The sequence below is a fragment of the Pinus tabuliformis genome, chromosome 3_1 (assembly GCF_031772625.1).
Source record: "Pinus tabuliformis cultivar Carrire ecotype Pingquan chromosome 3_1, CPIR1, whole genome shotgun sequence".
In the NCBI taxonomy this organism is placed as follows: Eukaryota; Viridiplantae; Streptophyta; class Pinopsida; order Pinales; family Pinaceae; genus Pinus; species Pinus tabuliformis.
The window spans coordinates 698485285-698557373 of NC_142301.1; the positions used below are offsets into that span (position 1 = coordinate 698485285).

Genomic DNA, 72089 nt, shown 5'->3' on the forward strand with positions numbered 1-72089 from the left:
GATAGGCATCTCACCAAACATTTCACAAATATGCAATCTACAGGTCATAACAACATATCTGAGCATAGGGGTCTCATACTTATTCGATAATCACTAAGAAGCATTGATGACTTATCCCATTAGTTGCTTTATCATCTATTAGGTCACATATTCATTGTTCACTCATTTACAAATTGAAACATGATGAGAGTCATACATCATCACTGTCATAAAACATGCTCATAACTAGCATATAAACAACATAAATAACAAGGTTATAATAGCCATAAAAACCACATATGAACCGATATATTTACATATAAAATACAAAGGATAAGGATCTCGTATTAATGAATGCATAGGCCGACTAGGTATGGGACTTCCATCAACCACCCGACCATAGACTAGGTTTAACAAAATCTCTCTTTTAGCTAGTCACCCATGTGCCATATTCCAAGCATGAATGTGGGATCTCATGGAACACATCCAACAAAACCAAACCAGAGCTTCTAGAGGCCAACCACCTTAACCCTCAACTAATGATTCCACCTCACAGTCAGACATAACTAACCATCACCAGATTGGTCTCTACCCAAGTTGTTCAGGGCTCCAGAGCATTTGTTCCAACCAAGGCTCCAAGAGTAGTAACTCAACACACAATTGTTTTCTGTATCCAGAGCATTTGTCCAACTGAGGCTCTAGGACTAGTAACTCAACCCACCAAGGGCTCCAAATAATTTGTCCAACCAAGGCTCCAGGACTAGTAACTCAACCCAACTTATTACAAGGCTCTAGAGCATTTGTCCAACCAAGGCTCCAAGAACAAGTAACTCAGCCCACAACCAAAGGAACACGAGAAACAACTAGAAAACAAAAGTAAAACCCACAACACCATGGCTATCCAGGAACTGGAAAGGCTAAGCAAATCCACCATCAATCCAAGCATTCCTCCATAACAATGACAGATCATAATCAAGGAACTACATGCATATTCCATGCATGCAAAAACTAGCAAGGAAATCATACATACAACTCGGTGCCTACAAAAAAAATCCGTTGTAGTGATTGATCTTGATGTCCTCTTACACTTTCCTACTCTTACTTTTCCTTCTTTCTCCAAATCCCAAGTATGACACACTCCTCCAAGAGTGCTTCAAGAAAACTTTAAGTGTCCAAGATTATGAGAGAGAGAGAGAATAGAGAGAGAGCTCCAAATTTGAACTGACAAAAGTCTGCCAACTCATCTTCATAAGCCTTTTTATTAATGAGGCCTCTATTTTCTTCAATTTTCCTTCATTTTCCTCCTCACATGCAACCTGTGACCTTTCACCTTCCTTCTCTCCTAATTGCCATTATTTTCATAAATAAAATCCCAATTAATGCCTCATGCCTTTCCAAAGCCTTTTCCATTGCCTTTGTCAATTTCCTTATTCATTAATTAATCACAATTGATCCCCATCACTATGTTTTTGCCCAAAATTCATCTTGGAATATGTGTCCCATCACCATGGTCATTATTTTGCCTTTATTAACTTTATTACATGGAACTTTCACCAGGGTTGTTACAAAACCCTCCCCCTTGGGGCAACACAGTCCTCAGTTTTCAACAACACCTACAACCAACAAAACTTTGTAAGCAAAACATACTGCCCATGGAGCTTTACAACTTAACTCGTTGCAATATTTACAATGATCAATCTACTGGGAAACAAACAACATAACAACATGACAACTATAATGACATTATAACCATACCACTTATTCGAGCTTTATAACACAGCTTATGGTGGTATTTACATCCATATACATATGTACATATAACCACAACATATACCAAAAATTATACCAAAAACATTCACTCAACCACCAAATAGAGAAGGATACATAGCCCGCTTCTGATCTGCCATCTCCCATGTAGCTTCATCGAGTCCAAAGTGCTTCCTTTGCACTTTAACTTGCTCAATTTCTCGGTTCCGGAGCATGAGAATATTTATCTGCAAAATGCATTGAGGTTCCGACTCGAATTATCTTTTTTGCTCCATCTGCAATACAGATCACTCAATCACATGATCATCATATTTAACATAGTTCTTAAGAAATGACACATGGAATACATCATGGAATTTCATTGTTGGAGCCAATGCAAGTTGATAGGTTACTAGTCCAATCCTTTCAATAATCTTGAAAGGTCCACAAAATAGAAGTTCCAGCTTGGCACATGATCCAATCCTCAAGGAGCTCTTCTTAGAATTGATACGTAAATACACTTGTTCCCCAACCTAAAACTCCTTAAACAACTTGTTCTAATCTGCATAATTTTTTTGTTTATCTTGTGTTGTCTTCATATTCTTCTTGATTACCTGCGTTCCATGTTCCATCTCTGCCAACATATCCAGTCCTTTCAGTACCTTGTTAACTAGATCACTCCAACTGATGGGAGTGTTATAACTTCGCCCATACAATGCCTCAAATGGACTCATCCTCAAAGATTCTTGATACCCATTGTTGTAAGCGAACTCAACCAATGGAAGATACTCTTCCCACTTTTGATTTTGATGCATCACATACATCCTCAACATATCCTCCAATATCCTGTTGACCCTCTTTGTCTGTCCATATGTCTGTGGATGATAAGTTGTGCTAAAGGCCAACTTTGTACCCAAACCTACAAATAACTCTTTCCAAAACCTAGAAGTGAACTTGGCATCCTTGTCTGACACAATATTCTTCGGTACACCATGCAACCTCACTACATCTCTAATGAATACCTATGCTACATCATTAGTTGAATATGTATACTTCACTGGAATGAAGTGTGCTACCTTTGTCAACCTGTCCACCACAACCATGATGGAATCATGTTTTCTATATGTCCTCGGAAAACATGTGATGAAATCCATGGAAATGACCTCCAAATTCCACTCTGGAATCACAATCACTTGTAGCGGTCCACCTAGATTCTTACACTTTTCCTTTACCTGCTAACAATCCAAGCATCTGGCCACAAATTCTACCACGTCCTTCTTCAAATTTGGCCAATAATAAAACTTCTTCAGTGTTGTCAATTTCTTCTGATATCCTGGGTAACTTCAATACGACATTTGACCCACAAATCCTTCATCATAGCTTCGCCTGATACATTCAACAACATTGAATCAGGGATAGACGACCGTATTGTGCTCTTTGCCTTTCGATCCAGCTTTTTCCAGTCTTTTGCTGACATTGTCATTGGTTTAATACCCATATCGACCATGATCAACTGACCTTTATCCACCAGCAGATCCTCCATCTTGAGTTTCCACAACTCAAAACTCTGACAATTAAATTTCTTGATCTATATCTTTCCACTACTCGACATCTTCTTTCATTGCAAAAATCGATCCCTCAAATCTCCCCCTGAACAGGGTCTACCACAGGCCCGATAAAAACCCCTTAGCAACAAAGGCGTCCCCTTAAAGCTGAAACAACTCTCATACCAAATGTACGCTTTAACCCTATACAAAAATTACCTGCAGACGAATTCTAAAAATAGAAAATAAACAATGATGAAAATATAAAACAAATACACAAAGATTTTCCCCTAGATCCCAAAATCGGGACTACTAGATTGATTTTTCATTATGTTCCTTTCAACGACACAACACATGTATATACATGTCGAAGCATTCATAAACCTCAATCCATTATCCCTGGATTAGAACATAAACATAGTTCCCTTTACCATATCTACAAAATACCATGGGAAGAAAACCAACATGCCCAAAACCATGTGTGAAACCCATGCACAAAACCATAGGTAGGTCTGCCCACTTAATATAGGGTCCAAAAAAAAAATCTCGAGGCACTTCCCCAAACCCCGTACAAGGGGGCTACCGCCCGCTGTTTTGGGAAGTTTAGTGTCTATGGATAAATGCCTAAACCCCTAGACTAGTAGCTAAGTCTAGAACAACAATGCAAAGCATTCTCTACTTTTTCTATAACCAATGGATTAAATAAGGCAGTAAATAAGCCTACCTGAAGATTTCACTTACTCTTTATCTCCTTTGACCAATTCTGACGCTTCTTTCCGTACTTAATTCGCTTGAAAAGTACCTACACACATGTAGAAGACCAAAACCGATCAAAGCATATCATAATAATCTATTGATTAAACATAAAATGGAATCAAGTGCATAATACACATGAAAGAATCAATAAACAATACAAACATATGGAAAAAGATTTGAACACTTTATTAGTAAAAGGAAGAGTTACAACCCAATTTGCTTGATTCAGTTCCACTCCTCCAGTTCAATCCCATCCTCTCCTCATAACAAGCAAGACATTTTAACATCATTACAATACTTGAAACCAACTCAAGCCTCATACTAACAGCATCTCCCTATAATTCAATGATCTCTAGCCCCTAATCACTTAGATGAGTGGTCTTTTTATAGGTGAATGAAGGAAGTTATGCCATAAATGGTGACAATGAATGCCCTCCCAAACTTAGGATTTAGTTCCATGGAGGAAGGGATAAAGGGATTGATGTTCCTTAACTTCCTCCCTCATCCAATTTCGAGCCCAAAGGAGTGGATAGCCTTGGGAAACTTCTAGAAGCATCTTATGGATAAGAATATTCCAAACCCCAATGCATATTTCACTCAAATTCACCCAGCGTAGGCCAAAGAGGGCTCAAGTGCGCTACAATGCACCCTGGTAGTGTACTGGGCTGCACTGCAGTGCACCCTGATAAAGGCTTGCCTGCGCTGATCTTCTTAGAGGTAGTTTTTGGATGATTTCAGTCATGGAATCTCTTGGGAAGGAGGCATTCTGATGGTTGACTTCATTAGGGCATGTAACAACTAAATTAGGGGTTGATGGACCCTAATAGTACTGATATGTAAGTCAGGTTGATGTTCCCGAATGGATCTGTAAAACCCCCTGAAACCCCCCCGTGAAACCCCCACCCCTCACCCCCACGCTTCAAACTAGCCGTGAAAAGAATATAACACACACCCAATATGCAATGCTATGTACATATGGTCTTGTGTGCATGTTGGATATGCAGTGATGTGTACATATGGTCTTATGCACATATTTGAAATGTGGTGCTATGTACAGATAGTGTTGTGCACATATTGGATATGCGGTGATGTGTACATATGGTGCTATGTACATGTTGTATATGTAGTGCTATGTACATATGGTTTTGTATGCATGTTGTACATGTGGTGCTATGTACATATGGTGTTATGTGTAATATTGTACATGTGGTTTTGTGTACATGTTGCACATTTGGTGTTGTGTAGGTGGTGTTGTGTACATGTCATGTATGTGGTGTTGTGAACCTGTGGTGTCGTGGACATGTTATACATGTGGTGTTGTGTACCTGTGGTGTCATGTACATGTAGTGCATGCAGTGTTGTGTACATGTGGTGTTGTGTACACGTTGTACAGGTGGTGCAATGTAGATGTGGCACTGTGTACATGTTGTGTAGATGGTGTCGTGTACAATTGATGTTGTGTACACATTGTGCAGGTGGTATTGTGTATATTTGGTACTTTGTACATGTTGTACAAATGGTACTAGTGTACATGTGGTATTGTGTACATGTCGTACATGTTGTGTTGTGGGAATGTGGTACTACGTATGTGCATTGCGTAGTTGTGGTATCATGACATGTATATTCGTTGTGTTGTACTCCGTGTATGTATATGTATATTTTTGTACACCGAGTGTAGGTGTATGTATTGTGTTTTATCGTAAATTGGTGTAGGTGTATGTGTTGTGTCGTACATCAGGTGCAGACGTATGTGTTATGTTTTATGTCAAGTGTAGGTGCATGTATTGTATGGTGTTGGATGTTGGATGTTGGTTGTGGTTGTATGTGTGTGATGCACACTATGTGTGTGTGTATGTGATTGAAGAGAAGCAATTGGGTGTTTTTCGGGTGTGGCAACTGATCAGTGTGCATACGGAAAGGATAGAGGTAGAATCTAAGGATTAATTAAAGGATAAGTATCAGTATTTTATTTCAGTGATATATGATTATGATTTGTGATGGTCACATGTGATCTATGGTTCTGGTTTATGGTGATTGCATGTGATTCATGATTTTGATCTATGATGGTTTTGTTTTGAAATAATTGAATGTGATATGTTTATACATGATGATTTGATCAAACAACTAGTTTGACTTGTGATAAGAACTTAATAGAATTGCAAGTGTACCTTATTAACGAGCCATCGATGAGGTATGATAAAAGTTTTATTTCAATTTATTATGGATATAATGGAAATTATGTGCTTGGTACAGGAAAGCATGGTTGGAAATGCCTAGTTTGGGTGATTGGAAACTGATTGCAAGCATTAGCAGCAAAGAAAGGAATTGGAATAGGCAGTGGTATGATGGTAAAATACTTCAGGAGCAGGACCATTATGGGACACTACTACTTAATAGTTCCATTGATTTCTATGAGCATGTTATGACCGGTAGGATGGTTTTGAGTCAGATATATGCCTTGGTTGTTTGACCTTCCGATGAAAGGAAGCCTTGCCAAGGGATAGATTTTCTGGAATACGGGATGCAGAGGAACTTGGAAGGTGAGTGATTACATAGAAGGGGATGACCAGATTTCACAAGGAACTGTGTAGAAAAGAAGGGCAGTTCGGGGATGGATTTTTTTTGTCATTAGCATTTCCAGATGGAATCAGATACACATTGAGAGTGTTCCCCCGAACAATGAGACAGTAACTGTTCACTGAGAGGACAAGTGGTGCATAATTGTAGCGCTGGACTTTGGATGCAACTTTGACTTTGGCAATGTATTATGGACTTCCTAGGAAAGAGGTGAATCTTGGTACTACTTTTGAGGGTGGAGGTGTAAGCCTCTAGATTCCACCATCGTATCCTTTTATATGTTGATTGAGAAAATGTGCATGTGTATATGTATATATGTGTATATTATTGTAAATATTGTATTGAGTTGGATTTATAAAACTCTATAAACAGTATGATTATTTGTTGGTTGAAGAAAATGTGCGTAAGTATATGTGGTTATTGTAAATACCATAATGAGTTATGTTATAAAGATCCAATAAACGATATGTTTGTCATGTTTCAGCAGTGGTAGTTGTAAATACTACAATGAGTTGTGTTATAAACCTCCATGGGAAGTATGTTTTGCTTTTTAGCAGTCTTTTTGGTTATAGCCCTGGTTAAATCCACACACACACACACACATATATATATATACAAGGTCATGGGACACATATTCCAAGCTGAATGTTGGGAAAAACATCCTAGTGGGTGTTCATTTTGGTTATTATGGCTAAAGGAAATTGGCAAAGGAAATGAAAAAGGATTTGGAAAGGCATAAGGCATTAATTGACATTTTATTTATGAAAATAATGGAAATTGGGAGAAAATGAAGGTGAAATGTCACAAGTTGCATGTGAGGAGGAAAATGAAGGAAAATAATGGGAAATGAAGAAAATAGAGGTCTCATTAATAAAAATGATTCTTAGGATCAATTCATGGTTTTTATTAGTTTAGTTTTGGAGATTTATATCTATTCTCTCTCTCACACACACTTGGATACTTAAAGTTTTCTTGGAGCATGCTAGCATTGGATCAAGAAAGAAAAGGAAGGACCAAGAAGGAAAACGATCAAGCAAGGAAGAGCGGGAACAAGCGGCTACAATGGCATTGTTTGCAGGTAACGAGTTGAATGTGTGATTTCCTTGTTAGATTTGGCATGCATAATACATGCATGTGTGTATTTGGTTCTCTTGATTTCATTGGCATGGGTTTTTCCAGGTGTGATAGTGCGTTTCAGCCTTGCCTTGGCATTTCTGGATCGCTATGGTGTGATGGGGTTTTCATGTTATGGTCGAGTTGGATTTCCAGATGGATTCATAATTGAGTGAGGTGGTCTCTGAAAGAAAGAACATATGGCCTCATGATCCCTGAATCACACTGTGGATTACAGTAAAGCCTTGGCCTAGTAACCCCTAAACCGAACTGTGGGTTGTGATAAAGCTAGATTTTGTATTAGCTCGGTGGGCCTAGGAATCCTCGATTAGTGAATGGCAAGATATACGGTAAAGCATAGAGGTGGGTGCCCTCTATCAGGCCTAGGAGTCCTTGGTCAGTGAATGGAAGAACACACGGTAAATCTCGGAGGGTGGATTCTCGATTAGGCCTAAGGATCCTCGACTGTTGTATGGCGGGATGTATGGTAAATCCTAGAGACTAGGAGACAGAAAAATTTCTCACGGTGTAGGTGGAGAAATTTGGTGGTATCCATGCTTGTTTAGGGCCCAGTGGTGATTGCGGTAAATCCTAGTTCTATATGTGAGAGCAAGGTGGTTTAGCCTTGGGAAGCCCTGGTTGATTTTGGTTATGAGTCTCGCATTCATGCTTTGAATATGGTACGAGGGTGATTGGCTGAAAGAAATATTTGGTTCAGCCAATCTATGGTCGGGTGGTACATGGAATTCCCAAACCTGGTTGGCTTTTGCATTCATTAATAAGAGTTCTTTCTCCTTGGTGTTTTATGTGCAAATGTACTAGTTTATATGTGGATTTTATGGTTGTTGTATCCTTGTCATATTTGTTGTTTATATGTTGGTTATGAGTATGTTTTATGAGAGTGATGATGTATCGCTCTCATAATGTTTTGATTTGTAAATGAAATAATAATGAATATATGACATAATAGATGATAATTCAACTAATGCGATAAGGCATCAACGCTTCTTAGCGATTCTCATATAAGTATGATACCCCTATGCTCAAATATGTTGTTATGACCTGTAGAATGCATATTTGTGACATGTTCGGTGAAATGTATGTCATGGCTAATAGGGGTCAGATCGAGTATTTTTTCAAGTATTTTCATTAGTATCATTTTTTTGATGTTATTTTTCATTTCTGGAAATTTCATGAAGTTTTGGGCAGTGGCTTGAGACATAGCCCTGAAAAAGTGGCACATAATCTGTGGTTACAAGCTCAGGACTAGCTGAAAAAGTCCCAATTCGTTGGCATGCCCTTGTTGTGGAGAGACTGGAGGGTCCTAGTCACATGCATGCCCATGTCATGGGAGCAACTGAGGCTCTAGGTCGATAAAATTTCAAGTTACCTCATGGGTTTGTCACCTGGAAGGATTGGTTGGCTCATGAAGGTTCTGTAACATGTGTAGAAGGTCAGATTGGCTGTGTTCTATCAGTTCCACTTCCTTATCTATACATGGGGAATTGAATAAGATCATAGTAGCCTCTCATCACATGTTTACCCTAGCGCACTGGTTAAATTAGGTAAATTTGGGAGGACAATGTTACATATCCAATGTTGCATAGATCCGAGGAATGCTCTGTCCAAAATCACCAACTGTTTGCGCCTCCTGAGCATTATATATTTGAGGCCTACCACCTTGATACAATGGACAATCCTTGTTGAGATGTTAATTTCCACATATCCAACACTTCAATGGTCTCCTACCATAACCTCCATTATGCTGCTCTCTAGACTGAGATCCATGTCCCTTCTCAACTACATTAAACTTCTTATAAGGAGAAAAATTCTCTTTCTCACCTGCATCTTGAGGTCTTGTTCGCTTTGGTGCTCATAACAGTGTTTCAACTTTCCAATGACTTTTTTCAGAGATTGAGGCTCATCATACTCAATCTGATCCTTAAATGCTAATGGTAATCCATTGGTAAATCTGGGCGTTAGTTTTATCATCCTTAAGATATGCCACATGTTAGCACCATGTAATTGACCTCTAGGCTAAAAAAAAAGGATCACAAGGGTAACCACAAACCTCTTGTAGGCTAAGGTCCATCCCCCCTAGCCTTATATAGGGCTCTTTCATTGTCCCATGCTATCAATCACCTAGGGGACTGATAGGATTTGGGTTTTGCACTGGCTATGATGATCAAGAAATGCTTTTTTGGTTTGATTTTTGGAAGGTGGGTGCAGAGGGCAAGAATTACTTTGGACCAAAGTTACAAATTTAAATGAATAAGGGACATAATGAAATTTGCAATAGGGGAAATATAGGCAGACTTATTGATGATTAATCAAATTTTGTTGTAGTGGAAGGATGAGTGGGGTAGGAGGAAAAGTGACAAAATGGGCATCAAGCCACAAATGAATTCATATTTTCCATGGAAGAAATGTAACAGATATGTTCAACTGAAATTAAATAGAGAAAATACATGAATTTTGAGATAATACTTCTTTCAAGTTGAGCATGAAGAACTTATACAATATGACACTATATTTTAGAAACATATCTGAAAATAAAATACATATGATTCACAAAGGGAAAACAAACCAATAAGAATGACACAAGTATCCATGTCCAAATAACATTCACCTTCTGCTATTCATTTGGAAAAAAATTACATGCATACAAAATAGCCTTAGCCTCTCACACTTTAGACCCAACAGAACCCTTTTTCATGTCTTTTCCTCCTTAAATACAATAAGGAATTCGAAATTACCACTGGGTGGTCAAATTCACTGCATGGAAACTAAAAAGATTAGATACAATGTATCTGCAAAGAAGATCGAGACTATCCCAACTTAGAAACATCATGATTTAAAACTTTAAAGAGAAATTTAGTAACATCATGTCTAGAAAATCATAATCTAGCTTATCGACACCTATCCGATCACTAACAACACATATTTCAACAACTCTAGGAACTTAGTCATGTACTCCTCATCTATCATCGATCCCATCTTCAACCTGTAGAACTCCTTGGTTTTTTCGTCATAGTATCTCTCTGACAAGTACTTCTTCCTAAAAAGTCTTTTGAATTCATGCCAACTCAAATCCTCTGTCCTAATGTATCTGATATGTTTCACATCTTCCCACCATATGTTTGTTTTCCCTTTGAGACTGAAAATAGATATTATGGCCTTCATGTTCTCTATGTAGTCACGCAGCTCAAAGAACTTCTTCATCCCAAGTAACCATGTCTCTGCATATTTTGACTTCTTTAACTCTCCATCAAATGTAAGTGGCTTAACTTTATTGAACTCATTCAGCAATTATCCCCTATCACTCCTCCTGTATGGATGACAACGATGATGACCATGATACCTGTCTAAACCAGAACTAGAGTAAAACCCATTTCCATTGTCTCTCCTATCATGTGTATACAAGAACCTTCCATCTCTGACCATATCATCTTTGTCCAACATGTGCCCACCATGAGACCTACTAACATATGCCCCTTTAGTCCCGTCCTCTTGTCCATCACTAATTCGTGGTTGTCCATGTCTCCACAAGTCTGACAAAATTTGAAGGATGATTGCAATGACCTTTGCTTGCTTTTCCTGTGCCCTGGAAAGTCTCTATTGTGACTGAATGATCCTGTCATTATCTCCTTTGCAACTTCTGATCTCTATCTTCAAAACTCTCAATGTATTCTACTATGTCCGGAGAGTACTCGTCTCTTGGTTGCTCATCTAATCTATAAGGGGAGACTCGTGACCTATTCATACAAAACTTAATTAAATACTTGACCTAACTAGGCCTAACCATGACATTCATTTCATCAAACATATGGCAAACATGTAATCTACAGGTCATGAATGCATATTTAAACATAGTGATCTAATATTTATCTGAGACTCACCAAGAAGGTATAATTCCCTATCATAATAGTTGCAATAACATTTGTTAGCTTATGCATTCATCAATTAATCAAACATGTCAAGACCCCTAACTAGAACCTGTTATGAAACCATGCTTATAACCAAAATAATAACCATGATAGAACAACCATCAATACCACATAATAACAAGTACAAGTACTCATGAAATATATGAGGTAAAAAACTTTTATTAACATATGAAAATCCAACCAATTCAGGGACTTCCACATACCACCCGACCATAGATTGCGCTGAACCAAATCTTTCTTTCAGCCAATCACCCTCATGTCATATTCCAAGCATGAAGATGGGACTCAAGACAAAAACAACCAGGGATTTCTAGAGATTAAACAACCTCCACCCTCAAGGTTTACCGCAATCTTGCCAAAACTAGTCAAGAGATTCGTAGACCCAAATCAAGCACCTACACAATCAGTGTTTACCGCAATCCCGCCAAAACAGGTCAAGGGATCACTAAACCCAAAACAAGAACATAAACCACCAGGGATCACCGCAATCCTGCCAAACCGATCAAGGGATCACTAGGCCCAAAGCAAGCTTGGATGCCTTAGAATTTCTTCACCAATACCTTGAGGAATTTTTCTATCTTCACCCTCAAGATTTACCGCAATCCCGCCAAAACCGGTCAAGGGATTCCTAGGCCCTTGAGAATTTTCATGAGACCACCTCACCCAGTTTCAAAACCATCCGGCAATCCAAAGTTCAACCAAATGAGAAAACTCCATCACACCATGGCTATCTGGAAACGGAAAGGCAACGCTGAAACCACTATCACACCTGACAAAACCCATGTCAATGTCAGTAAGAGAACCAAATACACACATGCATGTACTATGCATTCACAAACCAACTAAGAAATCACACATGCAACTTGTCACCTGTAAGTATTCTTGCTTAAGTTGCTTGATCCAACTTTCCTTTGCTTTCATTTTTATTCCTTTGCTTTCTTTCCTCAATGCTAGAGTGCTCCAAAAATGCCTTAAGTGTGCAATAGTATGAAAGAATGGAGAGAGCTCCAAAATTTCACTCACAAAAATCTAAACCAGCAAAAGCTATGAACTGGGCCTTAGAATCCTTTTTATTATTGAGGCCTCTATTGCCTTCAATTTCCTCCTCATTCAAACCAATGACCTTTCACCTTCATTTTCTCTTATTTTCCTTTATTTTCATAAATAAAATACCAATTAATGCACCTTTGCCTTTCCAAAGCCTTTGTCAGTGCCTTTAACTTTGCAAATGTCTTTAGCTTTTATCAATTTCTTAGTCATTATAAACCAAAATGAATACCCACTTGGATGTTTTGCCCAACATTCATCTTGGAATATGTGTCCCATGACCTTGGTCTTATTTTTGTCTTTATTAGCTTTATTACATGAACTTTTAACCTGAAGTTATTACATTTAACATGTAAATTTGTGATATGTTAATGATCATGTCTATGGTTATATACATATATGAATGCCATTGTGACTCACAGGTTTTGTCAGAAGTCATTCTGACAAAAAATGACTATTTCAATTTATTTAAAGCAGATATGAATGGCACAAAAATGTTCTTGGTTTTATGAGGAATTAATTAGGCAAAGGTAGCCTTGACTGTTCTATTATTTTAATATCATGTGAATATGATTCTTATATTATTTCTATGTTATATTATGAACAAATAATGTTGAGGAATATATCAACAAAATGAAAGTAGTGTGATCTGCAGCATGCTGGGAAAAGCATGGATAATTGAAGAAACCATAGGCCCCAGATTTGGATTATGAATGCATGCGGTAAAGCGTGGGAAATACACTAGAGGAATTATGCCAAGTGTCTGTGGATAGAGACAGTGTGGTCTCTATATTTTAAACATTATTGTCTACATGTCGTTCTATGCCATGTGCATTGTATATGTGTTGTGTTGTACCTGTGTATTTGTTGTGGTGTATCATGTGTATATGTGTATGTGTTGTGTTGTGCATTGTGCATGTGTTGTGTAATGTTTTGGATTGTTTGGGCCCTTTTGTTGTGTAATGTTTTTATGACAAGCAGGTATGGGACTTTCTGCGTCTGCGTTGACTAGGACAAGTAGACTAATCGAAATAGGGGTTTTCGGGGCCTATGAAGGTGTGTAATAGACCTATATTTTTGTTGACAAAAGACTAGTGGAATTGGTAGTGCCCACATTTGCGAGGTAGCGATTTGGCTTATTTATATTTATATGTTACTAAGTGCTCGCCCTGGGCCGATAAACCACTTAGTAAATTTGAAATCGAAGAGAAGAGAAGAGAAGGCATTGGGTATTGACTGGGTTTGGAAATCGATCTAATTTATGTATGAGAAGAAAAATGCCACTGGATGCTTGCTGAGTTGGGTAACCGATCCAGTGTGTATAATGTAAGCAGCAAGAGAAAATCATGATGAGTATTAATATTTCAACCAGTTTCAAATTTTCTAAATTATGAATGTAATTTAATGCTCTAACTTATGATTGGTTGGTTTATGATTTAACTTGGTTTTGTTGTGATAGGAATCAAAGTAAAATTACAAGTTCACCTCATGAATAAGCTACCTATGAGGTATGATCCAAATTTATTACAATTCCTTATGATGAGTCTAACAGAAATTTATGTGCTATGATGTAGGAAAGCATGGAATTTCCTAGTTTGGGTGGTTGGGATCGTTGCAAGATGAATAGTCGTAGCACTAAAAGGAATTAGAGCATGCAGCAATACGCTAGTAAAATATCTCAAGAATAGGGTCATTGTGGGATGTTGGTACCCAATAGTGTCCATTGATTTCCATGAAGCATGTTATGAATGGTATAAATATGTTGAGGTAGGGACTTTCCTTGGTTACGAGACTCTTTCAATGCAAGGAAAACTTGCGAAAGAATGGATCTCTGGAGGGACTGGGAATCAGATAAGGGAATCCCTAAACTTGGAAAGTGTGTGACTGCATAGAAGGGGGTGACCAGATTACCCAAAGCATTGGGAAGAAGAGAAGGGAAAGTCGGGAAAAATAAATTGTTTTTAAAGGGTCATGTGTATGGTTCGTTGGAATTAGAATCACAATGGGGATATGCCCAGAAACAGTGAGTTGGAAATTGTTTGTTGAAGGAACAAGAAGCGCAAGGATAGCATTGTTAGACATTAGACGCTGAGAACACTCCAGAGAAAAGGAACGAATCCAAGTTGGATTGGGCACATCAGAAGCACCAAAGATTGCAAAAGAGTCATTAGGAGATGGATGAATTAATGAATTAATGTCTACGGAGTGCCTAGGTAAACCACTATGCATATAAAATGTGTTGTAAAAGTTGAAACAAGTTGTGTATATAAAGCTCCATAATCAACAATGCTTGGTCTAAAACATGTTTTGTTTTATATGGTTATTGAACATCGAGGATGGTGTTCCCTCAAGGGGGAGGTGACTGTGACATCCCTTGGTTAATATTCCTTCATTGCAAATAAATTGTAATTAATTAAAGGGCTAAGAAAAAGGGACACAGATTTTCAGTTGCTTGAGGAGGGAGATTACTTAAGGGAATTTTTTTTTTAAATAACAATCATGGTTGGCTAAGATGTTTAATGGGTTGACTATGCAATAAATTTAACTGGAGAAATGAGGAAAGGCCTAGGTGTCCTTTAGCACCCACCATAAGCAAGGAAAAGAACAAAATATTAAAGGCAACATGGGTTGTGATGTCCTGGAGGGTTGACTACCATGGAGTTGGGATGAGAACAAATGGTTAGTCTATTTGGGGGCAAGAATTTCCACATGAGCATGCATATACAGATATGCGGAGGCGAATAGATGCTCTCGTGCTCTCATGCGTGAAGACATTTGGTATGGGGGCAGGCACAAAAACACACCTGTGTTGTGGGGAGAAGAGAACTCACACATACACAGAGTAAGGGAGTTAACAGAATAATGATCAACACACATAGGGATTGAGCTCTAGAGAAGGTGAGCCAGCAGAAGAACCTTCAAAGAGGATTGTTGTGTGAAAAAACATTGTGGAGTGCAGTGGCATACCTCAAGGTTGAAGAACCACTGGAAGCCTCTAGATTGATAAACCACTAGCTATGAGAGAAGCATCTAAGTACTTGGGGAGCTGAGAAACCACCAAGTGTTGACAACACTAGGGCATGCTCTCAATAATGAATTATATGATAAAAATGACTTCTATGCTCCTACAATAATTTATGCACTAAGAATCTTCCTTAATTTGGACTCTCTTCTCCTGAATGTGAGTGAAAAAACCTGTGCACTATGATATCATGTCATGGATGTGATTATGCCTAAAAACACTGCATGATAACGTGTAGCTGGTGGATGAAAGTAGTGTGGTTGTGTGGTGTCATGCTTTTGTTGTTTTGTTGATTGAGATTTGTCAGAAACACTCCACCTCAAGCACTAGAATCTGGCTCACGGGTGATAGCTACAAGTCAATGTGCCTATAGTTTGTCTATGGTTCAGGTAAGAGTTACAGTCCCACTCTCAGTTGCCAAGCCTCTCATAAGATAAGTTCATTCTTATGTTTTGTGTCTGAGTTTTTTATTATGTCTTTGTTATTTGCATGGAAATAGTGGTATGCTAATGTTGTGAAGTGTTGTTCTTGCATAAATGAAGGATGTAAATGATTGTGTAAAGATCCTTTAATATGGTCCATTACTCACGGATGTGCAAATCTTGAAATAACTTAAGCATGTCTGCACAGAAAGGGACCAAAATATTTGTAAATGGGTAATTTATTTGTGTAGATCTATTAGTATGTTTCATCTCTATGATATTGACTAACACATGTTGATAATAAGGAAAGTGATTTCCTGTGCAAAAGTGTTCCATGAACATTTTTTAGGATTTATTTAATTTATTTAATTATCTGAGTCTGCAAATTGGTCTAAATGGCTTGTGTACTGAGAGATGGGTAGATCTCTGTAATATTTATCGTTTTGTTGAAGGAATGGTTCAAATATTGTGTTTATTCTGAGTTCGAATCTAATCTAATTATATAAGCATGGAGGACATATAAAATCATTGTTGTTGAAATGTTTTCTTTGTTTTAGTGATTAACATAATTGGCCTGCATATTTGACCAGTGTTTATTTATAAGCTCGCAAAGGATCACGTTAATTATATGATTAATGTATATAAAGATGTGTTGAATGGGTTGGGTCGAGCCCTATTGAAAGCTCAAGATTGATAGCGCACATTTTGTCTTAGCCTCTATATATGTGTGTGTGTGTGTGTGTGTGTGTGTGTGTGTGTGTGCGTGTGAGGTAGAGCCCCTTAAAACCACTAGAGTCAAGCCATTGTTTGTCACGATCATGCATGGCTAAGAGGTAGATCCCTTGGCGGAATGGGGCTTAACCTTCACAATATACAAGTCGAAGGGTGCCCGAGCCAGAGAACTTTTGAGCATGCGTAAATCGATGTTGGACATTCGTTGGCGAGTGTACGATGGAGATCCAAAAGCGGGCCCCCCTCCTTTTCGTACCAAAGGAGGACGGGTCTCGAGAAATCGTTGATTGGGCAAAAATGAGACAAGGTCATTGGATTGAAATGATGGAACGGGTCACAGAACTATGAACATGGATCCCCCCTTTCGTTCTCCATACCAAATGAGGTCGAGCCCGCACATAATGTAGATCTAGTGAGTGTAATAAGAATCGTTGGATCAACATGTTTGATATCACCCCGAATTCCACTCCCCTGAGTTTTTGGATGGAGCACCCGCTAGAACCCTCCAGGGTTAAGGTCCCAAGATAACATGGCATGTGGAGTCGTTTAGTGGGACAAGTGTCGTGTGGTGTGTGTTTGCGAATGGGAAAAGTGGGGAGGCAAGCTTCAATGCGAAGAGTGTAACACCACGTCCTTGAACCTTAGTCCTCGGAGGATCTGAGGGGAGCACCAAGGGAAACTCCCAGGATCAAATTATGAGGATGAGATGGCAGTTGGGCCTGTTTCCCAATGCATAAAGCACAAACAACCCACCAACTTGCATATCGTTGGAAAGCCATGAATGGTTGGGCTCAAAGGTTATATGGGACCCTATCTATGTGGGCAGAGTGATGAAGTATGACGCCACCTCGGACCCTGGACCCCAAAAGATTTGGATGCAGGGCTTGGTAGAACGCCCGGGATTTAAGACCCAGGGTAACCTATTGTGAAGGACCAATTGGTGAGGACAAGTGCCACATGGCATGGTCGAGTTCACTTGACGATCAAAAGGGAGTTGCGCTATGAGGCGAAAGTGTAATGCCATGTGACCCCAAAAGATTGCCCTAGAGGTTTCAACAGGGAGCAATGTCGAGACCCTCTAGGATTTAATCTCCACGGGGGATGTGGCCACGAAGGTCCCGCCCCTGCCCCCATTTGAATAAATAATATGTGTGTTTGTGTGTGTGTGTGTGTGGTTTGGTACATGTGGACCATAGAAAGGGGATTAACATGTGACCACAATATGAACAGGTTGATAGTTGTGTGGATTTACCACTTGGATGGTGACATCGCAGACAACTAGGGTAGCCATGTGGCAAATTAGATGACTTGGCATTATTTGATAGATTAGTTTTAGACGAACATATCTTTTGATCTGAATGTTGAATCAAGCCAAACCTTATATCATTGGGAAGGTCTTGACGAGATGAACGCAATGGCATTATCCATTTTAAGTTTTGAGGAAGTAAAAAAAGGTCAAAAATATAGACCCCGTCATTTCCATAGCTAGACCTTGAAGATTGGGTAAACATAGTAACTACCTCCTTCTGATCTTAGTGAGGATTGGGGTTAGTAGGGGTTATGTTACACCTCCACATAACCCCAAAGTTATTTAACACCCCATATGAGTTGGAAAGTGGAGGATTAAGCAAAGGAGGCAAGCATTGCACTCTTCAACCTTGCCATTGAGAAGAAGACACCAATGTAGGGTAAGCAATGACTCAACATCGATTGGTGCTATAGATTGATTATGTTTGGAGCCACCTATCTTGAGGGCTTTGGCAACAAGTTCCTTCGAGACAACAATTGACTTGGTGTTGTGAGCATTCTTACATTCCACTTGAATCCAACACCATAGTTGTCATCACTCTTTACAGGCCCATTCTAAGTTTGAGTTTTAGGAGGAGCAATTATCGTCACCAGAGCATGCTAAACTATTAAAGCACCATGAGAAGTTTTATGGTCTAAACTTCGGCAACAAGAGCATGTATCTAGCAACTTTATATAGCTAACTAGTTGCTTCATCATCTCTAGCCCCAACCTGAATAAAGACAAAACCCTTGAGACCTTTTGCAAGGCTGACACATATAAAAATGTTTTCCTAAGGTTTGGCATTTAGAAAACTTGTGGGCTCATGGTAGATCAAATCACTAAATTGTGCAAAAATATGCTCTAAGAATGGCCAAATTTGCACTAGAAGGCCAAGAAACTCAAGCTAAATTGGGCAAGAAAGTTGGGATTTTGCCAAAAAAAAAACTTCTTCCCATAGGAAGAGGATGTCATAGACATAGGCTTTCTCAGGAATATGCATATATAACCTTTAACCCATATTATGATTAATAAATTCAATCATGTTTGAAATTTCTCACATTTACATTAAAAAATAAAAAATTTGAGCTTGTTCTACTAGTGAAAATGGGAAGTTGTAAAAGTTCCCACTATTATTCTAGTCTTCTTAGTGACATTCTTGTTGTCAATACGGTAGCACTACTAAAAGTAGCACAAGCAAGTGGAAAGATGTTCAAGTCTCCCTAGTGGCATTCTTGTTGTCAATAAGATAGCACTACCAAAGCTAGGACGAGCAAGTGGAATGTTTGAGCCAGCTTTGGTAGTGCTACCATATTGACTATATATATATATATATATAGATAGAGAGAGAGAGAGAGAGAGAGACCCTATTATGGAGCAAGAACATATGGATTTCTAGACAAAATGATGATAACCATCTGAAATTACTAGAACACTTGAACATTTTTTACTTATTTGTCTTGAAAAGAGTCTAGAAAGAACTAAAGTTACTAGATATTAAAAACAAAAGCTTGAGGCAGGTTCAACTCACAAAAATTTACTCAAGGTACATAGATAGCAAGCAATTATAGATAGACACATTAGTTTTAACCTTTGGCCTACACTTGTTTGGCTAAATCCTCAATCAAATTAGTAGCATATACGAAGTGTCTTTCCCTACGAAGCCTGAAATTTGTCAATGTGTAAAGCCATGTAAAGCCTTCCTTTTAGTGCGGTACATTGTTTATATAACTCCTTTGGGTAACTCCTCGATCTTGGCCTATGAAGATTGAAAATTGTCAATGTGTAAAGCCTTATTTTTACTGCAATGCATTGTCTATATGTGTAAAGCCTTCTTTTTACCGCAATACATTGTCTATATAACTCCTTTAGATAAGTCTTCGGTCAAATTAGTAGCATAGACAAAGTACAAAGTGTCTTGTCCTCTGAAGCTTGAAGTTTGTTTAACGTGTAAAGCATGCTTCGCACTGCCTATATAGCTCCCTTGGCCTTGGAAATTGTTCTAAATGTTGGATTTTATTAACAATAGTTCAAAGAATGACATAATGTCATTGAGTAGTTTCCCAAGCTAATATACTTCAACGAATTAACAACATAAATCCCAGTAGAGGTAACTTGGAGAAATTCAATTTTGAAGTCGCTCCTGTCCACGCGAGAACCTGTTGATTATCATGCCATTTCTTAAACTTTGTTGTGACTTCAACCCAATTTGCAGATATTTATGCTCCTCGTACATTAAAATTGAAAACGATCTTAATAATATGAAAGCGATCTTGAAATCTTTGGCCAGGGGTGGAGGACTAGAGACTAACAAGGTTATGAGCAATAATGTGAACTTAATAAGCATCATAACAATATTTTGCCCATCTTTGCAACACTATGATCACCTTTCCTTGGGAAACATTTAATGATTATCATTTTGTAGTCATCATCTTTCCTTGGTAAATATATTCAGAAGCCAGTCTGAGGAAATTATCAACACTAATGATGGTTCATTCTTAGTATTATATGTCGAAGGAAAATGTAAATTTTACACCCTTTACAATTGCACAAAATTGTCATGAACACAATCTCAACACCCTAAAGTGCCAGCAATACTCTGCAAACGGGAGCCTGCAGCAGTCATTCTTTACTCATCTGATTTCTAATACAACGTAATCTCAACAACTTCCCTATAAAAAAAATGGTGTAGAGCTGCAAGGATGTTTGCAACATTTGCAAAAAATCAAGCATTACACATTGCACACCGCCTGAGAACTATACACAATATTATAAATATTAAATTCTCATACAGTCCCCTAAGTTCCTCACTATTGAATATATTATACCTGTAGGCAGAACTATGGATTTCAAAGAGTCGAAAAGCCATAAAAGGATACACTTTAATCCGTGTTCTGATGTATGGAGGAAATTCACAACTCAAAAAAATGCAGTGATTTCTGCATCTGACATAGAACACAATAACAATAAATACAAGTAGGACTTGCATTGTTAAATAGTCCAGTCATGGACATGCTTACACCTTTGATGACTTTGAATGGGGAACCAAATGTTTGTTCCTTCCTATCTGTAAGAGGAGGACTAACGTTTAAAACAGGCAAAGACCTGAAGGACCCAATTCATAATTGTTTGATGCTACACATCTCTGTTTCCTGTGCCTGTGTATGCTGTACATAATTTACAGAACCAAACAATCCCGACCCAACCCAATGCTAGTTTTGAATAACTCCTATCAAAAAAATTGTAGTATTACTACTAAAAGAATATGCAATTAATTTTTGGCTATAGGAGGTATTATGGAGTCTCTCAAGGATGAAATTTTAGACACTATGAGATGCTTTATCTCTCAATTTCCTTGTTTTGATCGATTTTCTAATTTGATATCCTGGAATATTTGCAATAATTCATCGAAGGGAGGAGTTCGTAACTGCTCTATAGAAGCCATGGTTGGTAGACTGATAGGCCTTCTCCTTGGTGTTGTACAAGAAGGCGCATCTTCCTGGTTATCAAAAATCCAGATTTCAAGAGTCAAGTAAGGCACATGAAATTTCACTTTCACTACCAACTTAGATTGATGTTTGGAAAGGAAAAGGTGTGCTCTCACCATGTATTCCTCTTGTAGATATTTTTCTGCTTGGTTGGTTGTCTCTACCACCTTGCCATAGTGACTCCTTTGTAGCTCTATAAATTCATTGGTGCAAGGGGTTATTATGGAGTGTATATTTATGCAGACATCATGATCGAGTTTCAGTGAACCTGCAACATGAGTATGATAATTTAGATGTGCGTCAATATATAGGTAGTGCTGAATTAAATCAATTTGAATCTGAGGTGTAAGAAGTTACTGTCAATGGATGACAACAAGCTGTCATTTCCAGTCTTAACAGCTTCATTGGTGGAAGCTGCAGCCTGCGTAAAGCTAGCCAGAAGAAGCTGATTTGCCTCAGTGCCACTCCTGCACAAAAAAAGATAAGTCAAACTACTGATGTGTAAAAACCCTGTGCGGATGTGATACTTGAGGGATAAATATATTGCATACTTGATGATAGAACCAATAGCTTCAACATTGCTCCTCTCAAGTTTCTGTAGTGAATCTTGTGTACCTCTCCACTGTACTCCAGCAGCAGTCGCTTTCATCATACTGTATGAGAAAGTAGTAATTGAGATAAAAATGCAAAGAACGATAGCTAAAATTCACTTTGAGTATAAGTTAGATGATGAATCAATGGCTTTCACAAGCAAGTCCTTACCATTCCTGAAGAATTTCTTCCATACAACTGTGCCCTGTTGCCAATGATGTTGTATCCTCCACATAGAGATTTTCAGCTTGCTTCATGTATAACTTCCACTGGTTTTGAATATCAGATGCATCATGCCGCATACTCAACATCCCATGTTGCAACTCATGTGTTTTATTGACAGCATTTTCACGCAGATTTTGCACTGCAGACTGTACCTGAAGAAAAAATAAACCATATACAACACAATCAAACCAAAAATTAACAATATTGTCAAGTCTAATTAAACACTGTGAAATGGGGCCAACACTACAATTTTGTTATAGTAATAAATGATAATATTATTGTGTATTTAAAATACAATGTCATATGTTTTGAAGATGATGTGTGGCATGCTGAGCTTTTCCAGAATCCCTTGCAGAGATTCAAAATTTCTGAGAAGTTATTCAATAACAAAGGATGATAAAGGGAAGAATTTGAACAGGTAAAGAGTTAAAACAACAGAAAAAATAGAAACTATTAAGGGACCAACGTTTAGATGTGGCACCATTTCTTAGAATTGAAACAAGGTCATACCAAGCTTCTTGTGTTCAGTAACGAGTCAGTTACACAAATTTTGCAGCCACAATAGCAGAAGCGACATTGAAAACCCAATTTGAGACAGATGTTTGTTGCGTTAAGCAATGAGTCAGTTTTACAAATTTTAAAGCCCTAATAGCAAAAGTGACAATGAAAATTCAATGTGTGTGTGAGAGAGAGAGAGCGCGCCAAAACTCATTCTAAATGTTGTAAAAATATAAAAATATAAACAAAAATGCTCGTTCACTGCTTAAGCAAGACCAAGTTAGCTTTCTAAAAGTGACAAAATCATATGAAAAGTAACATTGATGTTGTAAGAAGTGTTTTTCGTGGCATCGATGAGAGACACTGATCACATTGTAAATATCTCCTCTTAGTTGGCATGTAAAATAAATAGTTCCCATGCCCAGTTCTGTGGCAATTTGCATGTGTCCTCTTGTATTTCTGTTCATACCTACAAATGAAAAGTGTACAAAGTGAGTTAATAGTGGCATATTGTCGTCCTTGTAATCTACATTTCAGTCTGCTACTTCTCCCAGCCTCATCTCAGTTTGCTAATCATAGTGATTCAGTCAGGGACAAATACTTGCACTTGTATGCTAGCATCATTCAGTACTCAGCAGTTTGGGAGGACACCCCCCTGGGTGACCTTAATGTCCACACGAGCTCTCTACATTCCTCTCCATGACTAATCAGATGATGTGTTCAGCATTCAGGAGATAGATCCAGATTTAATGGGACTTCAGTGTTCACTAGATGTCTAACAATGCTTGGAGCCCATTATAGCTTATGGTAAAGCACCTACTAGAGCTTGGTAAATCTCATGAGCTACTAATCCTGAATGGCCTCCCCTGGTTTCCAGACTCTCACTTCTTCATTTGCCTACCTCGTGGTGGAGGTGCAAGTGTAGCTGATTATGTCATATCTAGCCACAACTTACGCCCCAGTATTCATCATTTCTCAGTAAATCCAATCCCCTTAGCTGCCCATGCTCATCTCTCCTTCTCCCTTTGAGTCAATCCCTCCCTTCGCCAACCCCTCTATCACCCCAAGCCCACCTCAGACTAGTATCTTTTTTTATGAGGGGGACCCTAGGTCATTCACTTCCCACCTCCACCAAATGCTTCCTTCCGAGTCCTAGTTCCCTTCACTTTAGTCTGCCTCTATCAAGTACAATAGCCTCTCATCTATCATTTGGAAAGCCACCCTCCATAACCCCACTCCACCCAATTAACCTCCCCTTCCTCAAAACCCATTTCTTGCACCATGAACTAATGGTATGACAAGGAATGTAAGGCTTTCCACAACTCTCCCGTCCTACCCCGACCTTAAGAAGTCCTGTTGTCACCTCCTCTACAACAAGAAATGGCTCTTCATTCCATAGAGGAGACAAGCATTAGGTGCTTCCCTCATCCCTTTTGCCTAAAACTTTTGGTGCAGCATCTCCCCCTGCCATTTTCCTCTCCTCCTTGATCTTGATCCAAGATCCATGTTCTCACATCCCCCCACTATCTATGAGGTCCCTAAGCAATCCTTAAATCACGTTACCTCTCTCCCCCTACCTGCAATTTATTTTCATATCAATACATCCAAGAGGAAATTTGGGTGATGAATACCAACAAAGCCATGGATGAGGAGGGTTTCCAAGTGGAGTTCTTCAAACATGACCTTCAAGCTCTGGATAATCAGTTGGTTGATCTATTCAACCATGTTGTCCATACATATTTCCCATACTTGGTCACATCACACTATCAACTCAATACACAAATCGGGTTCTATTACTAATCCCAATATTTACCAAATGATCTTAGTTGGCCAAACATTTTCAAAGCTCTATGCTACAACCCTTCATATGAAGCTTCCTAAAGAGCTTGAGTGGAGACATCTTAGAACAAGAGGACAGGCAAGATTCCAACGGTCAACCTGCACACCAAACCATTGAACAAATTTTACACTCCAAGCCAACTCAAGAAGTGCGACATCACATTTCGAAAGTCTATTGCTGCTTTGTAGATTTCCTTAAAGCTTTTAACCATGTCCCCAATGAGGCTCTATGCTAGAGGCTCAAAGACATTAGCATTTGCAAGACCCTATTGACCACCATTATGCACATATACAAGTCAGTCCTCAGTCGTCTCTGCATATCCCATAGGGTGTCAAATTTTATTTGTACTACCATTGGGGTCAAGCAAGGATGCCCATATCCACAACCTTGTTTAGGATCTACATTGATGAGTTGGAATCCTCCTTACATGTGCATATCTAAGATGGTGATGGGTGCCTTCTCCACCAGTTTTTGATATCTATCCTACTTTTCATTGAATATGTGATCGTCTTAGCTTCATCTCTAGATGGATTACACAGAAAGATAGATGTTTCAACCTTTTTCTATGACCTTTTCAAGTTAATTGTCGACTTGGGTAAAACCAATGTTATGATCTTCAATGGGATGTAGAAGGTCCTCTCATATGATCATTTTTTTCGAAGGGGAGGAGATTGAGATCAAAAACACCTACACCTACGTGGGGGTGAAATTCTCATTAGCAAACTTTAGTCTAAGACATGCCCTTTAACCCCATGTCAATAGGGTTATGGATCCTTATCCCTTCTCGAACAATGTTGTTGACGGCATTTTAAAGAAATATTGTCCAAGATGGCTCTCATGAACACCCTTATTTGACCCACAGTTCTATACGGTTCAAAGGCTTAGGGGCCTTATTTACTAGAGTTTGATTGGGCCTTAGTCGAGAGAGTGCAAACTTTTCTCCTTCATTGCATCATTAGATGCAAACAAATAGCCCCTCAAGACATCATCCATGTAGAATTTGGGGCCCATCATCCTACTCCGACTCTTCCTCCTTGTAGCGCAGCCTTGAATTTTAGACAAGTTAGATCCAATGAACCATGATATGCTTGTATTGTTATTATTTTTTGTATTTTCATCCTAGGTCCATCCATATTGTACACCTTTCTCCCAAACTAACTTCCCATTCATAGAGCTTAGTTTTTCAAGGTTTAGATTGTATCCATACTTTGTTTTCTATCTCTTGCCTTTTATAGGAGTTGTTTTAACACTCCCACTTTGTATTAACATCATTCTACTCAACGATCCCATTGACCTACTTTAATGATCATCTATTAAACATTAAAAAAATTATTCTTATCTGATTACCTCTCCATTCTCTACTCTACTCATATCAAATTGGTAATAGAGCCTAACAAGCGCTTTTCTTGGGCATGTATTCCTTGTGTTTAGTCCCTAGTACACCCTACTACATGAGCTCTCTCATGTGGCACAAGTATTTTTTCCTTCTTTCCTATGCACACCCTACAACCTCAACCTCACCAATGCACTAGCCACCTTTATGCGGCTTACTAATTGTTGATTTTTGTGTAGCTTGGGAGGTATTCCAAGCCCTAGGGTTCAGGGATTGGAGGGAAAAGCACCACAAGTAGGCTTGTGGGCTTGGAACCCAAGCATGGAGTTTTGCACCCATCGGAATTTGGGCCAAAACTATGATGAATTTGAGCATGAGAAAATGTGAGGTGATAGAGATTGGCGTGTTGATTCCAACGCTTTGAAAATCACCCAAATCGGAGCTCTAGAACTTGAGTCATGAATTTTTCAAGTCAATGTTGGGTTTTGCACATGATGGTCTAGGTAGGTTTGATGATAATAAGCCTTAAGACAGTTGTACAAAGCCCTAGATGACGTTTTGATAAAGCCCCTTCTATGTGTATATATAGGAGGTGAGAGGAGGTTATTTCCTCATCGATTTGGAGAAGACATAAGAAGGAGAACTCGCATTTTGGAGAGGAGATCCTTTGTTCAAGCCGCAGGTTAGTAGGCACCTCAGCGAAGGAGAAAAGGCTAGGTCTGTAGCCTTTTCGTAACTGTTTTGAGGGCTAGACAACCATGCAGGAGGGCCGAGTTGTGTAAGGGAGATATGGGCTACTTGTGACGAGTTTGAGGGCTGTCTTCTTGTGATCTAGGGCAACAGCTGCTACAGCAAGAGACCGAGGCCTGTTCTGAAGTAATCAGAGGGCTGGTTGGAGAGTTTTGGGGCTAGGAATTGGCCTTAAGGACAGCATGTTGGAGCAGCAGGCTTAGAAGGAAAGGCCACAGCTGTAGGAGGCCTTAGGAGCTGATTGCAGGGGCCTAACAAGGACTGTTAGGAATCCCTAACCAGTTAGCCAAGGTGACAGCAGTCACATCAGTCCAAAAGTGAAGAAAGGAGGAGAAATACATTGTTGAAGGCCACAGCAAGAAGGATAGGCCAGTGAAGGCGTCGAGGACAGTTTGAGGTCAAACTCAGGTAACCTAGAGCTGGAAGATACCTTGCTGGAGGGCCACATTGATGAGGGACTGTTCTGGGCAAGGGACGCAACAAATTCATCCTAAAACAGGCTGAGAAGGAGACCTCCTGTGATGACTAGGCTGCAGGCCTGTAGGTGGTGTTTTGAGGGTTAAAACAGCCCTAACAAGGAGCTGTAGTTGCCTCCTCACACAGCAAGGTCGCCTAGCATGTAAAGGAGTGGAGACTGTATCAATTGAAGTGTCTTTTGGGCAAGAAGGTTGGGCTGCTGTAGGTTACCAAAACACTGCCCATGAACAACAGAACAAAGGTATGTATTTTCTCCATTGATGCCTTGTATTGGGTCATAGTTTGTGATCACTATTGGATTGGTTATGGTGCAGCCTGTGGAAGCCAAGAAGGGAGGGCTGACATGGAGGTCAGCAGCCCTAACCAGTGGACCCTTTCCACAGTCAAGATTGGTGCCTAGATTTGTGCAATAGCTCCTCTATTGCAGAGCAAAGGGCAGATATGGAGAAGTCTGTGGACAGTCGTGTTTAAGGGTTTCCTAGGTGTGAGGATGCCCTAACTAGGTGCAGATGCTACAGCGTGGACTTGGTCACTCGTGGACTGTTGGAGGGCAGCGTGAGAGTGGACCAAGTGTGGACGTGATTGGGCACTTATGGTCTGCTGGAGGACAGTGTGATAGTGTCCAAGTTGGATCCCGGTGAGCAACACCTTGATGGACAAAGGTAGTTACGAGAGAGGTAGTTGTTGAGCTCAAGGGTTGACGAACCAGAGGAACAGTTTGGGGAGCCCAAGACTTGTGTGTGGAGAAGGACTTCTATAGTAGATGATGGGCAGTCCTCCTAGCCCATGTTCATTGTGGGAGATGGACATCTTGCAGTGATAGGTGGCAGCCCTTAGTGCCCTATTTTAGGTTTTCATCAGAGCAGCGTAGGAAGACCATAGTGGGCTTAAGTCCCTGAGTAGCTGAGGAGCAACAGTGGGCAGATTGAGAGTTGTTCACAAGTGGATCTGTGAACAACTTGATAGGAGTCTCAATGTGTTGTGGCCTTGATGGATAGCCGAGATTCAATGGTCAGATGGACTTGGAGCATTGATAGAGGGAGGAGCTACAGATTGGGAGCCGAAGGGTTGGGCAAGTATAGGGTACAACCGAGAGGAGCTGAAAGAGCGCGCTACATTAGCCAGATGGTCAGAGTATCTTGTTGAGGGCAGATTGGTTGTCGATGTACTGACACAAAGCCCCCGTTTTGTATCTTGTACTAGTGGATGTATGAGGGCCATTATCCCTGGTATGGGACTTTTGTATTATATGTTGTTTAATATAACGAAGTTGGGTTGAAAAATGTAAAAGTTGTCTATATTCTGTGCATGTGTGCTTTACTGTTGTTTATATTCCGTTGTGCAAAGTAGTATTGTTGAGATTCTTGGTTTGGTAGCGCCAAAGATTTTAAGATTCTATCCTAGACCCAAGATCATGGAAATTCAACATGGTATCAAAGCGTATCTGAGCTACTTTGAGGGATAGTGATTCAAAGTGTGCACAGCAAAGCAACTCAAAGGGAGTTGTTCGTGCCTAGATCATGGAGCAGAGGGTTCAGCTGAAGACATGGAGATGTGGTCTTGACTAGCTTGGTAGCGAGATTGGCTGGGAGTTCTGGTGGATTGCGGTAGGCCTAGTGAACAATAATGTGTTGTAGGGCAAATTGTTGATCATGGACTTTCGTTGACTTGTCATGGATGGTTGGGACAGCTCTAGGGTTTCTTTGGCATGCACGAGATCAGGTTGATCGAGATGGATTCATGTGATGGACTGGACATTGGCAAGCCTATAGGTGGTGTTTTGAGAATTAAAACAACCCTAAAAAGGAGTTGTAGGTGGCTCCTCACGTAGCAAGGTCACCTAGCATGTAAAGGAGTGGAGACTACATCAATTTAAGTGTGTTTTGCGCAAGAAGGTTGGGTTGTTGTAGGTTACAGTGGGTGCCTTAAGCAGTGACCAAAACACTGCCCATGAACAACAGAATAGAGGTATGTATTTTCTCCATTGATGCCTTGTATTGGGTCATAGTTTGTGATCAGTATTGGATCGGTTAGAGTGCAGCCTGTGGAAGCCAAGAAGGGAGGGTTGACATGGAGGTTAGAAGCCCTAACCAGTGGGCAGTTTCCACAGTGAATATTGGTGCCTAGATTTGTGCAATAGCTCTTATATTGCAGAGCAAAGGGCAGATATGGAGAAGTTTGTGGGAAACCGTGTGTAAGGGTCTCCTAGGTGTGAGGATGCCCTAACTAGGTGCAGATGCTACAGCGTGGACTTAGTCACTCGTGGACTATTTGAGGGCAGCGTGAGAGTGGACCAAGTGTGGACGTGATTAAGCACTTATGGTCTATTGGAGGACAGTGTGACAGTGTCCAAGATGGAGCCCAGTGAGCAACACCTTGATGGACAAAGGTAGTTGCGAGAGAGGCAGTTGTTGAGCTCAAGGGTTGACAAACCAGAGGAGCAATTTGGGGAGCCTGAGACTTGTGTGTGGAGAAGGACTTCTACAGCAGATGATGGGCAGTGCTCCTAGCCCGTGTTCATTGTGGGAAATGGACATCTTGCAGTGATAGGGGATAGCCCTCCATGCCCTATGTTGGTCTCCATCGGAGCAACGCAAGGAGACCATAGTGGGTTGAAGTCCCTGAGTAGCTAAGGAGCAGCACTGGCAAATTGAGAGTTGTTCACAAGTGGATCTGTGAACAACTTGACATGAGTCTCAATGTGTTGTGGCCTTGATGGACTAAGGCACAACTAGAGAGAAGATTGGATAGCCAAGATTAAGTGGCCAGATGGACTTGGAGCATTAATAGAGGCAGAAGTTGTAGATCGGGAACCGAAGGACCAGACAGGTACAGGGTACGACCGAGTGGACTGAGAGAGCGCACTACATCAGCGAGATGGCCAGAGTATCTTGTTGAGGGCAGATTGGTTGTCGATGTACTGACACCAAGCCCCAGTTTTGTATCTTATACTAGTGGATGTATGAGGGCCATTATCCCTGGTACGGGAGCTCTAGACAATTGTATTATATTTTGTTTAACATAACGAAGTTGGGTTAAAAAATGTAAAATGTGCTGATTTCTATTAGCATCGGATGTGCTCTAGGCTCAAGATTTTGCAAGGAAGTTAGGGCACATGCATTCCACAATACCCAGGAATCGTTTTGGGAAATTCCACCCGAAGAAGGTTTAATTAGAATTATTAATTATTTTTAATGGATGCCTAAGTCTAAACTTAGGAAATTAAAAAAATTAAAGTGTATTAATTAAAATTGGGTGTGAATCTTCTAGATAAAGATGAGGATCAAGTCAAGGTGATCTGAGCCATTGATTTGAATCTAATATGGGTCGTTGATTGATCAACAAGAAGATTATAAGAAGAGGCTTGATGGGCATTTGGAAACACACATCGAGTAAGATCAAGAGATCGATTTCTCAAGAGAGCAACGCAGCAATTGCGAGAGAAGTCATCGAGGAGATTTCTTGCAGTGAGAGGCAGGGATAGTTTTCGGGTTGGAGAGTTTCCTAATCAGGGATACATTTCAGAGGAGGTAGAGAGAGATCCAGAAAAGGCAACGTCGTTGGGCAGTGTAAAGCCACCCTGAGGCAGCGCAGAGGACTTGAGGGGATTCGTAAATTTGTTGAGCAGCAGATCAGATGCAGTGTTAGGCACTGGGGTGTGAAACCAAACGGCCAGAGGATAGAGCATCCAGCCAACAGATAGGATCAACCAGAGGGAGTGACGCAGCCCCTATCAGCTGTGACGCGGAGCAACGCAATGACTACACAGAGATTGCGCAGAGGCAGCTTGGGGCTAGCCATTCAGTGGTTGGATCAATGTCGAATAGCCAGTGATAGTGTGAGGTATTTCTCACTAATTTCTCTGCCAATCAAATTCTCTGTATCAAATAGCCAATAAGGCATCCAAATATTATATTCAGAAACTACTGCATAATAATTAAAACCGCAATTGCTACACCGGTTGAGGTATTTCTCGCTAATTTCTCTGCCAATCAAATTCTCTGTATCAGATAGCCAATAAGGCATCCAAATATTATATTCAGAAACTACTGCATAATAATTAAAACCGCAATTGCTACACCGGTTTTCCAACATTGGGTTTTTTCGGGGACATTGTCCAAAAACAACGGTGTCAATTATGTGTGTTATTTCCTTCTTGCTCAATACTTTTTTCTGCAGTATTTTATGTTGTCACGGCTGCAGTAGATTTTATTTCGATGTTTACTGTGTAACACTGTAAATAACTTGATTCAGAAATTAACAAGTAGGAGAAATATAATCAATTGATGCAATAGGGAATCGGGTAATCAATTATAAACATTGTATCAGAGCATAGGTGAAGCAGGAAAGCAAAGCCAAAAGAGCCCAACGCTGAGTTGAAGAGGGAGATCGAAGCGCTGCGTAGGCAGCAGATCGAATCCCCAGAAAAATTGCGCAGTCCAATGCCAAGAGGGCAAGATTCTCAAGGAAAAATCTCCCTCTGAGTGAGTTGACAGAGAGAGATTTTCCAGATAGGGATTTGTCAACAACAGAGGGAGCCAGCAACAGCTTCAAAGAAGCGTAGCCTTCAAGTGGGGAAAGAAGAAGACACACTGAGGGAATTTCCTTCTCAGAGGACTTCTAGCCAAGAAGTCCGAATTTTCCAAGCAGAGAAGCAGTAGTTGTGTGCGGGATTTCTCACTCCATAAGGGAGTGTGAATAGCTAGGCAACAGCTATGCCGAGGAGAAGAGGGAGCAGTTCAAATTTTTTAGGAGAAATGGTAGCAACAGGATTGAGAGATCAAGATCGGTTGGATGGAGCCTCCAACTATGTAATCTGGAAGGCTAAGATCTCTTACGTTCTAGATAAGCATGATCTCAAGATGTATGTCAATAGTGTGGTAGTTGTGCCCGTCGATGCAGATCCACTCAAGAAGTACAAGGCTGAGATGGCAAAGACTAAGAGGATCATTCTCGACGGGGTTCGAGATCATGTAGTATCCCATATAGCCGGCAAGGATACTGCCCGACAGATGTGGGAAGCCTTAGCTACGCTATACGAAGGATCTTCCGAGCAGCAGAAGATGTACTTAGAAGAGAAGTTGAGATGCATGAGGATGCAGAAGGGGAGCGAATAGACCCCTTCCTTAAGGGGCTTCAGAAAGTCCAGAATCAGTTGGCTTCAGTAGGGTCAAGGCCCCAACCTACAGAGTTTGTTCGATTAGCGTTGAATAGTGTTTCTGAAGATTGGCAAGTGTTTGTCCAGAGCATCCTGGGCAGAGAACACCTGCCAAATTGGGAACATGTATGGGCTGATCTACAGTAGGAGGAGATGAGGTGTGACCTCGTGAAGGCCACAATGAGTGGTAATAGTAGTAGTGGGACGAAGTTCGTGACAAAAGAGGAGGACGTTGCCCTTACATCAAAGGGGCAACAGAAGCAGCACAGGAGGAAAAAGGACATTTCAAAGATCAAGTGCTTCAGGTGTGGCGAGATGGGTCACTACAACACTCAATGTCCTCTCAGAAAGAGGGACAAGGAGGAGAAGCAGGATCAGCAAGCTGCATCTGCTGATATTGATAGGCTTTCCTCTAGGTTGGAGGAAGAGTTTGCCATGATTGTCGAGATGCCTCCAGGGGTGAGGTGGGGTGATCTAGAGTTGTAGCCTCAAAGAGCTACAGGATGGGCAGGATCCTTGAGGAGTCCACCTCTTGGATCAAGACCTTGCTACGGGAGCCCATAGTCAGCAGTAGCAGGATGGACCAGTGTCACATACCAGAGTGACAGATGAAATGGCTAGTAGCAGTCAAACACTCAGCAGCACAGAGCTAGTGTTGGCAGCAATACATTTGGCACTGAGCAAAGTCAGCAATAGCGCAAAAGCTTCACTGACAGCGCAGAGTCTATCAACAGTCAGAACTCGAACAACAAATGCATCATACTGAACACAGTTAGTTCAGTATTATGGATGTTTTTTCGTTGCAGATGTTGCAGTTGCAGCAACAGCAAATGGAGAGAGGGTCGCAGTGCAGATGCAATAGTTGAGAGAAATTCAGCAGGGTCAGCAGCAGCACAGAGGCAGCGCATACCAAAATTGCACAGTAGTTGGTGGGCAGTAGAGCCAGACATCAGCAGCACAACAAGAGGTGTTGCAGAGTCACGGTGATGCTTCAATTGGTTGCAGCACTAAAGCACATTCCTCGCTAACAGGAAGTGTTGATTTTTGGTAGCATCAGATGTGCTCTAGCCTCAAGATTTTGCAGGGAAGCTAGGACACATGCATTCCACCATACCCAGAAATCTTTTTAGGAAATTCCACCCGGAGGAGGTTTAATTAAAAATTATTAATTTTTTTAATGGCTGCCTAAGTCTAAACTTAGAAAATTTAAAAATTAAAGTGTATTAATTAAATTGGGTGTGAATCTTCTAGAGAAACACAAGGATCAAGTCAAGATGATCTGAGTCATTGATTAGAATCTAATCTGGGTCGTTGATTGATCAACGAGAAGATTATAAAAAGAAGCTTTATGGGCATTTGGAAACACACATCGAGTGAGATCAAGAGATCGATTTCTCAAGAGAGCAGCGCAGTAGTTGTAGGAGAAGTCATCGGGGAGATTTCTTGCAATGAGGGACAGGGATAGTTTTCCGGTTGCAGAGTTTCCTGATACAGAGATACAATTCATAGGAGGTAGAGAGAGATCTAGAAGAGACAGCGTAGAGCCATGCTGGGCAGCATGAAGCCACGTTGAGGCAGCGCAAAGGCCTTGAGTGGATTCGTAAATTTGTTGAGGAGCAGATCAGATCCAGTGTCAGGAAACGGAGTGTGAGACCAGAGGGCCAAAGGATAGAGCATCCAGTGAGCAGATAGATCAGCCAGAGGGAGTGACGCAGTCCCTATCAGCTATGATGCAGAGCATCGCAGTGACTGCGTAGAGGAAGCTTGGGGCTAGCCATTCAATGGTTGGATCAAATGGTGAATCGCTAGTGATAGTGTGAGGTATTTCTCACTAATTTCTCTGCCAGTCACATTCTGTATCGGATACCTAGTAAGGCATCCAAAGATTGTGTTCAGAAACTACTACATAATAATTAAAACCCTCAGTTGTTGCACTGGTTTCCCCACATTGGGTTTTTTCGGGGACATTGTGCAAAAACAACGGTGTCAATTGTGTGTGTGTTATTTCCTTCTTGCTCAGTACTTGTTTCCGTGGTATTTTATGTTGTGAAGGCTGCAGTAGATTTTATTTCAATGTTTACTGTGTAACATCGTAAATAACTTGATTCAAGAATTAACAAGTAGGAGAAATTTAATCAGTTGTTGCAATAGGGAATAGGGTAATCGATTTTACACAAAAAGTTGTCTATATTCTGGGCATGTGTGATTTACTGTTGCTTATATTCTGTTGTGCAAAGTAGTATCGTTGAAATTCTTGGTTTGGTAGCGTCAAAGATTTTAAGATTCTATCCTAGACCCAAGATCATGGAAATTCAACATGGCATCAGAGTGTATTTGAGCTACTTTGAGGGACAGTGAATCAGAGTGTGCACAACGAAGCAACTCAAAGGGAGTTGTTTGTGTCTAGATCATGGAGCAGAGGATTTAGCTAAAAACATGGAGATGTGGTCTTGACTGGCTTGGCAGCGAGATTGGCTGGGAGTTCTGGTGGATTGGTGGTAACCCTGGTGAACAACAGTGTGTTGTAGGGAAGATTGTCGATCATGGACTTTCATTGCCTTGTCATGGATGGTTGGGACAGCTAGAGGGTTTCTTTGGTATGGACAAAATCAGTTTGATCGAGATGGCTTCATGTGATGGAATGGTATTGGCAGGCTAGAATCTTCATCGGATCGTGATGTTGCATATCTGAGATTGGTGGGATTTGCATGAATTGCATTTGATCCAAGAGGATGAGTGCTTGTAGGACTGAGCCAACGAAGATTGTGTAAGCTCAGGGAAGTCTAGCCTCACAAGGAGCAGCGCTATGTAGGTTCAGGATCTTCAGGTTCGGATGCGATGAGGCAGAGGCACTACCGAGATTGTCGGATTCATTCTACAGGGTATGCTGAAGTAATGGATGTCAAATGGGCTAGTGTCGCCGAGGATGATGAAGGTTACTTCCTAGTCTTAGAAGTACCTCCCTCACTAAGAGGGTTGTTGATTTTTGTGTAGCTTGGGAGGTACTCCAAGCCCTAGGGTTCGAGGATTGGAGGGCAAAGCGCCACAAGTAGGCTTGTGGGCTTGGAACCCAAGCATGGGGTTTTGCACCCATTGGAATTTGGGCCAAAACCATGATGAATTTGAGCATGAGAAAATTTGAGGTGATAGAGCTTAGCGTGTTGATTCCAACGCTCTGAAAATCACCCAAATTGGAGCTCTAAAACTTGAGTTATGACTTTTTCAAGTCAATGTTGGGTTTTGCACATGATGGTCTAGGTCAGGCTGATGATAATAAGCCTTGAGACAGTTGTACAAAGCCCTAGATGACGTTTTGATGAAGCCCCTTCTATGTGCATCTATAGGAAGTGAGATAAGGTTATTTCCTCATCGATTTGGAGACGACATAAGAAGGAGAACTCGCATTTTGGAGAGGAGATCTTTTGTTCAGGCCGCAGGTTAGTAGGCACCTCAGCAAAGGAGAAATGGCTAGGTATGTAGCCTTTTCGTGACTGTTTTGAGGGTTAGACAACCATACAGGAGGGCCGAGTTGTGTAAGGGAGATCTGGGCTACTTGTGACGAGTTTGAGGGTTGTCTCCCTGTGATCTAGGGCAGCGTCTACTACAGCAAGAGACTGAGGCATGTTCTAAAGTAATCAAAGGGATGGTTGGAGAGTTTTGGGGCTAGGAATTAGCCTTAAGGACAGTGTGTTGGAGCAGCAAGCCTAGAAGGGAAGGTCGCAGCTATAGGAGGCCTTAGGAGCTGATTGGAGGGGCCTAACAAGGACTATTAGGAAGCCCTAACCAGTTAGCCTAGATGGCAGCAGTCACATCAGTCCAGAAGTGAAGAAAGGAGGAGAAATACATTGTTGAAGGCCGCAGCAAGAAGGATAGACCAACGAAAGCGTGGAGGACTATTTGAGGTCAAACTCAGGTAACCTAGAGCTGGAAGATACCTTGCTAGAGGGCCGCATTAATGAGGGACTGTTTTGGGCAAGGGACGCAACAAATTCATCCTAAAATAGGCTGAGGAGGAGACCTCCTATGATGACTATGCTGCAAGCCTATAGGTGGTGTTTTGAGGGTTGAAACAACCCTAACAAGAGGTTGTAGGTGCCTCCTCACATAGCAAGGTCACCTAGCATGTAAAGGAGTGGAGACTACATCAATTGAAGTGTGTTTTGGGCAAGAAGGTTGGGTTCTTGTAGGTTACAGTGGGTGCCCTAACCAATGACAAAAACGTTGCCCATGAACAACAAAACAAAGGTATATATTTTCTCCATTGATGCCTTGTATTGGGTCATAGTTTCTGATCAATATTGGATTAGTTAGAGTGCAGCATGTGGAAGCCAAGAAGGGAGCGCTGACGTGGAGGTCAAAAGCCCTATCCAGTGGGTTTCCACGGTGAATATTGGTGCCTAGATTTGTGTAATAGCTCCTCTATTGCAGAGCAAAGGGCAAATATGGAGAAGTTTGTGGGCAGTCGTGTAAGGGTCTCCTAGGTGTGAGGATGCCCTAACGAGGTGCAGATACTACAACGTGGACTTAGTCACTTGTGGATTGTTCGAGGGCATTGTGAGAGTGGACCAAGTGTGGACGTGCTTGGGCATTTATGGCTTGTTGGAGGACAACGTGATAGTGTCCAAGTTGGACCCCGATGAAAAATACCTTGATGGACAAAGGTAGTTGCGAGAGAGGCAGTTGTTGAGCTCAAGAGTTGATGAACCGGAGGAGCAATTTGGGGAGCCCGAGACTTGTGTGTGGAGAAGGACTTCTACAGCAAATGATGGGCAGTCCTCCTAGCCCGTCTTCATTGTGGGAGATGGACATTTTGCAGTGATAGGGGGTAGCCCTTCGTGCCCTATGATGTCTTCATCGGAGCAGTGCAGGTAGACCATAGTGGGTTGAAGTCCCTGAGTAGTTGAGGAGCAGCAGTGGGCAGATTGAGAGTTGTTCACAAGTGGATCTGTGAACAACTCGACAGGAGTCTCGATGTGTTGTGCCCTTGATGGACTAAGGCAGAGTAGATTGGATAGTCGAGATTCAATGGCCAGATGGACTTGGAGCATTGATAGAGGTCGGAGCTGCAAATCAGGAGTCAAAGGACTTGGCAGGGACAGGGTATGACCAAGAGGAGCTGAGAGAGTGCACTACATCGGCCAGATGGTCAGAGTATTTTGTTGAGGGCAGATTGGTTGTCGATGCACTAACACCAAGCCCCAATTTTGTATCTTGTACTAGTGGATGTATGAGGGCCATTATCCCTGGTATGGTAGCCTTAGACTGTTGTATTATATGTTGTATAAGATAATGAATTTGGGTTGAAAACTGTAAAAAGTTGTCTATATTCTGTGCATGTGTGATTTACTGTTGTTTATATTCCACTGTGCAAAGTAGTATCGTTGAGATTCTTGGTTTAGTAGCGTTAGAGATTTTAAGATTCTATCCTAGACCCAAGATCATGGAAACTCAACACTAATGACATTTTTTGGCCACGTATTGGCATGTTTATTGTTACACAACTTATGATATTCTAGTCTACATTAAGACATGGGAGGATTACTTAAGACCAATGTTGCACTGCCTTTGGGAACACGAGGACGAGTTTTTGGTATAACAAGAGCGCACCCCCAAAATTTTCCAAGGGACGGAAAGTTGGGGACAACATATATATTCTACCCATCTTCACCTCTATCTTCCAACCATATAATAAATGATGGATGTAATCCTGCGTAACAAATTCCAACATATCACTAACAACGTTCTCTCCATGTTAAAATTGGCAACTAGGGCCAAATTTCACCTTGGGACAGCTCATTTCATGGAGATGATGATTCATTAAATTCCTCTTTTTGAGAGGACCAAAATTGATATAAAGATCATCCAATTTGGACAAGCGGAAGTGCATTTTTTAATTTATGCCCACACATGTGCATATTGTTCAGGTCGACCACATCAACATGTAGATTCATGAAGCCCAATGGGCATGACTCTTCACCCACAACGAATTGTATAAATTCAAGTGACCTCTCACCTCATTTGGCATCTTCATCACTCACATATTCTCTCTCCTTCTCTCATTGGTTCGTACAACATTGGGCATTCTCTCTCTCCCACGTGTGGCACAAGGAGGACGAAATTACAGGACATAATTGCAGGGCCAAAAATCTCAGAAATTTCTGCAGTTTGACCAGCATTGACTTTGACTTTTTGTGCATCATTTGACTTCAATTTTTTGAGTATATTTCTATCTTAGCAGGCCGCATTCTTGGGCACAAAAACCAAAGAAAAAGGACTTTAACCTGCATTGACCGCAGGTTGACCAAGTTTGACCACAAATTCTATGACTGTTTTGGGCTAAATTTGACCACTTTGGGATGTTGATTTTGATTGCCTTTGATCGAGCTTCAAACGAGGAGTTTGACTGTTGCGTTGACCATCTGTGATTTCTGGTTAGGGCTGAAGTTTGACTACATTTGACTGCAAATTTGACAGGGTTATTTTGACTTGAATTTGGCAAGTCAATTTTGACTATTGTACTCTCTCTCTTTGCTGAGCATTTTGATATAATAACACAAAGAATTGATCAAAGGGTTTTCCCCACACTGGGATTTTTCCCTGACATCCGCCAAATTTGGTGTCCTCTTATCTTGGCTTGTCTTCTGCATTTTGTTTCATGTTCTATCTACTTTTACTATCAATCTAATTAATGGTTAATGTGATTGCTACTGGAAATCTGAATTGAAAATTGTCATTAGGGTGCTGAAGGAACATTGACGTAATTATGTTAAGCATAGAACATACCATTGTTAACTAAAATTATCATGGTATCGGAGCACAGGTGAAGACAAAGCCCAAGCAAGAGAGAGAAAAGCAATCACTAAGAAAGAGTTGTTCAACAAGAATATTGGTCTAGCTTCAATGGCAACTACACCATACTTCAAATCCGAGGATAAGCTCAAGGACAAATCCGACTATCATGCATGGAAGATGACTTTGGATTTGACTTTGGAAGAGAATGATGATATGGACTATGTGCGGGGAAAAGTGGTGGAGCCTCCTTCAAATGCACCTACTGTTGCAAAGACAAAGTACAAGAAAGGTGAGGTCAAAGCTAAAAGAATTATTATATACTCCATTCAAAAACATTTGGTTGTTATATTTCTGATTTAGGAACATATAAGGAGATGTATGATAAACTGGTTGGGATGTTCAAAGCGAACAATGCAAATCAAATCCTCTTTCTCAAGACCAAGTTGAAGGACATCAAGATGAATAGAGGGGAGTCTATCCAATCCTACTTCATGAGGATTACAGAAATCAAGAATGATCTTCTATCTATTGGAGAAGTTGTTGCTGACAGGGAGCTCACTCTCATCACTCTTGGAGGTCTCACAAAAGCATGGGATGTGTTTAACACCACCATTCTTAACAATGACAGGATTCCTAGTTTAGATGAATTATTGGCTAGATGCACTCAAGAAGTGACGAGGATGATGGAGAGAGACAAGCCTTCAAACGGAAATGAACCTACTACTTTCTCCACTCATGCAAAGAGGAAGAACAATGTTGGTCCAAAAAGACAAGGTTAAAGATTCAAGTAAGGAAGAAAAGGAAGGTGCTACAATTGCAACAGGTTTGGCCATTATGCTAGAGAGTGTCCTCGCAAGAAGGACACTCCAAGGGATGATGACAACAACAACTACAAAAGCAATGGCAATCAAAGGAACAACAAGGTCAACAATAAAAGAGAGAGGAATATTCCCGCTGCTCGAGATGGAAATGGTCAACCTCCTAAAAGGACGAGAAATTTCAAGTATGAGGAAAGTAATGTTGTAGAAAAACAAAAGGAATTTTATCTTATTTCCGCCCTCACTACTACCTCTCCTCTAGATACTTTGGATCATTGGTTGATTGATAGTGGTGCCTCAAGGCACTTCACTAGGTACAAGGAGGCCCTCTCAAATCTGATTGAAAAGAAGACTAATTTGGAGATCATACTTGGAGACAATGCCACCTACCCCGTGAAATGGATAGGGACTGCCACTCTTCACTTAAATCAAGGTCAAACTCTTCATCTACAAGAAGTATTATATGTACCCGATTTGAAAAAGACACTGGTGTCTATTTCTATGATGGAAGATAAAGGCTTCAAGGTAGCATTCATTGATGGAAAGGTACGTATTTGGCAAAGAAACCTGAAAGATGCATTTACACTTGGATTTAGGGTTGAAGGTCTCTATCAAGTTGGAGGAAGTCCTTTGGGAGCTTTGACTTGTGATACTTCTCTTCAATCTGAATTATGGCACCGAAGATTTGCCCAGGTATGCCTAAGTTCAACATAAATCATGAAGGTGTTTGTCAGGGTTGTGCAGCTGGAAAGATTACAAGGGGACCATTGCCTTCAAGTGAAAGTCAAATTACCAACATTCTTCAATTGGTCCATTTTGATCTATCTGGTATGTTGCCGGTGACATCACTAGGCGGATACTTATACAATGCATTTTTTGTGGATTACTTTTCTCACAAAACGTGGATCTATTTCTTGAAGAAAAAAGACGAAGTGTTCAAATGGTTCCATTCTTTCAAAGCCTTGGTTGAAAATCAATCAGGGAAAAAGACCAAAATATTGAGGACCGATAATGGAACCGAATATGAATCAAATGAATTCAATGACTATTGTAGAGAGGCTGGCATTAAGAGGGAGACCACCACTCCATATACTCCTGAGCAAAATGGAGTTGTTGAAAGGAAGAATCGAACAATCATAGAAGCCACTCATGCCATGCTTCATGACCAAGGCCTACCAAAGTTCTTATGGGGAGAAGTTGCCAACACTGCTGTATATGTTCAAAATAGGAGCCCACATCAAGCATTGGATTTCAAGACACCCGAAGAAGTTTTCACTAGTAAGAAACCTGATGTTTCTCATTTTAGAATATTTGGATGTCTCGTGTATTTTCATGTGCCTAAAGAGAAAAGAAACAAGTTAGAAGCATCTGGGAAGAAAGGAACATTTGTGGGCTACAGTGAAAATTCAAAGGCATATAGAATCTATGTGCCTGGTCAAAGAGAAGTGGAAATAAGCCATGATGTCACTTTCAATGAAGATTCTACCCTTGGAAAAGCCAGAGATCTCCCTATCCCAAGGAAGGACAATGATGATGTTGCAAGAAAGTAGGATGAACCTCTGACAGATGAACCAATGCCCAATGTTAAAGGCTCGATGGATCCCATTGATCCACCTCCTAGTGATCCCTCTACCTCAAGAAAAAGACCTTTGTGGCTCAAAGATACTCTTGAAGATGTTGAAAATTGCTCCAAGAGAGACATTTCGTGAAAGTAAGAAGTCAAACAAGTATCAAGTTTACTTAGCTGCTATGAGTATTATTGTTCAATCTGAGCCATGTACATTTGAAAAAGTCGTGAAACACCAAGTATGGAAGGATGCAATGAATGAAGAGTATGAATCAATCATGAAGAATGATGTCTGGGATGTGGTTCCTAGACCCAAGGACAAGTCTGTGGTCACTTCTAAATGGCTTTACAAAATCAAACATGAAGTTGATGGGATTGCTGAGAAATACAAGGCCAAGTTCATTGCTCGAAGCTTCTCTCAAAAGGAAGGAGTGGACTATGACAAGATATTTGCACCGGTTGCCCAATATACCATTATCCGACCTATTATTTTTCTTGTTGCGTCTCAAGGATGGAGCCTACACCAAATGGACATTAAGATTGCTTTCTTGCATGGCTCACTTAAGGAGGAAGTCTACATAGAACAACCTGAGCGGTTCGAAGTACAAGATCAAAGGACACACATGTGTAGGTTGAAGAAAGCCCTCTATCGGTTGAAGCAAGCCCATAGGGCTTGGTATGAGAGGATTGATAGCTATCTTATGAAGTTGGGATTTACAAGGAGCGCAGTTGATCTTAACCTATAATTCAAGGTTGAAAAGGACATGCCTCTCATTCTGGTCCTTTATGTAGATAATATCTTTCTGACAGGTGTAGACCCTTTCATTTATCAATGCAAGAGGGAGTTGGCTTCCGAGTTCGAAATGAAGGACCTAAGTCTGATGCACTACTTCCTAGGCCTGGAGGTCTGGCAAAAGCTAAGTGAGATTTTCCTTTCTTAAGGAAAATACATTGTGAAGTTGCTCGAGAGATGTGGGACGGTGGATTGCAAGTCTGTGTCTACTCTGATGGAACTCAACTTCAAGAAGCTATGTGGAAGTGTTGCTAGGCTCGAATTGGCAAACCTTTCCAAGTATAGACAACTTGTGGGGGCCCTGATGTTCTTGGTAAACACTCGTCTAGACTCCTGACATATGCTTTGATGTGAATACGTTGAGTCAATTTATGGTCGAGCCTCATCACATACATTGGATTGCTGCTAAGAATCTCTTGAGATATCTCTGTGGCACAATCAATTATGGACTGAGATACACTACTAGGAATTTGAGGTTACATGGATACACTGATGCTGACTAGGCTAGGAGTGTGGTGGATCGTAACAACACATCTGGATGTTGCTTCTCATTGGGGTTTGCTTCAATTTCTTGGACGAGCAGGAAGCAGAAATCGGTTGCTCTAAGCACCGCTGACGTCGAATACATTGCAGCTAGTATGGCCTGTTGTGAAGTTGTTTGGTTGAGGAATCTCTTTAGTGAGCTATTTGAGCACGTGCTGGATACCACCGTAATCTTCCGCAACAACCAAAGTGGGATTCGCCTTTCAGAGAATCTTGTGGTCAACAATTATTACAAGCACATTGATATCACGTAATACTTTATTCAGCATATGGTATAGCGGGGAGCAATAAGGCTCCAACACATCAGGACTGATGAGCAGGTCGCAGACATCCTCACGATGCCCTTAGGGAAGGTCAAATTCTTACCCTTTCGAGAGAGACTTGGAGTCATGGAAAGACCCTCTTATGAGGATCCCGCTTGAGTTGGACACTGAGCTCTAGGAGCTCTTGGGGGTTTGGGGTACTTCTTGAAGCTTTGAGCGACCAAAGAGTGAATGGTTCACCTTCCCCTATTGGTGCGCTATGTACAAGGTGAGTGGTTCACCTTGCCCTCCATACAATGACACATGTGTGTAGGGTGAGTGGTTCATCTTCTCCTACAATTGACATATACATGTGGTTCACCTTCTCCTGTTGATGCCCTAGCATACATCCTACCCATGTAGTCTGAGACTCATGGGAAGTACCTCTCAACTAGCCAATGAGTTGGGAAACGTGGATAGGGACCATAGCACTACCGATGGACGCATCGTGTATTGCCGTACTCCCTATGTCTAGGATGCATGGTGTTCAACAACTTGATCTGGGATCAATTGAGGTTCTACCTCTGGACTAACTTTTGTCAGTGGAGAGTGGTAAGGTCTTGTGACTCACTCTCAATCAATTCTTCTTCATTATTACATCATGGTTCAGTAGAGATGAGATGACAGAGATGGTACATGACGACAGGATGGTATGATGGTCAAATATGATGATGGATGGATTGGCAGGTGGAATTCTCCCCAGTTGAGGAGTGTTAAAATTGGCAACTAGGGCCAAATTCCACCTTAGGACAACTCATTTGATGGAGATGATGATTGCATTAAATTCCTCTTTTCGAGAGGACCAAAATTGATATAAAGATCATCCAATTTGGACAAGCAGAAATGCATTTTTGAATTTATGCCCACACGTGCAAATTGTTCAGGTCAACCACATCAACATGTAGGCTCATGAAGCCCAATGGACATGACTCTTCACCCACAACGAATTGTATAAATACAAGTGACCTCTCACCTCATTTGGCATCTTCATCACTCACATATTCTCTCCTTCTCTCATTGGTTCGTACAACATTGGGCATTCTCTATCTCCCACGTGTGGCACAAAGGGGACGAAATTACAGGACATAATTGCAAGGCCAAAAATCTCATAGATTTCTGCAGTTTGACCAGCGTTGACTTTGACTTTGACTTTTTGGGCATCATTTGACTTTATTTTTTGGTTATATTTCTATCTCAGCAAACTGCATTCTCGGGCATAAAAACCAAAGAAAAAGGACTTTGACTTGCGTTGACAGCAAGCCTATTTGACCACAGGTTGACCAAGTTTGACCACAGATTTTGTGATTGTTTTGGGCTAAATTTGACCACTGTTGGAGGCCGAGTTTGACTACCTTTGACCAAGCTTCAAAGGAGGAGTTTGACTACCTTTGACCGAGCTTCAAAGGAGGAGTTTGACTGTTTCGTTGACCATCTGTGATTTCTAGTTAGGGCTGAAGTTTGACTGCAGTTGACTGCAGATTTTGATAGGGTTGTTTTGACTTGAATTTGGCAAGTCAATTTTGACTATTGTACTCTCTCTCTCTCTCTGTTGAACATTTTGATATAATAATAAGAAGAATTGATCAAAGGGTTTTCCCCACATTGGGGTTTTTCCCTGGCATCCGCCAAATCTAGTGTCCTCTTGTCTTGGCTTGTCTTCTGCATTTTGTTTCATGTTCTATCTACTTTTACTGTCAATGTGATTAATGGTTAATGTGATTGCTACTAGAAATATAAATTGGAAATTGTCATTGGGCTGCTAAAGGAACATTGAAGTAATTGTGCTAAGCATAGAACATACCATTGTTAACTAAAATTAACACTCCATTTAAAAATCCATGTTGCGGGGAAGACAAATATCTTCATTAACAACATTTCTCCACCCAAAAATTCATGCTGCTGGTGAAGATGAAGATCTTCATGTTTGTTTTCAGAGGCTATTTCCACCTCTGTCAAAACAACTAGCTTTGTTGTGGTTTTGACAACAAAAGTTCGCTCATACACTTCTGACATGGTAATTGGAGTTCGTGGTGGAGATGAAGATGGTTGTGAAGAAAAACCAATGTTCATGTCTTTTATTTGTATGTTTTACTTTTGGTGTAGCATCATTTATTTGTGGAAGTGGCATTGAAATGCCAGGTCCAAATATCGCTCCTTTGAGAAGTGTATCACTTTCTCCAATCTTAACGGTTATGAGATATATTGCAAGAAATGATCCATCGAGTATTCCATTGATAGTTTGTCCAATCAGAGAATCAATACCCAAGCCAGCTAATGAATTGTCCCCAACTTCATTACTTGGATTTTGTGATTTATTATCAAAGGAGGGGGGAACATACTATTTTTTCCTCAAGAACGGCGGAACAGTACCTAAAAAGTCCCCAAAATCTGCTCGGGACGGATTGGGAACGGCTTGGATGTCCCCAAGTCCCCGATGACGTCCCCAACAAATTGAGGACATTCCCAACCCCTGTAAAAGTCCCCGAAACGTTGGAACGTTGGGTATGAGAGATTTTATGGCGAGTACAAGTCCTTGTGTAACATAGCTTAAGACACGTACACAGTGTTGGAATTGCTTTGCTAGCACAAGCTACAAGCAGCGATGAAAAAGTATTATTTTAGTCAAACTTCCATCAGATATTTAGGCTTTGACATCCAATGACCATGACATTTATAAAAACCCAACCAAAGGAAAAATTCTCAAGGAATGGCCCATTCCTTCTAGTGTCTTTGATTTCAAGAATTTCTTGGGCAAAATGAACTTGTATGGGAGTTTCATTTGTAGTTACTGCCATATCGCTCATCATCTTCATTACCTTCAAACTCAAGAGACTCTCACATGGGGTGTAACAATAGCTAAATTATTTTGCAGATTGAAAGATGCCCCTTCTTTTGCTCCAATGCTTGTACTCCCAAATCTACAACAACCTTTCAAGTTTGAGACCAATGCCTCACAATATGCCACAGGTTAGTACTTGGTACTTACGAGGGGAGGCCATCTACTAACCTATCATTTGAATACCTCATCACAAACTAAGTTTAATTATAGCACTTGTGACTATTAGACCACACTAGAATGAAAGACATGCGCAACTTACTTTTTTTATTAGAATGATACTCATAAATACAATGTTCTTGACCTTTGGATCCATCTTCCAAGAGGTCTCTTGGACTCCTAATTACTATTCATATTCCTTATTATAACTCTAACAGATTAGGTATCTAACATTCTCCCTTTAATCTGAAGGGGGTTCTTGCGAGACCAAGCGGACACACAAGAACAACTGAGCGAGAAGAAAACAACTGCCAATAGTTGAATGTGCTCTCTAAATTTGATGGTTTTGGAATGATCACAAACCTAGCAAAAGTCGAAGTCTTCTACTAAATGGTGGTTTAAAGATGATCGCAAACTCTAGAACTCAACTCTAAGGCTCGGTAGTTCTCAGAACATTTCCTAATTTGACTAGAACTTGATGTCTTTTGTTGATTGAAAGTGCCAGCAAATGGCAATTTGAAGATGACTGCAAACTAATATCTAGCGAAAGCTACAAGTCTTCTACTAAATGGTGGTTTCAAGGAGACCAAAATTCAAATCACGCTCATGGCCCTAACTCTAGCTATGGCTATAGCTCTAACTCTAGCTTGAGGCGCTAGTTCTGGCTATGGTTCGGGCTCACTTGTTCTTGCTCAATTGATAGGACTTCAAAACTTGAACTCCTACTATCAATCACTTATATACAAGGTGAGAAGGCAAAAAACTTTCGACAATGCTCACAAGGATGAATATAAAAATTGATCTTCCATGTCAACTTCTGCTGAAAATGCACCTATTTACAATGCAAACTAACTAGTAAATTTTAAGTTAAAAAAATATATATAAATAATAATAATAATTAATTAATTAATTAAATTAAATAAACAAAAAACCAAAGAAGAAAAAGCAAACAAAACAAAAAACAAACACACTATTTGCAAATTATCAATATTCTTGATTCTGGATGTGAAATCTTAAGGATACAATGTGCCTTACAAATTTCGTCTTGAACTCAATCTCCTTTCTTCTTCAAATAGACATACTCCACTCTGGGGATAAATCTCCTCTTCAAATAGACATACTCCACTCTGGGGATAAATCTCACTGCATAAGTTACCAATATTCTTCACTCTGGGGATAAATCTCACTGCATAAATTACCAGCGTAAGTAACCAATGTTCTTGACTCTTAGTGTGAATGGATCTTCGGGATTGAGTGTTCCTTATAAGTTTCGCCTCGGATTCAACCTCCCTTTGTGTTTAAGTAGACATACTCCTTCACTCTGGGGATCAAATTCACTACATAAATTACATAGCGGTTATCTTGATTCCAAAGATAAAAAACACTCTAAACCCTTATAGTTCCAATTTTTTGTGACAAAATGGATTTTGTCTCTAGGCAAATGTTTCAAGCCCTTCCCAACCAATATTCCATTCACTAAATGACCGTATATGTCGATAGTACCAAAGAATGTGATTCCTCCATTAAAAGAATGCTGAAATATAAGGAAAAACAAATATCTTCCTCGAACATATATGTACCATATGCCCCTGAAAGCCCAGAACATCGGAAACCTAATGCTAAAACCTCCCAGCCTTGTGTGCCGAGCTTGCGTCAAGGAACAACTATGGAAACGGTGGCCATCGCAATGAAATTAAACGTTGCAAAGAGACTCAAACAACACAAATGTCGAAACAACTATGATTCAATTGAAATTCTCAACTATCTGGGATAACGCAACACAATATTAAATGATTTACAGATTTGGTCCGTACTTTTTCAGTCTTAGTTTGAAAAAAAAAAAAAAAACTTAGTTTATCTGAGTTTTGAAGGGTTTTTCAACTTATATTTTGGTATGATTTGTCTAAAATTTAGTAGGAATTTGTTGGAAGTAAACTCTCCAAATACTACTGTACAGGAACTTTTCAGATATTTAATTTATATATACAATCAAAAACTAATTTTAAAAAACAAAAATCAATATACCAAACAAAACTATCAAATTCCAACTAAAACTCCAAAACTTATAATGTTTAGACAACGCTAACCAAAAACGATGGACTAGGTTACGTTAGATGCTAGGTATGTTGAGAATGGAGAGGCCGTGGATTGGTGTCTGAGGATTGGCAGCTGACAGCGTTAGTCACCCGAGTTGAGCATACTCAAGGTTTTGAGGATTGGCGGCTGACAGCGTTAGTCACCCGAGTTGAGCATACTCAAGGTCATGAAGGCCAGAAATGCAAGGATACCACAGACATCGAGAATGGGAAAAAAATAGTGACTCGATGCTGGGTCAGTGTGAAGATATTTGGATTGGCTCATATTCCAGGCACACAGAACAGCCGCGAAAAATGGAGATAACCATACCACGCGAAGGTGATACATTCATGCAAAAGGGCGCGGAAATGAGCAAGATGAAACGCCTGGAGAAGCCCTCAGATAACACAGAACTAACACTCAGACCAGAGCAGAGTGCAGATCTGACAGACTCTGAATAGCGCCAACCTCTGATACCACTGTTAGACTGCACCAGCATCAAAGATGAGCGTGAGTCACTTTTTTTTATCCTTCGATTCATCTTTCAAGATATCTCCTATGAACATAACCCTAATGGATTTAGATATCTAACAATAACAAAGAATTCTACACCTTAATCCAAGCATTAAAACAATGGAAACACTATCTTGTAAAGGGCAAGGTTATTTTGCATACCAATCACCCATCTCTCCAATGATTGAATTCTCAAACCAAATTTAGGACAATGCCATTTGAAAGAAGCTTCTAACAGCCAAAAGTTCCATTTGGTGATAAGTATAAGAAAGGTGACAAAAGCAAAGTGGTTGACCTTCTCAGTCTCCCTCTTGGTTGGGTGCTTACCACTTTGGATATTTAATGCCCTGTTATGAAGAATGGAAGGATCTTTCTTTCCAATATCCCAATATTGGTCCAATTATTGGTACACTACAACAACCCAAAGTGGTTAGTTAGGTGCCCTTTCTAGATCACCACTTACGACATCAATTTCCCTATAAGTTGAATTAAATTTGTGTCCCTACTAGACCTATTCCCCATATTCTACTTCAAGAGGCTCGTTCTTCCTCCTACGATGGCCATTTTAGGTACGAAAGACTCTAGAACATTTATAGCTTTATTTGCATTGGCCTTTCATGCAGAAGCAAGTGGAAGCTTTCATTCAATGTTCTAGTCAATCCAAGCCTGCCAATCAAAGAGTCCATTTCCATGGATTTTATTAGTTTAGCCTGTGTCTAGAATGCTAAAATGGCACCATGGTCAAGCAAATCAATACTGTAGCACTCTCTATTGTGTGATGTTATAGTTGATCTATGTTAGAAAAAAATTCTATTTGAGCAGTAACAGATTTCATATGTCCAAGGTTAGGATGTTATAAAAATCACAAGCAAGGAAACATATGAAAAATAAAATTTTCTCCTTGCTGCTCATGTTGTCTTGGCATTTTATATGTCTGACCTTAACTGTAAAGAATCTCCCTTCGTGATTGTAGCAGTCGGAAATTTACAAACCAACAAATTGTCATTGTCTGTTCATCACAGCAACAGAAAAGCAACACGAAATGAGTTTGCATTAATCAGAAAGATGGTGCTCTACCCCAAGTCATTGTTAACAGTACATGGACAGTTGCAAGGAATGGTGTCAGGTCTTCCAACTGGAGCTTTTCAGAGGACAAGAATTCTTTGAAGGACACCAAGAACAGTTTTGGGGAGATGTATGGATTTCAGAAATTTAGGAACCAGGAGGATATTTTCCAAACACTTTATGGGCATATTTTCGTTGAATTACCATATGGATTGGGCCTAAAAGGCTGCTTTTTGTTGAAATCTCATAAGAATCAGTGTATTTTATTAACAAACATGCCATTTCTTATGTTAAACTGGTTAGAAACACAAATTGTCAGTGCAGGAATTTAAAACGAAGCATTAAAAATAAGTCGAATATGCAATATGCAATATAGTATATACTGAATGGGAAAGATTGATTAAAAGAGAGACTAACCAATTCTGATTTTCGAGCTGTCGAAGCCGCTAGCATTTTAGCAAAATTCTCCAAGAGTTTCTTCTCCTCATTTGCAGCACATTCCTTTGAAAATTTATTTGCATTAAAAAAAATCAGCCAAATAGTAGTATGAAGTTTGAACTTAATAAAATAACTAGTTCAGAAGCGAAAAAGAATCTAGACTAAGAAACTAGTCTACCTCAAATTTCCTTTCAAGATCCTCCAACTTCTTGTCGTGAACTATTTGCATTTCTTCCACAAACTGACTAAGCTTAGATGCATGGCTTTCAAGTGTTGCAAAGAAATCTGTGTTCACCTTTGAAATTACCCTCGTGGACTCTATAGTTCTTTGAATTGCCTGTACTCATGGAATTTTGAAATATAGAATTGTCAACTTGACAGAAGTTGACTTGAATTCTGTGAAAGGATTTGACTTCATACAACAAAAGTTAAATAATATTGGATATGTAACAACCTCCCGCTGTTGTTGGGCATATAAAGCCATTGTGGCCTCTTGCTTGGACAGAGCACTATGAAGTTCACTCAGCAATGCCTCTGCATCTAGAACAGTTTTTCCCACCAGCTGTATGGCACAAAATGAATAAGGAACAAAAAGAAATGCATAGATCTGTTATTGATCCAATCCTTGCAAAGCTTATATAGCAGATGTCAGAAACTCTTACATTCTCAAGAGTAGAAGCGTGCATGGATATTGTTGAGTTGAGCCTGCCAAGAGTAGACACAGAATTTTCGTCGAGTGCATTGGCTAGATCATGTAAGCCCCTGACTCCAGAGCCATAGATTGTCTTCAAATTCTCAACCCTATTTCTGAGATCTTCTGTAGCCTGTGACAGCAGTGCAGCTGTACATCAGAACTGGCTAATTTCAAAGAGGTGCAACAGCTACCAAATAATTATAAGGCTGTTGGCTCAACGTTTCACGTACCTCAGTTTTTGTGGAGACAAAGGATTGCATTTGATCTTCCATAGTTTGTAGCTGCCGTTGTTGTTGGCTCACAGAACCTTCAACAGTCTTATGCAACACTTCAAGCTGCTGAGTTAACTGTATTCGAAATGTCTGGACTAGTTCTTTATTTCCAGTTTCTATCTTATCCTTACGCTCTGAAAAAAACAAAATTAAAGAAGTAAGCATTCTTCCCAGCTTATAAGTACAGATTAAAGCCCAATTCATACTTCAACATTTAATCTTATCCTTACGCTCTGAAAAAACAAAATTAAAGAAGTAAGCATTCTTCCCAGCTTATAAGTACAGATTAAAGCCCAATTCATACTTCAACATTTAAAGAACAGCGAGTACCAATTTTAGAAAAGAGCCCTGATACATCTTGTGTTGTGTTCTCTAGTTCTGACCGAAGACCACATGCCTGCTCAACCAGTGCTTTTTCTGCACATTATAGCAAGAGAGTATTGCCTTCAACCTCTGTTTCAGTATGGGGAATAGCAAAGATGAGAAGTGTGCATGATCAAAGAATGAGAGAGTTAGATATTATCGACTAACCTGACTGTAACATGTTGGAGATGATGAATTCTTTTTCCTTAAGTGTACAGCTCAGCTGACTGTATTTCTCTTCGAGATCATCTAAGGCATACTCAGTATCCTCAAGTTTTTTCTACAAAATATGGCCTATGCAAGTTAGGTTATAATTTTTAATCCCATAAAGTCCATGAAAAAACATGGTAATTCAAGTAATTATGCAAATATTAACTTTCATGCACCTGGGTCATCTCAAGCTTATTGCTAAATTCTGCACTCAGAAGTTGCTGATAATTGTAGAGTCCTTGCAACTCCTCTATTCGCTGCATTCAGGCAACACCAAAATGGTGATGAAGAATGTTAAAGAAAGGTTGCAAGCAACAAACAAAACTACATGACACACAGATTATATTATACCTTGTTCTTGGCATCAATTTCTACCTCCAACTGTTCTATCTTCTCTGTCATAGCCTGCAAAAATTGCCAGAAAGATATAAGAAATTAAACTATGAAATACAAAGAGGATATGAAAAGCTTTTGATTAACCTAATACAGAAAACATGCAAGAATTTTAGGGCCTTAATGAAATCCTGAAATTGCCTAAAATTTTAACCTTTTTTTCAGCTTCATCCAGGAGGAAACGTTCACGTGGAAGATATATGCCATTCTTCTCTCGTGCAGCATAGACCTCTGGTTGTCAACAATTGTGGATATCCATTCAATTTCTTGCTAAATATTGAGTTGAATTTGTTAAGCTGTTTAAATGCAGCTACATCTCCTAGCCTCTAGCCAGAAGGAATAAAATGAGTGCAAGAAAGTCAATCAAGAGAGAATGTGAAAAAGCAAACCTTGTTTAAGCCTGCTAATCTCAGCATATAGGTCCTTTATAAGGGCAGACTTCATCATTTTCTGATTGACCTGCTTAAAAGACAAAATTTAAAAGCCCTTCGAGAATGAACTAAAATATACTATATCTGACACTATTAAATAATAGTAAGTGTGCAGCATAAAACTTATAAATTTTAATAATAAACCTCTGGTTTGTTCTTGATATTTTTAGCACGATGAGCATAATCCAGGGTACTAAGAGTTTCTTCAAGGCAATGGACAGAGGGTGACACTGTGGCAATAATGCAAGTCTTTGTTTTTCCACCCAAAGAATCTCGCAACAATCTTGTCAGCTTGCTGTCTCTATTTACACAAAAAGGAGAGAAGTTTTTATGTGCCATTAAGCAGATGTATCGATAAAATTAACAAGTAGAAATAAGGGCATTCTAAAGTACAGAACGATAATGTCACACCTGTAAGGCACGTGTCCCAAATGCTCTACCAGGGCAGTGATCACCCGTCCAAGTGTAAGCAGGCTCTTATTGATTTCTCCTGCCTCCCTTGCTCTGCCCTGCAGAATTCATTTCTGTGAGAGAGCATCCAAAGAAGAGTAATAACTCGTTTACAGATCTCCTTGTAGAACTACTTTTAGTGAGACTGACTCAAGATATATCATCCTCTTGGCATACCTCTCGAGCACCCGAACGTGAAATGTTTTCAGAACCAGCCAGATCTACAAGATTAAGTTTCCCACATTTAATAAGTTCTTCACCCTCTGGAGTTGCTTCTTTAATATGAATGGTGATAGACAATATCGAATGTGAGCGGCTGCAAAATACAACCACCGCACATCGGTTATAATTAAAACGCAAAACAAACCTTAAAGCCCATTAAGAGTAAAACTTTGAGTTCATCGTACCTGCTCTGCTTATTTAGCAGAGTTTCTGCAGTTCGTCTCTTCGAGGATCCTCTTTCTAAAAGAGTGTAAATGTCAGTGGCACTGCATACAATTTCTTCTTCAAGGCCTCTCACAAACACTCCGCCCTTCCCATCTTCCATTAGGGCAATTGGCTTTTTCGATTTATCATCCAGAGGTCTTGGGTAATCATCTGGAGCCAACAAGTCTGTTATTTCTTCATTGTAAAGCTCTAGAAATGTTACTTTCATACTATATTCGGCATTCTGGGCCTCTAGAGTGTCAAATATTTGACGAACAGCTCTGGGAATTACTCCAGCATCACCAGGAAGCTCTCCATTCTACAAAGTAAACACTTTTTACATTAATTATTAGCCACACATGTGCAACCAAACAGGAGATAACAAACTTCAACTACATTATTTTAACAGCATAGAAGAAGCCTACGGCCCAATGACCTAGCCGTAAACTTTTTGGCCTATTCGACCAGACACAATTGCTGAAAAGTCATATGGAATCGTGAATAAACACAATTATTAGAGGAGACACAAAATGTGTGGGCTTTATGGAAGCCAAATTGCACAAAACTGAAACAGGAAAAAAAAAAATAACATTTAAGGCAAGTATAGGCATACCTTGGTTTTTTTTCCACCACCCTCCATAGTATATGTTTTCCCTGTACCAGTCTGGCCATACGCGAAAATCGTGCAATTATATCCATCCAACACTTCATTTACAATTGGCACAATGGACTGATCATATAAATCGCTTTGCTGGGAATTTGGACCGAAAACCTGACAACAATTGCACATAAATACAAACTTGCCACATTAATTTCATTCTTGAAACACGGTCATATGCTTAATACGCCTGACCCACAACCATATGCTCTTCGAAAACTGCAAAGCAGAATGAGAGACAAGCAGTAACCTTGTCAAAAGTGAAGATCCGGTCAATTTGTTTGCTAGCAGTACTTTGGTAGGCTGAGACTTCCCGCCGCTGCTCATTGCAGGATATGACCTGGAGAACGTTAGCCCTCAACTCGTCCTCATTGAAAGGCCTGCAACGATTTGTCAATTAAGAAATTCAACCCCACCTTACAATTTGGTTTGTTAGTAACACTAAATTGGTCGCTAACAGAAATTGGCCCTTACCTGCATCGTACTAGAACTTGAACATTAACTCCTTTCTCTTTATCATATCGATTTGTACCATCTCCGGATCTGGAATCTGCACTTTTCGTTCTTTCGGCAGGTCGAGGGGTGGAACCCGGGGACAGAGTGAGACTGCCCGTCTTCTTGTGCTCCATGCTAATGAAAATACTCGAATAATTTGTTTGACAGGGAGAAAACAAGTGGTAACTGGTTTCACAAGGCCTCCACGCGCAATAAATTTCTAATCCTCAGAATAACTGAGATCTGAGTTTCCAAGCAAATGGCCTGCTGCTGCCCCCTAAGCGCATAGCCTCCTGAGGCAACATCCGCGTCAACCAAACTACACGCAATTCCACGCTGGAAGTGGACCTGAAGTAATAAGCAAGAATGTCAGTCAAATAATTACGAAAGGGTATGGTAATACTCATTCATTTACTCAATTATATTAAGGTACGATTTAGCTCTATATGATGTTTACTTAGGCTTTTCTGTTGTGGTCATGCTGGGTACTAGTGTCATGCGTAATGTTTATCTCAAGACCAGTGTTATTGGCAAAATTAAGCTAAAGTTTAGCATAATACATCGACTTTTCTGTTATTGTAATACTGGGAATGGAGTGTTAGGTATCAGTGTTATTGGCAATAGCTATCTCGAAGAGCTCTGTAATCTGCTCGTTTCAGTATGAATGGGACAGATACTTTCTCAGGTGTACTAAATTTGTGATGTATTGGGAACTTCGCCTGCATTCTTAATAATCAATTCACCAATTCCTTTCTACTGAAACTTAAACAGCTATCTCGAAGAGCTCTGTAATCTGCTCGTTTCAGTATGAATGGGACAGATACTTTCTCAGGTGTACTAAATTTGTGATGTATTGGGAACTTCGCCTGCATTCTTAATAATCAATTCACCAATTCCTTTCTACTGAAACTTAAACATAACTCTGGCGTTTCCCATGGGCAGGTTATGTCGTTTAATTCTGGTATTGGCGTGCCCCGATCAGCAGGTACTACGGCTGCTATTAAGACTTACCACTGCACTACTTCCGAAGTTTCAGGTATTTAGTTTATGCGTTTCCCCTCCGCGAAATTCTGACATTAATATATCAAGTAAATGACATGATGCACTAAAAACGACGCTTCATTTTTTCTCCATTTCTATTATTCGAAGTTAAATCTGGGAGTAGCTGAGTCTCAAATGACCGATCTAGTGCACATTTGCTCTGGAACAAACAAATCCAGAGGTAATCGTACGAGAAGAAGACCAGACTTGCACGTAGAAGAACAGAAATGCGTACGTGTAAGAACACACAAAAGATGAATTTAGCAAAATTCAGCTAAACTGCACCGAAAAAGTTTAAATCAAGGACGATCAGAACCCAGCAGAGCAACCGATGTCAGAATTTGCCTGCATTGTGACCAAATCCAACACGAAAATGTTGGCCACAGGGCGCCGGAAAGGGGAAAAAAATCCCAGACATAATTGTCCGAGGAGAGGAATAGCAGACATGATATATAAAGGACCTCAACAGAAATGCGGGTTTGTAAAAACAAAAATGCATAAAGTTAACAACAATCAGCTAAACTGCACCGGAAACAGCTTAAAGCGAGAACGATCGGAAGTCGGCAGAGCAACGATACCGAATTCGCCTGCATATTGACCAAATCCGAGGGGAAAGCATGGCCAAGGGAAGCCAGAAAGAAAACGATAAAGAATCTGCAAGTGCGGAAGCCTTTTTAATCTCAAAATGCCAACTGATTCGAAGCCAGAGAAACAATGCTGAAATTTTGCCCGATATTTTCTCGTAGTAAACCAGATTGTCTCAGTAGCTGCAGACCAATTACTCAGAGATAAACGCACTTCCCGCATCAAATCCGCTACAGAGCAGATTAACCATCAACAGCACCAAAAGATCAACTATCGACCAACATTTCAACTAATTCCATCAAATCGTCTCAACATTTCCACTAATTTCACCACATAATTGTCCGAGGAGAGGAATAGCAGACATGATATGTAAAGGACCTCAACAGAAATGCGGGTTTGTAAAACAAAAATGCATAAAGTTAACAACAATCAGCTAAACTGCACCGGAAACAGCTTAAAGCGAGAACGATCGGAAGTCGGCAGAGCAACGATACCGAATTCGCCTGCATATTGACCAAATCCGAGGGGAAAGCATGGCCAAGGGAAGCCAGAAAGAAAACGATAAAGAATCTGCAAGTGCGGAAGCCTTTTTAATCTCAAAATGCCAACTGATTCGAAGCCAGAGAAACAATGCTGAAATTTTGCCCAATATTTTCTCGAAGTAAACCAGAAAGTCTCAGTAGCTGCAGACCAATTCCTCAGAAATAAACGCACTTCCCGCATCAAATCCGCTACAGAGCAGATTAACCATCAACAACACCAAAAGATCAAGTAATCGACCAACATTTCAACTAATTCCATCAAATCGTCTCAATATTTCCACTAATTTCACCAAATCATGTCAAGATTCTAACCAATTTATTCAAATCACATCAAATACAGATCATCTCAAGCACAAGAAAACCAAAACAACAGTTTCCCCAACACCGAATCCGGTCAAAGCATTTACAGTAGTTTCACCAAACACCCCGAAACAACAACAGAAAGAAGCAGAAAACCGATGCACATCTCGTTAAATTCACTGCATTTTCATTTTCCCCTTGCTCCAAAGCTCAAGAAACATTACGAAGCACAGAGGGTACAAATCGAGTCGAACTTACCAAAATTTAATTGCCAGATTCAGCAGTAAATGCAGATCAGAGTCCTCAAATGTGTGTAAAGACGACTGTCTCTTCTTTTGTCCAAGGGAATTCAGCTCTCTGTCTTACCCACAAAATATATCAGATATCTTTCCTGCAATCTTTAATATCCACTTAATTTTTCTAGTAACTCCCAATCCCTTTCAAATCAGTTTACCTTGCTTCCTGACCGTTAGGAGAAGCGGTCCTGCAGCGAAAATGAAATTGCAGGCGGGGTCATCTTACGAAAGCACTGATGGTGTTCCCCTATGCACATGTTCCATCCCATTTTTAACGTTGGCGCGTGGAAATTATTTCATGCATCTCAGTAGCGTTAGGATCTGATGTGACTGGCCAATTGGAATAGTTTCTACCCATTAGATGGGTTGTGATTGGTTTCTTGAAATAGCTTCTGTTACTGTGAAATATCCTCCATCCTTTGTCATATGACTGATTGGGCACCGGATCCTCCTTCTGTAACCCTATTAATGCTGAACACAATCTTAATTATAAATTAGGTAGGTTTTACATTTTAATGTAAAAGTAAAATCTATAAATTAGAAAAGCAATAGTTAGGAGGTAAGGTAAATGCCATCGGCACTAGGTAGGTAACGGTTTGACATTGTATTTGATATCTAATATGGTTTGAGATTCTCTCCTATGGTGGTGGTGAATAGTGGTTATCTCAGGTAAGTTTGGGTAGTTATGAAGGTTTAATTTCAAGGGTATTATAGTATTTGACTTCTAATATGGTTTGAGATTTTCTTTGCATAGTGGTATTGGTGAATAGTGGTTATCTCATGTAAGTTTGGGTGGCTATGAAGGCTTAAATTCAAGGGCATCCAGGGGGTTTCATGTAAGTTTGGGTGGTTATGAAGGCCTAATCTCAAGGGCATCGAGGAGATTTGACATATGCAAAGTACTTAGCAAGATCTTCTAATATGCAAAGTACTTAGCAAGAAGATCTCAACCAACTGATTTATTCGTTGGAGCTATTCATATGTCTTGTGATTCTCCTCTTCTTCTTTCTATTTCTTAAGAGGTTTTATTCCTTCCATTATTTTTACTCAGTTGTTATTCCCTTGTTTTAATAACTATTAATTTGGAAATTTAATTTTACAATTTATGGTTATAATTTATTATTAAATTGTTGAAGTTTATATTTAATATTGTGTTTAGTATTTTTAAATTATTATTGATTTTTAATTAATTTAATACACTAAAATTTGTTTTTTTTTTCATTTGGAAGAGTTTATAATTATTGATTTTTAATTAATTTAATATAGTAAGTTTGTTCTTTCAAAATCTAGGAGAGTTTATGATTATTGTAACTTACAACATTCAAATTGTCGGGGTGGTTTAGGTAAAGTTGACTCAGTCAAGTTACGAGTGATTTTCGAGCTCCAAGTTTATGAGAGCTCATTGTTTTTCCAATAATATTCATCTCTAATGTAGCCTATTTAAAGGTGGAAAGACTCCATGTAAATTGGTCTCCTGACCAATGGGATCTCGACAGTGTCTTTAGACACTACCACTTCTCTCAATGTTTCAGGATCCTAACAACTAGTATCAGAACCGACCTCCTAGACTTGGGAAGCAAAAACCAGAGTTGGAATGCTAACCGGAGTGAATAGCCTTTGCACCACCAAACCAAGGTTTGTGATTTGTAAAGGCAATCAAATGGTCATGGTTATACATTTATGGCCAACAATTAAGGAAATAAATGTGCAGCAGTTTCAAGAGTAGCAATAAAGGCTAGGTCAAGGTATGGATCGAGCAAGATATAGCGAGAGAGAGAGAGGTGATATGGACAAGAGAAAGAATGAGATTAAGTTAGTAGTTTGAAGTTTAGTGAAAGAGCCAACATGTGATAAGAGCCACAGTGGTGTGTGAACACCCTATGGGTTTTGGTCCAAGGTAGGTGTATTTCCCTGGGAAGTTGTAAGACATGTTGTTTAAGCATACATGTTGGGCAAGAGCATGGATTGTTGTAATACTTTAAGACTTTGATCAGGCATACATGTAGTGTAGTGGTAGACTAAGGTTTGTGATTTATAAAGGCAAGCAAATGGTCATGGTTGCACATCTATGGCCAACAATTAGGGAGGTAAATGTGTAGCAGTTTCAAGAGTAGCAATAAAGGCGAGGTCAAGGTATGGATCAGGCAAGATATAGCGAGAGAGAGAGGTGATATGGACAAGAGAAAGAATGAGATTAAGTTAGTAGTTTGAAGTTTAGTGAAAGAGCCAACATTTGATAAGAGCCATAGTGGTGTGCGAACACCCTATGAGTTTTGGTCCAAGGTAGGTGTATTTCCCTAGGAAGTTGTAAGACATGTTGTTTAAGCATACATGTTGTGCAGGAGCATGGATTGTTGTAAGACCTTAAGTCAAGTTGTGGAATGAACCACTTAGATAGGTACCAAAGTGGCAAGTGTACTAATATCCTAATTTGAAGAGGGAATGTGAGATCTCAGGTGAGATGGTTGATGAATGTCTGGGAAAAAGCTAATCTCTCAGAGTCACATTTTAAGGGGGGGTTGTTAGGGTGGTTCAGGTAAACTTGACTTAGTTAAGTTACCAGTGGTTTTCAAGCTTCAGGCTTATGAGATCCCACAGTATTTCCCATGGTTTTCATCTTTAAAGTAGCTTATTTGAAGGAAGAAAGACTCCATATAAATTGGTTCTGCTAACCAATGGGATCCCAGCGATAGTGTTCTTAGACACTGCCACTTCTCTTGGTGTTTCATGATCCTTACACAAAACCCATGAGATGTAGACTAGTTGATTTGAGTGGGGGGTTTAAACCTCTAGGGGAGGGGTTGAGAATGGAAACCACTTCTAAGGGAATTAAATTATCCTATGGGGTGTCCAAACTCGATCGAGCTTCGCAGGATTCTGGTGATAGCATCCTACTAGTGGGTAGATTGTTCTTCCATCCAACAGACAGATTGGCCTACTAGCATCCCACTAGGAGGTGGATCGTTCTTCCATCCAATAGATGGGTTGGGCCGGACATCGGATTAGCCTAGTTACAATTAAAAAAAAACTACAACATTTAAATAAAATTCATTTGATTAAAACATTACCAATAAAAGATATCTATTTTATCAAAATTGTATAGAGCTTACACTCATCCTCAATCACCATCTTAAGTATGTGCACACAATAAGCACAAACGTCATTTGAAAAACTAGAACCCTAATAAAAAAATCACAACACCCTATTGTCACCCACCCATCTAATAACAATCCCTTACCTCTTTAATTTTATTGTTATTAAAAATAAATGATACTATTTTATCCTTAAAAAATGATACTATTTCAATGGGATTTTATACCCTCCACTCAGTTTTAAATCCCACGTGGGGACACCATGGCTCATCATAATAACTCTGGAAGGATAGGCGTCCAATTGGAGTCGGGATCCCAGCTCTAGTTTACAGTGGTCTCCGCACAGGTCCTAGGTTGAACTATAAATTTTTGATATATGTTACTTGCAAAATATTACATATATCTATGAAAGTTTCTAATTCCCCATTGACCATTTTTTCATTAAAAAATTAATAATACCAGACATAATATACATATAAAAAGAAAATATTAAACCCTAAAAATGACCCGTCCCTTTCATCATAATACACAAAATTCCAAAATACTTCAATGTAAAACATAGTTAGATGTATGTTTTAAGTTTTTAACATAAATCTGTGGTAAAAATATTATAACTTCACTCTAAATAATTTTACAAATAATTAACTTGAAAAATAGAGAAAAACACTAAGAGACAAAATGTTCATTGTTGCCAACTTGCATTCCTTGAGTTTATGATAAATCCACACACACTTCATCCAAAGAAAATATGATGGAAGGTTGAAATTGAAAGCACATGGTGCAGCTCTGTTATCACTATGGTGTATTTCCTTGCAGTTTAAGATATGCCCCCCTCCTGCAAAGGGTGAATGAATGGCTTTAAAGGACTACGCTGTACTCCACTAAAAGTGTTAAATTCCATGTAGTTTTAACATAAAGGCAAAAGTATTAAATACGCGCTGAAGGGTGGGCCAAAAAGAACACATGATTCTCATTAAGTAGGTTGCTTTCTCCGTACCCTTTTCGTTTGTCTATGCATTGAAAATACAAACCCTTTGAAATGATTTTACCCTCTCCAACTTTGTTTTAAATTTTCAATCATGTGGTCTCTATTTCTTAGGATTGATGTAACATTTATAGTTTAGATCCCTTTGTGTTATCATGTTCATATATTATATGAAAGAAGCATTTTATAAATATATTCTAAAATATATAGTTATTAATGTTGTATCATGGAGTGTTTATTGCTAGTTTTTTAATCACGATAAAGGATGTTATGATGATATATTTAGCAATTTTGTGTTTGATTTATTTGTGGGGATTACAAATTCAAACATCATAAAAAATAAATGTTATATTTTAGTTTGAGTGAGTGAAAATTTTGATTTTGAAGTTTTGAAGTCATAAAGTAAGGGCATTCACTAATCAATGGTAGAAGAGATGTTATGGTATTTAAATGATTTTTTATACCTGTATTGAGTATGAAGGGAGATTCTTATATTGACAAAGGTATGTTGTCAGAAGGTAATACATGTATCTTATATATTTTAAGATTTATTTTTTGTAGTCTTCTTTGAGTGGTCGATTCCTACCACTTGACGTAAGTTTTGATAGTATGGTGACAATTTGAAACCAAGAAAAAGTAGGAAGGAAATGAGGCATTTAGAGTACTTACATTGATACCATTAAGAAGACCAAGGATGGAAAAGTCTACAATCTCTAACATCGTTTATATCTAATCATGACGCAAAATTGAAGATCATAGGTGACTTTGTCTAGATGGGTGGATCTATCATGAGAAAGAATAAAAATAATATTGCATTCAATGTTGCTCTTAGTATATAGTCTATATTTTAAATTACTATATTTGTTGTTGTGTTGATGATAATGGGTCTCATCTTAGAGCAAAGGTCTTTGAAGGCCATGCTTTTTATTTTTATTATTTTTTCAAGAAGCATATAGTGTTGTCCTATAGTTTTTAAAGCACTTTCTATAGTTGTTTTTGACTTGGTCTTGCAACATCACTTATGAAGTTTATGGATGGTATGGGTTGTCAATGATTGCAAGTTTAGTTCACGTTTAGTTACCCTCCATATAATCAATTGATTTTAGCATTGGTACCTGGAAGCACCCTTTGGCATTTACCAAATTTTAAGGGAGGAGAAACCAGTCCTTTTGATCAAAATTTGAAGAAACATTGATGTAACATGCTTGTAGGCTTGTATGCATTTGTAAGTAACCTGAAAGATTGTGACATCATGAACATGTGAATGAGCAGCATTGAACTAAGGGAAATTGTTGAGAAACCCATTCTTTGAAGATCAAATATTCCACTGTGGAATCTTCGACACATTAACAATTGGGAAAAGTTTGTCCATGCAAATGATCGAGGAATAAAGGATGCATTCTTAATGATATAGCATTGGAGATCATTCTAGTTGGCATTGGTAGTGGTGTGATGACAAATGGTGATAAAAGGTGCAACAAGGTTCCTTGTTATAACTCTCTTCTCCTCTTACCCCGTGGCTGATACAAGAAGGAAATAGAGCTGCAAGCACACCAAATTCCAAAATATGTGATGAAGAGGGCCCTTTCTTGAGATGTTGAACGTTATTTATATGCATTGGAGCATTGGAATATAAGAGATCAATTGGAGCTGACTTCAAATGAGATTTGGGCTGACTTAGGTAAAATTTTAAAATGAATTTGAGTGGTTATATTTTCTAGTGGGGAAATGAGACGACCTATATAGGTATGATTTGCTTTGAGGGTTAACCTATGCACAAAAGGGATCTTGGCAAGTTGACCAACATGTGGTTGGATGTTTAGCTTGCACGCTTAGTGAGGGTAACAAGCTTTTGGAAATCCTTTTGGAGGTAAATGGGCTTTGCACATTGGGATCTACTTAAAGGGCATGTCACTTTTAGGTGTTGAGCACCTATTTGGAAGGAGGCAAAGACCCAAAGATATTCATGGTTTATTCTAATTATTGTGAAGGAGGCACCTAAATGGATTTAAGGGCTCCTAAGGCAATCCATTAGAGAGTTATAAATTAAAGACCTATGGAGAGGTTATTCACATCATGGCAATCAATCGTATTCTGAACAAGCAATCTTAAGTGAGGAGCTGCAACTAATAGAAGAGGGACACATTACATAAGTTCTAAGATTTTCGAGTTAGAGCAAGGTCAAGCCACTTGTCTAAGAGGAGAGGCTACTAAAATTGATATGTTTGTTGTTTGAGAACTAGGCTAAGATTTTGTTTGAATTGAGGGAAAGGGCCGAAGCCCTAAGTTTATGTGGGGGCGAGCTGAAAGGCCTTAGGTGGCTATAGAAAGGCCTCAAATCAACAAGGTTAGGGGGCATTAAATCTTTGCGTTGTGAACAAGAAGCTATGTGTAGGGTTTGAGACCTTAACCAAGCCTTAAGGAGCTAGCCAATACATAAAAGAAGGGAAGACCAATTATGTGACTAGGCTATAGGCCTAGGAGGGGCCACAAGTCCTCAGACTTGTGGACAAAGTGCCTAGGTGCTTCAGTAGGCCAATGATGGTGGACAAGATTTGAGGTTGTTATTTGTTGAAGGACGATTGTTGAGCTGAGTTTTTCTTAAAGTTTTTTCATCAAGGAGGATTAGACAATAATGTTTAATGGTTGATATATAAAGTGAATCGAAGGACAAATTATTGTGAGTAGATGAAGTGGTTGGAGTTGGTTATGTAGTGTATTTGAATGGATAAACACATTGTGAGCAGTTTCTTGGACAAGGGAGTTAAAGGAGTTATTTTTTGTGGTTGTTGGAGGCAAAGGATAACCAAACACACCAAGGGCAAGAGGGCAGAAAGGGTTGGTAGTGAAGGACATCTACAGCAAGTAACTCAAGAATTTCTTCCTTGCGGTTTTGTTGGGTTGATTGAGGTCAAAAGGAACTTACCTCAAGCCCTAGGTGTATACTATTGTATACTAGTCTTGTATCAGGGCTTTGTAAGGGCCATGATCCCTATGTATTTCTTGTTGATGGACTAATAAGAAGTGTTTTGGGCTATATATCTATCTTGTGTACTTTTATTAATTGATTGTTGTTATATTTCCATTGTGCAAATTTGTTCATGGTTGTGCACTTCTAGTGTGTTTGTGTGCTTGGTTAGCCATAGACCAAACCTAGGGTGTAAGGAAAATTCAACATAATGGCACTGCACTCCAAGTTCTTTGGTTCAATGCTGGCAGATTATCCCCGTGTGAAAGTGTTCAAGGTGTTGTAATTCACATTATAGAAATAATGATGGACAATCAGTAGGGGTGGCTTAGTAATCATGCAGGAAAGGCACAAAACTCCTAAATCTTGGATGAAAAGGCGACAAATTATAAGTTGGAGTTTAAATTTGGTAATTCACTAAAAAATTGGAGGGGTAAGGGCAGTTTTGAGGGCTTTTTATCTTTGGTAGCTTCTTGTAATGCTTTGGTTTGCATTATGGTTGTGAAGGGAAATTTGTTAGAATTGAAATTTGAAGATTTTGTAAGGGTTTTTGGCGCTAGGGGAAGAATTTGCATTGAGTTTGTTTGAGGCCGTATTTGGGTTTCATATGAGTCAGGGTGAGTGAGGGAGTATTGAGCTCAATATGGTGCAAAAATCACCACGTGGCTAGGTCAAATTATGGGTGAATTAGTTTTGTCTTACAAACATTGGGTATGTATTTTTCCCTCCTCGCTCTCTTGTTTTTTTCCTAGGATATTTGGTGCAATCAAGTTTTTGATTTGCTCCAGAACACCCCAGTCTAGTTTAGGCAACCCGGGGCTATAGCGTTGAGTCCTTTAATGGCTTGGGAGGCAACAAGGACATTTTTTTTTACAGAGCAAGGTACTTGTGTTCAGGCGAAGAATACTCTAGAACTCAGGTTTTCAAAGGCTTAGTTCTCCTTCTTTGATTTACCATAATTAATACATTTTGTTTTGGCTCGAGTTGTGAAGATCACATTTTTCCAGTTTGGGAAATGTTGATTTCACCAAGAGCATGCACAATGCTAGTTGACTTTGTTGACACCTAATCTTTGGGATTAGGTAAATCCATGTAAATATTGTAAATAGAAAAATAAAGAGAATTGGAAGACGAAGAGACATTGGGAGATGAAACCCAATAGTCTCCCTCTCTATGTATATATCCATGTTCTATCTTAATGCAAAGCATCAATTCATTTAGAGTTACTCTTGGCCTAACATGGTATTAGAGCACATGTGCCATTTTAGACTTGTAACTCATGTTTTCAGCGAATTTTCCTATTATTCTCTCACATATTCTTTGTCTCCTATTATATCCTCACTTTTCATTGTTCTTTGCGTTGATGAGTGTTGATGGTTGGAGCGCAGATTGGCATGTTGGTATAGAAGCATGGAATCCAGCCCGATGGTATGATGCCCAACAATACATCTGTGGGTGTTGAAGACAATGCATTCAATACTTTTTTCAGTCTGGCAAGAGTTAGGAAACATGTGTCAAGAGTTGTGTCCATAGATCTGGAACCCATGATCATTGACGAGGTTTGAACAAGGGCATACCGCCAAATCTTCCATCCTGAACAATTGATCTTGAGCAAAGAGGACGTTGCCAACAACTTCACTCATGGTCTGGCATTGGACTTCTCTGTGGGACCCGTGTACATGTTGCTATTTTCAAAGTTTGGAAAGACCAGACAACGTTCACTGTGTAAAATTTCAAGTGCCACGATTGAAGGCGTTGAATGGCTTGAGGTCGAATGTTATAAGTGAACCTTCATGTGCGCTGATATGCATGCTCTTTATATGTTGTGAGCTCCATATAATGTGTGTTGGCGTCGAAACGATGCTCTTTGTGTTTGTCATATTCCAAATGGGTGGTAGTAAATAAATAAATAAATCATACATACAAAATGTTTAATGTGATGGCATATGAATGGCCATATATGACATATAAATTCGTTGGGTTTTTTTATAAAAAAAATACCATATGGTATATGAAAGGTATATAATATACATTTGATAAGTGAAGGTTTATAAAATCACATTAAACTATTGAGTGTATAGTGAAGATTGAAGTTGGTAGTGAGTTTTTAAATCATTTTTGTAAAAAGGAAGAAAGTAAGACTGTATCATTTTGGAAATCAAAAGCACATAGTCCTTTTTTGATGATGCATTCACTAATCTCCATTGTGGGAGTAGTTCTCTCTTGCAAAGGGAACTATCATGAGTGGTCCTGGAAGATAAATCACACTTTGATTTTCAATGAGTTGTGGAAAGGGGTCTATGAAGGAGAAGGATACAATGCACTGGAAAAGCCCACTTCAAACAAGGAGCTTTCCATCTGGGAAAACAAGAATAGCAAGGCCTATGCCTTGATTGCAACGTTCATAAATGAAGAGGTGAATTTCCATATTTATCCGTTTTCAAATGCCTTTGAAGCCTTAAAGAAGTTGAAGGAATTATATGACTCACACTCTAAACTTGAAGTTGTTCAATTGATGATTAAATTGTTCAATATTGAGTTGAAAAATGATGAGCCTCTTGCCTTAGCATCAAAAGTAAGATCCATTATGCATGACATTGGTATGTAAACTGTTGTGGATATTCCACTGGACAATTTTCCACAACATATCTGATAATATTATATTAAAAATCTGACATTCTACACTGTTACAGTTTTATTTAATTTCTAGATATGTAAAATTAATTGTAATTAGTGCATGCATGTAAAAGTAAATCGAGAAGAAAAGTAGAGAATGACAAAAATAAGCTCACACACATATAATACACAAGATATGCTCTCTGGGAAACCCTTTCGGGAGAAAACCCAGCTGGAAGGTGAGGTTGCTTCGCTCTCTTTCTCTGTCTGAAAATATGGCTGCAGATACAAAGAAGTAATGTGTGTGGCCCATGGGCTACTACAGTGCACAAATCCTCTCTATGTGCTCTACCTCCTATCTCTACTGACTATCTTTGTTCAACTACGGAACAAAATGCTCTCGAAAGAATGGAATGCCTCTTCTTCCTAGTGGCTCAGTTATAACACAGCTCGATAGCCTACTAGCGGTTAAGTTTGACTACATCAACTCTTAACTAGAGTTATAAAATATACTCTTCTAGAGTCTTTTACATCACAAACACGTGTCTAGCCCCTTTTCCAGAATAATGGGGGTTGATGCGGCATCCTCCCAAACTATAGGTGGGAAAACAGGAAGGTCAACTTCTGAGTGGCATAACTTTTGCATACGAACTCCAATTGATGCGATTCTTGCGCCATTGGAAACCTCTGTGAGTAGAATAGCATGTAAAGGTGCGACATTTTTGTGGCAAAATTTTACCCCCAAAAAATGTCATTTGATGCCTCAAAACGCTCCTGGAAGGTTTCAAACCTCGTTTTGCCAAACTGGGTCCCGCTAGTAAAAATGGTCTCGTGAGCTGATTCCTCCACTTTTTCCACTCCAAATGCATTGAGATGGATGAAAAACAATATAATGATCCAATTCGGATCACACCTCCCCATTTTTGGAGGATTTTGGTCCACAAAAGATTTTACTGAATGAGGTGAGGAAATTTTTCCTCCACCTTCTCTCTGGTGTACCATTTAGCTTTGCCTGGAATTTGTCCCTTCAACCCAATCTGTCAAAGGTCTTCTTGCCCTTGTCTTGTAGTTCTGGACCTCTTTTGCAAAACTATATCTTCTGCCAACGTTGCCTAAGCATATGGTGTCAAATCCTTCATAGAAGGTAGGACCTGTTCCTCTTCCTGATCTAACATGGAAGGCTCATAGAGTTTCAAATTCTCCACATTTACAACTAAGTAAATGTGAATATATGGTGGTAAACTGAGTCGATAGGCATTATCACCCACCTTTTCCAGTATCTCAAAGGGACCATACGTTAGAGCCTTGATTTTCTTACTAAGCCCCTATAGCCTCTCCTTGTTCAATGTAGCCATACTCTGTCTCCCACCTTGAATGATTTCTCTATTTTGTGTTGATCATGCCTGGCCTTATACTTCACCTATGGCTTTTGCAATGTTTCCTGTACCTGTAGATGGATCTGCCTAATCTTCTCTATAAAATTTTCAGCCCTCAAAGCATCTCCTACAATGTCTTCCTTCACTCCTCCTTAATGCCCATATGCAATATCTAAAGGTGAAGGTGGGAAATATCCAAAACAAGTTTCAAATGGTGACTTTCCTATAGAAGTTCTATTATAAGAATGTTGTATATATACCATATTTTCATCCCAGGACTTCGGATGCTTCTGGTTGTAACCCCTCAGAAGTTTCACCAAAGTCTTGTTGACTACTTTTGTTTGCCCATCTGTTTGTGGATGGAATGTTGTAGGTCTCTTCAACTTCGTGTTCATCTTCTCCCATAATGTATTCCAGAATGCACTGACAAATCTTGTATCCCTTTCTGAAATTATCCTCCTTGGTATCCCAAAGTGTACCCAGACCTATCCAAAGAACAAGTTTGTTGCTTCTTGTCCACTAATGGTCTTTTTACATGGCATATGAACACACATCTTGTTGAACCTGTCAACTACCACGAACAAGTAGTCATGTCCCTTCCTGGTTGTTGGTAAACCATTTGAGAAAGTCCATGGAAATGCTTTCCCACGGACGAGTAGGTACAGGTAATGGATGATACAGACCTTGTTTCTTGTTGCTAGGCTTGATGGTACAACAAAGCGTGCATCTTCTTATGAATCTAGATACTTGTTCTTGCATCTTGGGCCAATACACATACCTCTGCAAGTTAGCCACGATATTCCCTACACCAAAGTGCCCTGCAGCCTTGGAGGTGTAAGCCTCTCTAATCAGCTGCAAATGCTCACCTTTAGGAACACATAACTTATCCAGCTTATAAAGTAACCCATCATGGAGATGGTAGTCAACGGTGTTGTCGCCATCATGCACATGAATATGACTCTGCAACTCTTGATACACCTATTTGAAGTCCTCATCTTCTGAACATGCCTCTCTGTATGCATCATGGGTGAATGGATCCATGTGCATAAGAGTCCCCAAAGCTGTAATATTTGATGTGGGTGACCTTGAAAGCATATCGACCAACTTGTTTGTGTTTCCCTTCTTATACTTGACCACCAAATGAAACTGCTGTAAAAACCACATCCACTTGTAGTGCCTGGTCTATTGTAGCTTATTCTGGGCCTGCAAGTATTGTAACGGTTGGTGATCCGTGTGGATTATTGTCTCCTTTCCCATCAGATAGTGCTTCCACTTCTTCACAACTTGCACCATGGTATAGAGCTCATTATCGTAGGTAGGGTAGTTAAGAACTTCCCCATGAAATACTTCAGAATGGTAGCAAACAAGCCTTCCTCCTTGCATCAAGATAGCTCCCATAGCATACCCACTCGCATTTGTCTCCACTTCAAAAGGTCGTTGCAAGTTTGGTAATGCCAGAACTGGTGCTTCACTAATCTTCTTCTTTAACTCATCAAAATATTTCTGCTACCATTTTCCCCACTGGAAACTCTTGCCACTTTTTGTTATGGCATACTTGTTGTTATGGCGTGGAGCAGTGTTGCTACCACTGAAAACGAGGCTATGAATTTCCTCAAGTACTTTGTTGCTCCAACGAAACTCCTAACCTCAGTAACATTAGTAGGCACCGACCATTTCATGATGGCCTCCATCTTGGAAATATCTATCTTCAATTCTCCTCCACCATTCACATATCCAAAATACACCAAGGGTTGTTGCACAAACTCACACTTCTTGAGGTTTGCTAGTAGCTGGTGCTTCTTCAATGTTTCCAGCACCTGCGTCAAATGTGAAATATGCTCCTCCTAGGTATCACTATATACCAGTATATCATCCAAATAAACAATAACAAATGAATATATAAAAGGGTGTTGTACATCATTCATTAATCTCATAAATGTAGTTGGTGCATTACATAGGCCAAATGGCATAACTAACCATTCATACAAACCTTGCCTGGTTTTGAAGGCGGTCTTCCATGTATCTTCTTCTTTGACTCGAACCTGGTGATATCCAGAATTCAAGTCTAGCTTGGTGAAATAATTTTCTTTCTGCAACTAATCTAGCAGATCATCTATCCTAGGCAGTGGGTATCTGTTCTTGAGTGTGATTTTATTCAACGCCCTGTAATCTATACACATCTGCCAAGTCCCATCCTTCTTTGGCACAATGATGATGGGTGACCCACATGGTGATGTACTTGGTTGAATGACACCCTGTTCCAACAGCTGTTGCAATTGTTTCTTCACCTCACTTGCTTCTATAACAGACTGCCTGTATAGCCCAATATTTGGCAATGGGGAGTCTGGAAATAGTTGGATCTCGTGCTCCACTTCTCTCTTAGGGGGTAGCCCTTTAGGCTCTCGGAACACGTCCTTGTATGTCTATAACAACTCCTCCAATTGTTGTTTGTGTTTCTTAGTACACCCCTCTAGGGATGCCTTGCCTCTTATTGACTCCTCTACAAACTGATTTTCTCTTAAAAACAATAAAACATACTTCTTGCTGGAATTGATCAATTTCTTGGCTTGGTTGGCACTTACCAGTGAAATTTTTGACTTGCCTTTGTGCACGTTGATGATGAATGATTTTCCATCCTTGATGAGCTGATATTGGTTAGCTCTCCTCATGAATATTTCATCATGCATGTACATGTATGGACTCCCAAAAACGACTCCACATACATCAAGGGGAACCACATCCAGATCTACTTCATCAATAAAATTAGCACTGACAGCAGATCTAATTTTACACTGTTTTGTTACCTTCAGCTTTGCATCCTTATGTACCCATCCCAGTGGATATGGGTTTGGATGATCATGAACTTCCAGTCCCAACTTCTTGACCAGATCTGTTGCAATGAGATTTTCCTGCGATCCTGAGTCAAACAGATAATCAATCTTCATCTTTTTGACATGTATCTTTACATGGAAGAGTTTGGTCATTTCTTTCTCTTCCTATTGTTGAAGGCTACTCAGATTCAGCTCCTTCTGCACTGGCGTACAGACGATCTTCTCATCCACATTTGAGTTTCTTTCAACTTGGTTGCTTGAATTAGTGGGCATGAGATTCTTCTTCTTATTATCTTTCTTCTTGTTCTTCGGGTTTAGCTCTAGATGCAATTTCCAGCACTTCTCCTCTGTATGGCCATCAATGTTGCAGTGGTTTCTAGGATATTTGCACTGGTGTGTTGTGGATGTTGTCTTTTTATATTTTCCCCCTTTTTGCTTCTTCTTCCCTTCCTTAGAAGCGTCTTGTTGCTCCTTTTGCTTTAATCCACTTTATTGTGCTCTTTTCAGGCCTATATTCTCCAGTTACTATGCCTATACACAAGCCTTGTCCACCGTTTTGGCCTTGAACAACATCACTTGCTCATGCAGATGGCGGTGAAGACCCCGCAAATACTTGAGGAGTACATCTGGG

At 39.7% G+C, this 72089-nt stretch overlaps 1 protein-coding gene across 1 annotated transcript; it reads right to left on the bottom strand.

The window, feature by feature from the left end:
* Positions 1–21083: 21083 nt before the first annotated feature.
* Positions 21084–57919, bottom strand: LOC149189053 (kinesin-like protein KIN-5D). Its single transcript, XM_089411751.1, has 24 exons — positions 57553–57919; positions 54806–55174; positions 54582–54711; positions 54287–54445; positions 53655–53992; positions 53425–53563; positions 53209–53306; positions 52942–53098; positions 52756–52825; positions 52521–52597; positions 52325–52378; positions 52150–52230; positions 51932–52043; positions 51731–51817; positions 51359–51534; positions 51097–51258; positions 50889–50996; positions 50613–50771; positions 50414–50497; positions 22423–22628; positions 22212–22313; positions 22018–22127; positions 21777–21928; positions 21084–21671 (listed from the first exon to the last, which is right to left on the bottom strand). The coding sequence occupies exons 2-24, from the start codon at positions 54958–54960 to the stop codon at positions 21519–21521; spliced, it is 3069 nt and encodes a 1022-aa protein (XP_089267877.1). The 5' UTR covers positions 54961–55174; positions 57553–57919; the 3' UTR covers positions 21084–21518.
* Positions 57920–72089: the final 14170 nt, after the last annotated feature.

Excerpts from the sequence above, each read along its gene's own strand:
- LOC149189053 (XM_089411751.1), bottom strand. The coding sequence starts at position 54,960 with ATGGAGCACAAGAAGACGGGCAGTCTCACTCTGTCCCCGGGTTCCACC. Across the intron at positions 54,446-54,581 it reads GGATCTTCACTTTTGACAAG|GTTTTCGGTCCAAATTCCCA; the intron begins GTTACTGCTTGT and ends AATTGTTGTCAG. Across the intron at positions 50,997-51,096 it reads ACGCTTCTACTCTTGAGAAT|CTGGTGGGAAAAACTGTTCT; the intron begins GTAAGAGTTTCT and ends TGTGCCATACAG.